General features: G+C 45.8%; 1 protein-coding gene and 1 pseudogene across 1 annotated transcript; both read right to left on the reverse strand.

The window, feature by feature from the left end:
• Positions 1-3,329: 3,329 nt before the first annotated feature.
• Positions 3,330-4,084, reverse strand: LOC113177888 (nanos homolog 1-like; annotated as a pseudogene).
• Positions 4,085-11,665: 7,581 nt separating this feature from the next.
• Positions 11,666-45,915, reverse strand: LOC113196690 (KN motif and ankyrin repeat domain-containing protein 4). The gene is made up of 12 exons (XM_077791297.1): positions 45,849-45,915; positions 44,819-44,950; positions 42,925-43,010; positions 36,052-36,407; positions 34,497-35,841; positions 33,129-33,240; positions 29,941-30,156; positions 28,215-28,302; positions 25,727-25,946; positions 20,552-20,694; positions 15,671-15,871; positions 11,666-12,761 (listed from the first exon to the last, which is right to left on the reverse strand). The coding sequence occupies exons 3-12, from the start codon at positions 42,938-42,940 to the stop codon at positions 12,657-12,659; spliced, it is 2,802 nt and encodes a 933-aa protein (XP_077647423.1). The 5' UTR covers positions 42,941-43,010; positions 44,819-44,950; positions 45,849-45,915; the 3' UTR covers positions 11,666-12,656.
• Positions 45,916-72,089: the final 26,174 nt, after the last annotated feature.

Genomic DNA, 72,089 nt, shown 5'->3' on the forward strand with positions numbered 1-72,089 from the left:
TGATGGCTTGCATTTCGCATTCACCAAAGAGGTAAAAGTCACTAGGCCAGAAGTGAAGAACTTAGAGACTTGGGAGACAGAGTGGAAGGATAAAGGAATCCCTACCTTTGATGTAACAGGAGAAAACTCAGAGACCAACAAGGATGACATCATTTTGGTGAGGGCAGAAGAGGAAGAAGGGGCCTGTGCCATAGAAGAGGAGACCTCTGGGGAAGACGAGTGGTGGGAGGAAGAGGAGGAGGAATGGTGGGAGGAGGAGGAAGACTGGTGAGAGGAGGATTAGATCGGGGCCTCATACATGCAGACAGATACTATACCAGTGAGCTACACCCCCCAGACCTACTGATTGAATTACTAACTCCTGATGGGATCCTCCAGTGTTTACCAAGCTTGATGCAAATTTAGACTTCTTGGACTTAAAACTCTTATAATATAAAACAGACTCAACACTGAACCACAAAGGAAGCTATGAGGGAATAAAATCAAAAGCATTAATGTAATCTTATCCACAATGCTGTCTTTGCTGGAATTTAATAGCTGGTTACAGTGTGATTATTGCTAACCACTGCAGAAAAGGCACATTTTAATTTTGTTTACCTTTTTTGAGATAGGATTTTAGTAGGGATTTCTCTCTTGAAACCAAAAGAAACCTTCCTTTCCCCAGTGTCAACAGAAGCTGCTGGTATTGGCAGTGCTGAGACAATGACCTAGATGGTGCTGACAGCAAGCTCCTTTCTCCACCTCTCCAAGTTGAAACACAATTCAGTTGTCACCAAGAACATGTGGACTCAATGTATTGAAACATTTTGCGCTTTGCTGGCAAATTGTTGAGAAATTAACATGCAATTACCTGATGCAAAACTCCTAAATCCCCAGCAAGATGTACTAGGTCCCTTAAGATGAAGGGGGCTGGGGTCTGTTTCAACAAAGTGGAGACCTCTGGATTGGGCGCAGTGGTGCATGTCTGTAGTCCCAGCAGCTCAGAGGCTGAGGCAGGAGGATTGTGAGTTAAAAGCCAGCCTCAGCAGTTTAGTGAGGCCCTAAGTAACTCAGTGAGACCCTGTTTCTAAAGGAAATATTTTTAAAAAGGGCTGGGAATATGGCTCAGTGGTTAAACCCCTCTGGGTTCAGCCCCCAGTATAAAAAATAAATAAAAAGTGGAGGCCTCTGTGTTCAGAGCACAGCCCAGGTGCACCAGGGCAGAAGACTAATGAGTTTTAATTGCAATCTGTTTGTAATCTAATTCCAAATTTGGGTATGGCTGCCCTATAGTAGATCTCTCCAGACTAAGAATAGACTCTGCTGTAAAGAAAGGCAAATGTTATACTCTGTTATTCTAGAATTTGTATTCTAATTCAGGAAATTTGAATTGTGAAAAGTGTATATATTCAAGAGACAATGAAAGCAAATTTCAAAATTAAGTCAAGGCAAGGAGTGAAGCCAGGGGCATTCTAGCCCTGAGCTACATCTCCAGCCCTTTTTATTTTGGGGGAAGTTCTCCCTGATTTGCTCAGGCTGAGCTCTAAGTACTAATTAAAATTATAAGTATAATTTTCATTCATTCCTTGCCAAGAGTACCTTGGCAAGAACTTCTAGAACAGTGTTCAATAATATTTGTAATGTCAGGCATTATCTTACACCTGATATTATCAGAAATGCTGCAGTTTAGCATTAAACTCATCCTTCCTTGGATTTAGAGAATTATTTCCTATGGGCTCGACACCGCTATCTGTTGATCATCAATGGTATCACACTCACTAGAGATGGCCTTTTGGAATTCTTAAGGATAATTTATCATTTAAAATATTTTATTATTTAATAATATGTTGTTGTGAACAGAATGTGTTTCGTCAAAATTCATGTGTTGAAGCTGTAATATGGTCATATTTGGAGGCTGGGTTTGGGAGGTAATTAGGTTTAGATCAGGTCATGAGTGTGGACCCTCATGATGTGATTAGAGTCCTTAGATAGAAGAGGAAGAGAGGACACACTGAAGAGAGCCCAGGGGAGCCCGAGGTGGGAAGGCAGCTGTGTGTGTGCAGGTCAGATGTGAGTGCCCCACGCCCAGCTTTTTTTACTTTAAAATGTTTTCATATCTAATTACAAGTAAAATTGGTCTGTCCTTTTCTAGTAAAGGTTCCCAGATGAGTGACATGTTGATTTTTGTAAAGTCCATTAAGATGGTTCCTTTATTGCTGTATTGTTTTGAATAGTTTAGAATGCACATAATATCTATTCTTTGACTATTTAAAGAGTTGCATGTAGAATTACATCAGTCTAGAGTTTTTGAGGAGAATTCTAAAATTTTCTTTCTTATTCTTTATGCTTTGTATTTTTTTCTAATCTAATACAATTGCTTATTGAATACACATGCTTACTGAAGATCATCCATGCGTGGGTTTCAAATTTATTAAAGTAATTTGTAACAGTCTCAAGTGTACTTATATTTCTCTACATTGGAGCAAGTTTCCCTTTATTATTTCTTTCTTTTTTTTTTTTGAGTGTATTGTCTTTTTTTATTTTTTATTTTCAGCACCATCTCCAAGTGTATACACAATATGATTATGACTTGGCACAGTTTTTAAAGGTGAAAAAGGCTAGTTGCTAGTTCAGTTATAAAAGATCTGGTACATAAAAGGAGCTGTATTCTACCTGCTACAGACTGCATTTTACACCTCCAGTTAGGACGGAAACAAGCCACAAGGAGGGAATACCCACCCAAATTAATACTGAAAAGAATTAAATTTCACTTCTTATAATGCTTATAATTGCTTCACCTGGAATTAGAATATAACTAAGGACAACTAAAATAGTGCATCAAACAATAAAATAGTCATTTTGCTGACATTCTATAAAATCGTCAGTTTTAAGCTCAGTTCAGAGGCTATTAAAAAAATATACTAGACCTAGTAAAGTGCCTCCATTCATAAAACGAAACACCTAAGATTAGAGATAATTTCATACCAACGCGCATCTAAAATAGGTCGACGTATATACAGTAAATAAACAGCGTCTCGGCTGCCATATTCAATTAGTGAAATACACATCCAGCCTTCTTCGTAGTCCTGGATGTGTGCAAACTAGGAACTAGAGACACAGTCCCCCTCATCCATCCCACTCCAAAAGAAAAAAAAAAAAAAAAAATCAGCGTCTAGTCTCAATCTGCTTGACAGTTCTCCGCACAGCTGACCTCACGACGTTCCAGGTTGAGCCAGTGCTGACAGCTCGGCATCTCTCCAATAAACAGGGAAAGATCGTTCGCAGAACAAAACGGAGGGCAGGCAGCGAATGCGGTAGCGTCAGGAGCCCGCAGACTGGACGCCGGGCCCTCAGCGCAGCTTCTCGCCTGGCACACTGTCCCTAGCGCCGTGCGGCGGCGGACGCGCGGCAGGCAGGCTGGCACTTTGGAGAGCGGACAGTACTTGATGGTGTGCGCGTTGTCGCCGCTGGCGCCGCTCAGGGGGCACGTGTAGCGACGCAGCACCGGGCACAGCACTCTCCCGTAGGGGCGCTTCAGAATGTGGGTGGTGTAGGGCCACCGCCTCCTTGTGGTTCCGGCAGAACACGCACACCTGCAGCTCGGGTTTGAGCAGCCGGGCGGCGGCCATCCCCAGGTAGCTTGCAGTCGGGGCTCGGCCGCCCACGCAGGGGCCCATTCCTCTCCCGGCGACACCTCGGGGGTGGGGGTGGCGGCGGGCGCACAGCCCAGCAGCATCGTGGCGGCGCGACCTGCGAACGGGCTCAGCTCGGCGAAGCGCTCCTCCAGCAGACCATTTTCCCAGGGGCCTGCGCATAGCTCCAGTGCGCCCCCCAGGAAGCGGCTCCGGGACCCAGCTCGTCGCTGTAGTCGTAGTCCGGCGGCCCCAGGGCCCAGGGCCCGGCCCCCATGTGGGGTGGGGAGAGCAACAGGACAAGGACGACCAAGAGGGCGGGGAGCCGCCACCACGGGCGCAGCCGTAGCGTGGTTCGCTGTCCACCGCCTTGGAGATGAGCGTAGTGAGCCCCAGGTAGTCGTTCCACGAGCTGAAGGGCACGGGGCGCAGCCACGGCGGGGCGAGCAGGGCGCCCAGGGAAAAGCCTCCATGGGCGGGCTGCGGGCCTCACGCCGCCTCCCCGCCGCCGGCGCAGGCCTGAGGGAAGAAATGCGAAGAGCCTGCTTGCTGGCCAGCTGCTCCCTTTATTATTTCTAATTTTGTGTTTTTGCTCTCTCCTTTTCCTTCTTCCCCTTTTCTTTCTTAGGCTATTATCAATCCTCATCTTGTTCAGTGATGCACATTCTATATTTACAAATTAAATTTTCATAGTTTCTTAATCATTAACTTCTGACCTATAACACTATTGCACTCTTTCTTCTGCTATTGGGGGGATTTAATTATTTACTTATTTTGTGGTACTGGGGATTGATTGAACCCCGAGGCATTTAAGCCCTGAAGCATTTCCCCAGCCCTTTTAAAAAAGAATTCGGGACAGTGTGTTGCTAAATTGCTTAGGGTCTCAGTTGCTGAGACTGGCCTCACTGGGGATCCTCCTGCCTAAGCCTCTGGAGTTACTGGGATTACAGGTATTTACCAACAAGCATGGCTCAAAATGTATTGTGTTTTTTTGTTTGTTTCTTCTGTTTTGGTATTGGGGATAAAACTTCAGGGCGCTTCACCACTGAGCCATATCTCCACCCTTTTTAATATTTTATTTAGAGACAGGGTCCCTTAGGGCCTCCCTAAATTTCTGAGGCTGACCTTGAACTCATGATCCTTGGTCTTCAGGCTCCTGATCCGATAGGATATCAGATGTGCACTACCTCCTCCGACCATTTTTTTGTTTGTTTGTTTGTTTTTTAACTTCTTCATATAGGTGAATTTTCTTTTTTTGTGTGTGAGGTGTGGGTTTGGGTGGGGATTGTTGTTTTGTTGTTGTTGTTTTTCACTTCTGTTATTTTCTAGTGGCAGTTAGTGACTTTCTTTGGGGTAGCATCGATGGGCTCAACTGCATCATCTGTTGACCTTCTGGGACAGCATGCCTACTGGAGATGACCTTTTGAAACTTGACTACTTTTCAAGGTATTTTGGAACCTATGTTCAAAAGACTAGAGAATCTTGAGCAAGATGGGAACATGCAGATACTGGGCATGGAGATATCAAGGAGGCAAAAGACACCATACAGGAAATTCTTAGAGGAGGGGAAAAGGAGCCTCACAGTCTAGCAGGAGGGAGTGACCCACTTGGGATTGGTGGGTGATAGGAAGTGGGGAAGCTGGGCTAGACCATATTGGAGTGTGAAACCAAGGCTTTAGTTCAGAGAACTTCTGTAGGCAGCGGGGAGCTTTTGATGGGTCTATTGAGGGCAGGATGCCATGAGCAGAGAGGGGTTCACCAGGTGCAGTGGACAGCTGGGTGGTGGGCACTCCTGCCAGGTCAGTTCTCAAAGTCAGGGTGTGCTGGAACTCAGGAGCACTTTGGAAGAGTCCTAGGTACAGATGTCCTTGGGATGAAAGTATTTGGAGAGGCTCTGGGTCCCTAAGGGAAAGGAGGGAAGAGAAGAAAAGAGAAAGAAAACTTTTCAATGGGTAGGAGGAGAGAGGATCTGAGATGGAGCCCTGGGGGAGGAGAGCCAGGGAGAGCAGCATGGCAGAAGCCCAGGACAGAGCAGCACTAAGCTCAGGAAGTCACTGCATTAGCACTGCACATGGTGGAGGAGTGACAAAACAGAGGAAGAGAGAATGGGAGACACTGTTCCTGGTAGAGGAGGGCTCCCTCATTCTGGCACCAAACCTGTTAATGAGCAAAATGGAAGCACTGATGGGAAGTAGGTTCTAGAAAGAAGGGGTTCTTACTGTTGTTGGGAGGTCAGACTTTTCCTTGACTGTCTGGGTAGCACATTCTTGTTGAAGATATTCACTGGTGGTTTTTTTTTTTTTTTTTTTTTTTTGGTGGTTCTGGGGCTTGAACCCAGGGCCTTGCACATGGTAAGCAAGCACTGTACCAACTGAGCTATAGCCCCAGCCTCTGGTGCTTTTTAAAAAAATTATGTCAAAGAAAAGTCCACTAGATGAAGAAACCTAAACTAAGTAGTATTTCCTTCATATTAGAGACTTGCTTCAAGTTTCCTATAAATAGAGGTCTCTCTAAATATTGGGAATATTTGATTGTGGATTGTGAATATGTTGAAGTTTTCTATGCAAATGATGTCTAACAAATGCCTGTGGGCTCTCAATAAATGTTAGTCACCTCACCTTCCACTCCAAGTACTTTCTATGTAAATCAGGCTCAGTGTTCCACCCTAGGAGGTAAGTTATTCCTGATTAGAAAGGAGATCAAGTCTGATCCTGGGGCCACATGTGTCTGCTTCCAGGTCCAGGCTGTGTGCTTGCCAGCCTGGCTTGATCTTTCCAGGCACATTAGCATTTACCTCTGCTAAGCCTGCTCTCTTCTTCTCTTCTTTGTCTCTCTCTCTCTCTCTCTCTCTCTCTCTCTCTCTCTTTTTTTTTTTTTTTGGTATCAGGGATTGAACCCACAGGCACTTGTTCACTGAGCCATATTTCCAACCCTTTTTTATATTTTATTGAGAGACAGGGTCTCACTGAGTTGCTTAAGGCCTCGCTAAGTTGCTGAGGCTGAGTTTGAACTTTTGATCCTCCTGTCTCAGCTTCTAGGATTCCAGGCATGCTCCAGGGTGCCTGGCTCACTTGGTCTGTCTGCAACTGGGTAATCACTTTGGAAGCTACAGGAGAGTCCTCTTGCTTCCAGACTGCACATAGACCAGGAAGCATGTGGAAAAGGTCACTGTGTCGTCCAATGTCCTCCAACAAACACTCATACAAACCATGCTGGATTCTAGTAGATAAAAGTCTGTCCAGATCTTGAACAACTCTCCTAGCCCATGATGGAACATGAATTCAAAGGGCATCACCGTGTTGTGTGGTGTGAGGGATCAGTTTCTGGTTTTCAGGATTATTTTTACTGTCTTGATAAGTGACTGAAAGGTGTCCAGGTCGACATGCTTGGCTATTCTGATGCTTATCTGAAATGCTTAGAATTAAAAATATTTGGGATTTTTTCAGATTTTGGAATAATAACATACACCTCATGTGTTTGGGATGGGAATCAAGCCTAAACATGAAATTTTAATTTGTGTATATGAGTGTATGTGTGGAGGTGGTCTGAAGATTGAACCTAGGGATGCTTTAACAGTGAGCTCAATTCCCAGCTATTTTTATTTTGAGATACGGTCTCATTAAATTGCCAAGTTTGGCCTTGAACTTGTGATCTACCACATAGGCAAAAAAAGAAAAAATGCTTCCCCTCAAATTTGTGGCTGACCAGCCTTTTCATAAATACCCTTTTATGAGTTTTCTTGGACAGCCATGTCAAATTACCACACACTGTGTGGCTTAAAGCCACAAAATTTACTTTCATAATTCTAGTTATTTGTTTCCAGCAGCTTCTGGCTTTAGGTTTCCCCTGCACGGTGGCTGCTTCGTTCCAATACTGCCTCAATCCTCAGATGGCCTCTAACTGGGGCCCCCTTTGTTGAGCTGTTGATGTTGGTTTGGGACATGCTGCATTTGACCTTCCTGTGGGCTAGTCAGAGGGAAGTGTCCACATGGAAGTTAGGCTGAACAGGGGTGGTGTGGTAGATTCATGGCCTTTCATCCAGGTGTGAATGTATCTACATTACTTATATCTAATACAATGTAAGTGCTATGTAAGTAGTAGTTTTACTGTATTGTAGAGGGACTCATGAAAAGAAAAATAGCCTGTATGTGTTTAGTACACATGAAATACATCTTTCAGTTCACAGTTGGTTGAATCCACAGATGTGAAGCCCTCAGATGTGGAGGGCTGGCGGACCTAGGGAAGTCAAGCTGCTAAGCACATGGCCAGGTCTAGGGGAAGGGAAAGCTCTCTGTGGAGCTCTGCCCTGAGCCAAGCACTGTGCTGAGTGCTCTAGCTAATTAAATGCTTGCAAGAACAGAGGAGGAACTGCCATCCCAGTTTTTAGATCAAGAGCCTGAATGGCCAAGTGGCCCACTGGGATCCAATCCCTGAGACATCTGAGTAGACACCAGGCCTTGGTTGGCATCTGCAGGCTGCATACCCAGAGGAGGCATGGGAAAGACACTCACCTAGGGCAGTTACTGAAGGCAAGGGAGGTATGCATTGGAGCCTTCATGGAGCAAGGGTTGACCTGGGCACATCAGGAAGTAGTTTCTCACCATTGCTCTGCTCTCCCCATCTGCCCCAGTCTTTCCATCTGAAGAGTTCCTTGTGACCTCAGCCCACATGGCTGACCTTGGCACCAGTAGCTTCTGAGATCCACATGTTACAACCTGGACACCAGAAGGGGGCTGAAGCCTTATTCTAAATCCCAGCTTCTAGTTCCTGATTGGCACAGGTAGTGTGTGGTACCTGCCTTTTTGGGGCCAGATCCAAGTTAGTTCTCTTGTAGGAACATGGCAGCTTACAGGTATACTCCTGGGATGAGGAATGGGTCTAGGAAGGGAGGTTTCCAGGCCAGGGGAACTTGGTAGGTAGTCCAGGAGGCAGCTAGTCAATAAGCTTATTCTTTACTCTTGATCTGATGCCCACACCTAGTTCCTTCTTGCTCCTACCTTCAATTTGTCTTGACCTCTACTCATGCAAATTCAGCTTCTGTCCTCATGTCTCTTGCACTCTGTGGTTGCAGTCTCTGACAATAATCCACCGCTACTGCCTGAAACTCTACATGTTTTTGTGTTCAAAATGCTCAGATAATTCAGTGGCTTTGCATCGATTTCCACACCACGTCATTTCAAACTCACTGGTTTACTGGCTACTTTAGGGGACCCAGTTTGTATTCAGGCATCTGCCAGGTGACCCCTTTCTGTAGGTCTTTGGGCTGAGTGCTTCCACTGTGGGCATGAACAGGGGCTGGTACCAGGAGGAGACATCCACCGTACCTAGCTTTGCCATTATGCTCCTTCCAAAAGGCTTTCTTAAGATTTTCAATGATGAAGTCCACTTATGGTATAACATTAGACCCTTGAGATTGCCACAGGGTGCTGAGGACATTTGTCCAACTCAACAGAGATCCAAATGTACTGTGTCTTAAACAAGTTAGAATATTATTCCTTGCTCAAATATCAAATAGGGAATGAGTAGTCCAGAGCAGATTGGATGGGGACGAGGCTGCTTCTGACTCACTATTCCATCATCCCTCAGGTGTGGGCCTCATCTTCATGGATCAAACTCTCTGGTTACCACATTCCAGCCAGTGGGAGTGGGAAAATGCATCCCCTTCACTGTCAATGCAGGAGCCAGAGTTTGCACCCTTTGCCTTGCTAATACCTCATTAGCCAGAACTTAGTTGCTTGGCCACACCAAACTCAAGGGGGGCTGGGAAATGGAGTCTGTCCCCTAGGTGGTTAGGTGCCCAGCTAAAATTTGGGAGTTGTGTTACTAAGGAGGAACAGAACCTAGATATGGCGGACAATGGTACCACCATTCTCCTGTCACCCATTCTGATACCTCTCCACCATTCAGTATGTCACCCCATGTTGGCATGCCCCAATTCCTGATTCCTTTCCTGTTGGGCTCCGTCTTCATCCCCACCCAAATTGCTCTATACCCAATGTCTCATAGGAACCTTCCAACTGATCCCTTTGCTTCCACTCTCCCCCTGTGATCATCAGAAGAAGTAAATCAGATCAAATGGCCCCATTATTCAGAAATTTTTCATTGGCTCCCACTGCCCATCGCAATTTGCTTTTTTTTTTTTTCTTCCCTGTACTGGACTTGACCTCAAGGCTACTCTACCACCACACTATACTTGCAACCCTTTTTATTTTATTTTATTTTTTGTACCAGGAATTGTACCCAGAGAGGTTTCACCACTGAGCCCTGTTCCCAGCCTTTTTTACTTTTTGAGACAGGATCTCACTAAGTTGCCTAGGGCCTTGCTAAGTTGCTGAGGCTGGCTTTGAACTTGAGTCACTGGCATTACAGGCACACACCACCATGCCTGGCCTTTTTCAATTTTTGTTTTAAGACAGGATCTCACTAACTTGCTGAGGTGGGTCTCAAACTTGCTAACCTCCTGCCTCAATCTCCCAAGTTTCTGGGATATAGCTATGAACCACTGTGACTGGCAGGGGGGTGCATGGGATTTATGAATCTTTGAAGTTAGCAAATTTTGCACAGATGTGCATTTTTCTGAGCGCTTCCATTCTCCAAGTGGTCTGTGAAGCAAACTTCTGGAGTTCCAGGCTCAAGTCCTAATTCTTAAGATTAACACGTGACACATCTCCCCACTTCACCCCCAAATCTCATCTCTGTGCACTTCTCCCACACAACTAGAGTCATCCTGAAGTTCTCTCATTGCTCACCAGACCACGCCTTTTCACGTGCCCAGTCCAGTGTCTGCAGCTCTGTCCCCAGTGCTCTAGCTAGCTCCCACCCACCCTTATGGCCTCCTCTGGGAGCTTTCCTGACTCCCTCTGGCAGTCAGTTCCCACAGCACTGTGCAGTCCTTACTCCCCTGTGAACTGGGAGGAGGTGTGGAACTTTGAAGAAGAGGGGTCTAGTGGGTGGTCTTTAGGTCAATTGGGGATGTGCCATAGAAAGGAATTGAGGTATATCTAGGGGGACCCTAGTTAGTTCTTTTATGAGGGGCTGTCAGAAAAGCTGGAGCTCAGACCATCCAGCTCTCCAGCTTCCTGTTTCGAGATGTGATTCTTCCTCTTCCATGAGTTCCTATCATCTGTCATAGGTCCCTTGCCAAAGCCTGGGCCATGAGGATTAGACTTACAGCCTTCAAAACTGTAAGCAAAATAAACCTCTTTTTCTTCATAAGTAGGCTGTCTCAGGTATGTTATTATAGAAATTAAAAAATGAATAATATAGACCTGCACTGTGAGTTCCCAAGAATCAAAGCAGAGAAATGCACAGAAATTTTGAGACAGAAGGCTGAGAGGCAGCACTTTTAATATACAAATAGTAAGGACAGGCCAGAGCCCTGCTACCTGAACTGTGGAGTAGCCCAGTAGCCTCAGCATCCTCTGGAAACTGGTCAGAAAGGCAGACTCTCAGTTCCCACCCCAGACTAACTTCTTTCTAACAAGGTCCCAGAGGATTTATATGCACATTAAAATTTGCAAAGCATGGGGACAGAGAATGTATAATTGTAGTTTTGTGCTCTAACAACGTGTTTTGTGGTCAAAATAAATCCATTTAAAGCAATTTTCCCCCTCATTATTTGCCCCAACCTCTTCACCTCTGAGCAGCATCAACAAGCATGAATGCTCTTGCTCTGAGACTTGGCATCTCTTGAATCACAATAGCATAAAGAAGTTTTCCACACCATTTCTGAGGACAGCCTTTATGGGTTATAAACTGGATTCCAAAACTTCCATCAGCAGTTTGTTGTGCAGCACCTCCAGGAGGTAGGTTGTAGGATGATTTCTGCTTTTAGAGATGATGAACCCAGGGTCCCAGGAAGCTTTGTGACTCTCCCAGTGAGTGCCATGCAAGTTAGCATTCCAGCCACAAGAAAAACTCATGCTTTCAGGTTTTCAGCAGGAGGCTCATTTCTTTTTATATAAAGGGGGGTTTTGTGGGTTTTGTTTTTTTTTTTTGCATAAGAGATGTTCAGAAAGAACAATTCATAGATAATCTATGTGAGCTACTGAATATGAGCCATGCATGTGTGGGGCTAGAGAACAGGGAATTCTCAAGAAGGAAGTGTCCAGTGGAGAAAGGTCAGTGCGGGGAGAGCCCTGACCTGTGCACCCACTCCTGTTGCAGCTATGGCTCAAGGGCTCTTCAGCTAGGAGCCCTGACACCTCACAGCAGATGCTTGCTCACAGGAACAGCACTGGGGATTACTGTGAGGCTATGGATGAATGTGGTGGCTTCTAAATAACAATAATCAGTCTCCAGGATCTCACTCGGATTCGTTGCCTCCGTGGGTTGGGAATATCTGATAGAACTGGACCCTGCCACTCTGTGATGCACATCATTGACTTGGACTTCCTGATTAATTCCATTTCTAGGGGCAGATTGGAACCACTTGATGACTCAGAAATGGTCAAGAGCGTTATTATAGTTGGCAATGATGCCAATATGCTTCTTCCCACCTTGTCTGAATTCAAGATTTCTTTGTCAAGCCCCAAATGGGACTTGCTCATTTTCACCTGACTTCATGGTGATTTCCCAAAGGTCCTCTTGGGAATGATTCAAACCCTTGCCATCCTCTCTAGACATGCATATTCAATGGGACATATATGTATATATTTGATTAAAAACAAAATGACAGTGCATTTTAAAATTCCTTGTAAAAAGTATTCCTTTTCTAATGTGCGAATGTGCTCCTGCCTGCCTGCCACATGGTGTTGCCAAGGCAGAGTCACAAGGAATTCAGGGCTGAAGATGTTTGGGATTTGGGCGGAAGCTAATGTACCTTGCACTCTGCTCTGAAACCCTTGAAGTTCTGGGGCTTGGCCTTAGGCATAAACTACAAAGCATCCTAATGACCAGAATTACACAACAGGAATGTATGTACATATGACATAGTTTCTTCTCTTGAGGGGCGACCCTCAGGCTGTAACCCTGTCCTCTCCAAGGGCGAAGGAGGAGTGCAGAGAAGGAGCCTTTTCTTCCTGGCTGCTGGTTCCTCTGCAGCCTCTACAGCCCCAGGGACCTGCCCCGCTCTGCGTGGGCCCGCAGAAGGCCTGCAATTTCCACATGGGACGGTGATTGCAGAACGATGGACAGAGCGGTGTGGCCAGCCTACAGAGGAGGAAGAAAGGAGAAATAAATTGTACCCAATCTGCCTCCAGATCCAGCGAGAGAGGGGGATAGGGGGCACGCCTGGGGTGGAGGGGTCTATGTCAAGTAGCCCAGGGAATGTGCCCTGTGCCTCTGCCAGGAGTTCTGTGTTGAGAGCAAATGTTTACTGTTGATGAGAGATGCTGGGCCTCGGAGCCCCCACAGGAAAGACTCCAGGAGCAGAAGGGCTGCCCTCTCCTGTAAATGCAGAGCAGCAGGCACAAGCCTCAGTACCTACCAGGCGCCTTCCGCTGGAATGTCTCACTCTGTGGATGGAGACACTGTGCTCACCCAAGTCACCTGGGTGTCAATTCGGGTGTGAATCCTGAGGGAAGCCTGAGCCATGTGACTGGCCCCGGGTGGGGTCTAGAACCCATCTTCATGCTGCTCACACTGTCTGGCTTTCCTACCCTGACCCACCTCTGCTAAAGCAGATACCTGCCTCCATGTTCTACCTAACATTAATGTCCCTCCTTCCAGGTTAGAGCCTTGCCCTGCCCTGCCCTGCAGCAGACCTGGCCCTCAGAGCTGCCCTGGCACCTCCCCACCCAGCACTTGGAGGGGGTTGGCTGTCTAAACTCACTTGGATTTCAGTATGCGCCCAGCCCAGGTTCTCACCAGCGGCTCTATTGACATTTGGGGCCAGATAACTCTTACTTCACTGCTGTCCCTGGGCACCGTCAATGTTTAGAGCACCCTTGGCCTCTGCCCACCAGATGCCAGGAACACTCCTGCACCCCTGGTGACACATACACATGGCTTCAGACATTGTCAAATATCCCCAGAGGGGCAAGATGACCCGCACCTGACAACCACTGTACTAAACAAAGTATGGCAGCCAGCTGGCTTCTCCTTCAGAGGCCTGTCTCCTTCCACTGAGTGACACCCCCTGCCCCACTCCAAACCTTCACCCTCCTATTCTCTCTGGATACTGCCTGTCAATGCTGAGGTTCTCACTCACTGATGTGCCAGCTGTTTGGTTTTCGTGTCACTATTCAATTAGTCATAATCATCACAATGACCATCAACTGTATACATCATAGAAGTCCAGTAAAGGGTGGTAGTCATTACAGCCTTAGGCATAGTATACTGCTATACCCATTTTACAGATGAGCATCACAGAGGCTCAGAGGGGGTAGGTGACCTTCCCAAGGCACAGTCACTGGACCCAGATTCAAACTCCTGGGCTTTGAGTTTTAAAGTCAGTGCTTTTAACAATCACTCTTGAGGTGTCCAAAGAGCAAAAGATACCCACCCCCATACCCACCCCATGGCTCTTCTACCTCTAGAAAGTGGCCACTTATCTCTCTTACCTGTGACAGAGGTTAAGGGGCCCAGGAGAACTCTCACATTCCCTCCTTGATTATCTGGGCTAACCAGGAACTCTCCAAACTCACACCCTGCCAGTCCCATAGCCCTCCCCTCTCAGCCCTCTTCTGGGCAGTAGTGGTGGTCACTTCTGAGAGGGCTCTGGGCCTTTGATGTACAGCCCTGTTTTAGGTTAAGGCTGCCTCCTTCATCCGCAGGGCACCCTGGTAGGGAGCTTGGGAACCCAGACCTTCTGACCTCATGATATTTGGAAAGGGGCTTGTATCTTCAGCAGCCCACCCTGTTCCTGTGTGAATTCCAAGAGGGTCTGTGTTTTCTAATTATTTCAGAAATGACTTTAGGGGACAGCTGGGCTTTGCAGGACATGGGGACACTGGACAGGGAGCCTGCTGTCTGGTGTGATGCAGGGGACTCGGCTTGAAAGCTGAAGGATCAATCTTGGGTAGTTCAGATGTGACCAGGGAAAGGTGCTATCCCTGGGCAGGGCTCCCCTCTCCAGGCATTTGTTCCCCTAGAATTGAGGATGTTAAGAAAGCCTAAGATGTCTGCGTGAGCCCTGCGATTGGAATGCAAGGGTAATGGATGCCGGAGTCAGGCTGGAGCTGGGATCTCTGCTCTAAGGATGGGCTCCCTGTAGCTTGAGAATGTGAGGGAACATTTCTAGGCCTGTTTCCCTATCAGCAAATGTGAGGACCACTGTGCCTGCCTCGCTGGACCATGAAGAGGATGAGCAATGATGCGTGAGAAAGGTTTAGTTCCCATGAGCATCCCAAAACTGTGCCTCCTGTAGCTTCTGATGAGTGGTCTCTAAAGTTTGGGGTTCACTTATTCAATTGATGATTCATTTGCTGATATGCGGTAGGCTCTCTGAAAGATGCAAAGATTCACCTGAGACCTAGAGATATGCTGCTTCCGTGGGACAACATTTGAGGATGATGGGAGAGCTGGATGTTGGGCTCAGGAGTTCAAGGGAGGTGGGTTCCACCAGCTGTGTGATCTTGGGTACCTTATCCCATGTACCTTACTATTTAGGACCTCAGTTTCCTCTAGCAAAATGGTGGCAGCTATGTCAACCTCAGAAGGTCATCGTGGTTTTAAATAATTTTGGCACAGGTTAGTTATCATCATCATCATCATCATCATTATCATCATCAATGTCCTCACCTTACCGAGACACTTTTTTAAGAAACCTGGGTCTAGCAGGGCTACTTCACAGGCTGGCTCGGTGGAATAGGCCAGTTTGTAGAGTGGATCAATATCAGAGAGGTATTTCCAGTTTCACAACTAGAGATGACTCTGTAAAGTTTGCTCCTTCATCCAGTTGTCCAGAGCTGTGGGTTTCCCAGCCGTCAGGCTCCAAGCACTGTATTGCCTCATTAAATCTACAACAGCTTTGTAAGGTTGATTTTTTTTTTTTTTTTTTTTTTTTTTTTTTTTTTGCTACCACCATATGGTTCCCTGGATTCTGCTGGCCATCAAGGCACTTTTCAGGACCAGAAGTTAAAACACTAACCTACTTGTTAACTGCCCGTAAGTCTCACCTTATTAGTCAGGCTGCTGTCACAAGCCGGGTGGGCCAGGAGCAGGCGCACCAGGTCGGCATTGCCATGGTGACAGGCCATCATGAGAGCTGACAATCCATCGTGGTCCTGCAGGTTGACGTCTGCCTGGCAGCTCAGTAGCGCTTGGACCATGTCCTCCCGGTCGTGAGTGACCCCCAGCATCAGGGCGGTCTGGCCTCCCTGCACACGGGGCAACGGGGATATGGTGAGGCTGCAGTTGGTGCCAGGGTGCTCGGCAGGGACTCCTCAAGAAAGTGACCATTCCTTCCAACGTGGCTTTCCTTCTCTGTCTGGCAGAATTCTCCTTCCCCAGGGTGCTTGTCAGGTACTCTATCTGCTCTAAAGGCTTTCCAACACCCCTCCCCCCCAACACCACTACCCAGGTGGGATTCATCACACTGGGCATTGCAGCTTGTCAATCTCTCCTGTTCTCAAGGCTACAGAACCTCCTCGCTAGCCCTCCTGTAATTTCTGATGATTGGACTCCAAAAGTTGAGGTTCACTTATTCAATTGTTGTTTCATATGCTGATATATTGGCAGGGACTGTCATCTTTGTCTCTGTCTCCACAGGACCTAGCACCCAGCACTGATACATGTGGAGCCATGGGGGAGATGAAGGTTGAGTGCTTCAGCGGCCTGCCTTCCTATCACCACCCTGGCCCAACCTTCCCCAGGAAGCCTTGGTCTGCTCCATGACTCTGGTCTTTTTACATTAATGATGCCTAGAAGCCTTTGTTTCAATAAGCACTCAGGTCCCTGTGGCTTTTCTAATCCATAGTCATTGACATCCCTGTGATCACCAGTGGACAAAGCAAGAGAATCCGAAATCGAGTCCCATCTCCAGCTCTGCCAGCCACCAACGTGGGACACTGGCTGACTCGATGCCTTCCCTGAATTCTAACTTTGTTTACAAATGAATGGCCTTTCCGAGTGTATCTCACAGGACTTTTGTGGGAATCAAATAAGATAAAGGATGTAAATAGAGTAACGTGTGGTGGTAATTTTTCTGATTAAAAACTGACAATTTCTTACTTCCCATAGATTTTCTTGTATATACTATTTAAATTTTTTTATTGGTTCTTTTTAGTTTCTCATGACAGTAGAGCGTATTTTGACATATTTTATATATATATATATATACACACATACACACACGGAGTATAACTTCCCATTCTTGTGGTTGTACATGACGTGGAGTTACACTGGTTGTGTATTCATATGTGAACATAGGAAACTTATGTCTGATTCATTCTACTCTTTCCCATTCCCATCTCCCTTGTATACACTATTTACATGTCGATATTTTCCTATAGTCCTCTTATACAGATTTATTATATTTTGCCCCTGTGGTTCTCGTGCATTCCGGGCAGGTCAGCGATTTCTCTCTGATGGGATAATGGGCTTTGTAAAATGGCAAGAATCAGGCAAAGTCTGTATTTTCTTTCCTTTCATATACCTTATGACTCTGAATGCCATGTCTAAAAAGAGCTGAGGACGTGTTTGCTGCTGTGCTGGCTGATTACAACCCCAATCTACAGTCCCTGTGCATTCTGCTGCACCGTTCAGCACCCTGGGGCTTTGAAAAAAGAAAGGGGGTTTGGAATCAGAAAAATCCAGGCACTGCCAGTTAGGACCCACATGAATGTGTGCAAGATATCCTCCATATCTCTCCCTGGTCAGGGAAGACAGGAGTGACCAGCATTCTTGGTCTAGTGGACTTGTAGTGAGCCCTGGGCATATGTTACCTGCCAGGGTCTTCATGCTGGTTGGAGATGGTGTATGGCAATTGCCAGTTCTTGACAGTTATGCCATCATCTATGTTCACTCCAAATGGATAGGGAAGGGGCTAGGGTTGACTCAGTGATAGAGTGCTGGCCTAGCATATGTGAGTCCCTGGATTTGATCCTTAGCACTACATAAAAATAAATAAATAAAACAAAGGTATTGTATCCAAGTACAACTGAAAAATAAATATTTAAAAAAGGGAGACAGGAGAGTGAAATGTAACTATTCATTCTTGTGTGGTCAACATGGCAAGTGACCTCTGGAGGGGTCCCCACTATTCTATGTAGTACCTTGTCCAATTCAAAGCCCTGCTAGGTAAGACCAGTCCCCTGCCCTGTGTTCTCCAGAAGAGGATTGCAGGCCCCAAGGCTCCGATTGCCTTGAATACCTTTGCTGTTCACAAGATCTCTCTTGGTGTGAATCTCAAACAACTTCTACCTAATCACTCTATGAAAAGTTCAGAACACTGATTTTGGGTCACTTTATACATTTATCAGAGTTGTTTGGGGTAACAGACAGGCTGCTTGAGAAGAGCATAGGGTTCCTGACATTGGAGGCCATGGGCTCAGAGAGCATTATAATGAAGCTGGAGGCTGGATGCCCTGGCATACGCCTGTAATCCCAGCAGCTCAGGATGCTGAGACAGGAGGATGTGAGTTCAAAGCCAGTTTCAGCAATTTAGCTAAGCCCAAAGCAACTGGGTGAGACCCTCTCTCTAAAAAAAATACCAAAAAGGGCTGGGGATGTGGCTCAGGGGTGAGTGCCCCTCAGTTCAATCCCTGGTAATAATAATAATAATGATGATGATGATAATAATAATAAGAAGAAGAAGAAGAAGGAGAAGGAGACTGTTTGGTATCTTACAAATTAAAAAAAAGGGGGGGGGAGGGGAGGAAATCACCAAGGTGACTTTCAAGTGTTGTTCTTATCAGAGATAAAGGTACCCAGTGAGTTAGTGGGCCCATGTGTCCTAGTAGACCCAAATGTCCTGACTCCCTGGCTACTATCTTTGTTGTAGGGCCCTTTTGGGTCTGGCAGAAATTACTCTTATCATCTTGACCCACAGGACTGTTCCTAGGAACCACAACATGATTTATGTGCCCAAAACAATGTCATCACACTGGTTGGTGGAGTGGGAAGAAAGACAGGGGCATTATCTTTATTTTTATGTTTTCTTTTTTGGGTACCAGGGATTGAACTCAGGGGCACTCATCCACTGGTCCGCATTCCCAGCCCTTTTTTGTGTTTTATTTAGAAACAGAGTCTCGTTGAGTTGCTTAGTTCTTAGTTTTTGCTGAGGCTGGCTTTGAACTCACAATCCTCATGCCTCAGTTTCCCAAGCTGGTGGGATTACAGGTGTGTGCCACTGCACCTGGTCCTCAGCGATGTTTTCTTTTCATTGTCTTTTTTCCTTTTTTTTTTTTTTTTGTTACCAGGAATTGAACTCAAGGTCACTTAACCACTGAGCCACATCCCCAGTCCTTTTTTTATGTTTTATTTTGAGACAGGGTCTTGCTAAGTCCTTAGAGCCTCATGAAATTGCTGAGGCTGGCCTTGAACTTGAGAGCCTCTTGCCTCAGCTGTCCAAGTTGCTGGGATTACAAGTGTGTGACATTGTACTCAGCGATGGGTATTTGAGATCTGGTTATTTCAAGGACTGTGTAAGTGTGCCAGGCAGAGTGCTCACTCACCAGCAAAACTCTATAATGATGCTCTGATCCAAGCTGAAGCCTGGGAAATGAGCATCCTTATCATTCCTGGGACTGATCAACAACAGTTCCTCTATGTCCTGGCTATCTGCCAATTCTATCCACCAGGCTGGAAACTGATGACTTTGTTAAAAGCCTTTGGAAAGGAGGAATGACAGAGGTGGTAACTTCCTTAAAGGACTAGGCCTCCAAAGAGCATCCTCACTGGCTAGATGCCTGTGGGTCATGATTGAGGTAGACTGCCAATGGGGCTTATTTTTTTATTTCTCAAAAGGCTAATGGTAGAAATGTTTGGTTCAAAAAGCCAAGTTCAGGTGGAATATGCTCAGCTTTAGAAGCTCACTGACCCATTCCCTGGCTATCTGGGTCTCAGGAACCTTTAAAGAAACCAAATGTTCTACCTCTAGCAATTAGAGAAATGCAAATTAAAAGTACACTGGGATTCCATCTCAGTCCAGTCAGAATGGCAATTATCAAGAATACAAGTCATAATAAATGTTGGCAAGGATCTGGGAGATAATGTACACTCATACATTGCTGGTAGAACTTCAAATTGGTGCAACCTATGTGGAAAGCAGTATGGAGATTCCTAAGAAAACTTGGAATGGAACCACCATTTGACCCAGATATCCCATTCCATGGTTTATACACAAAGGACTTAAAATCAGCACACTACACTGACACAGCCACATCAATGTTTATAGCAGCTCAGTTCACAATACCCTTAACCTAGGTACCCTTCAACAGATGAATGGATAAAGAAAATGTGGAATATATATACAATGGGATACTACTCAGCCATAAAAAGATGACTTTATGACTTTGCCAGTAAATGGATGAATCTGGACACTATCATGTTAAGTGGAATAAGCCAATCTCAGAGAATCAAAGGTCAGATGTTTCTCTGATATGTGGATGCTAACTTACAACAAGGGTGGAAGGGAGAATGGAAGTTCAGTGGATTAGACAAAGTAGAATGAAGGGAAGGGAGGGGAATGGGAATAGGAAAGACAGAAGAATGAATCAGACACCACTTTCCTATACTTATATATGAATACATGACAAATGTGACGCATATCGCGTACAATCTCAAGTATGGAATCCTAATTAGAATAAGCTATACTCCATGTATGTATAATATGTGAAAATACACTCTACTATCATGTCTGTCTACAAAGAACAAATAAAAATTACAAAGAAAACCAAATATTCAGGCTTTGGATGGATGAGGATTGGAGGCCCAGCCTTCTTGGGTGAAAAACTCTCCATGAATCTGTATGGAATTTCTTGCCTCACTGGCATACTAAAACTTGAAGGTTTCCCACATCTTTTAAACAGGAGAGAGATCTCCTTCACGCCACCTACCTGAGTTGCTTGGATATTCACATTTCCTTCTCTTAAGAGCTTCCAGACCATAGCCATGTCTTCATCGGTCTCCGCAGAAGCCAAGGGAGTGATCATCACGGCAGTATAGCCAGCTTTGTTCTGGTGGTCGACATTGCAGACCCCTGCAAGATGAGCAACCAGGGATGGAATAGCCCCAAGGGGCCAGAAGGCAGCCTCCACTTTAGCCAGGTCAATAAGTCGCTGCTTGCTAGTTAATAATCCAAAGAATAGAGCCTCGCCACCCACAGCAGGAGTCACTGGTTTACAATTCTGGCAGCATTTAAAGCTGGCTACCTTTCTTTAACAAGTTTTCTGAGGATACCCAGGAAGGGCGGTCCACAGGAGGCCAGAGATGGCCAAAGGGTCAATGACCATGACTTTACTTCCTAAACCTGAGCATATGACATTATTCTCATTTTACAGATGAGGACTCTGAAAGGCTAAGAAGATGCATAAACTATTCATGTGCAGGTGAAGCAGAAGCAGGGCTCAGGACTGTCTGGGTCCTGAGCCCATCCGTCACCAGCCACATGTACCCACAGCTGTGCACTGCAGGTCTCACTCTCACTAGCTCATGTCTGTATGGAACTCAGGGTGGTGGCTGGGCATGTAAGTCCTTTAGAATAAACATAGAAAATCTTCCAGAAATGACCATCTCACTTGAAAAATAGCAAGATAAAAACACCATAACTTTTGAATAAAAGAAGAATCAACCTTTCACAACAGAATGAAAAAATGTGCAAAAAATTCTCAAACATGCACACACACATTTAAAATTTTATGTTTTTTTTTTTTAAACATATTTCTGTTTTTGAAACAGGGTCTTGCCAAGTTGTCCAGGCTGGCCTTGAACTTGTGATCCTCTTGTCTCTGCCTCCCCAGACACTGGGATTACAGGTGGGTGCTACTGCACCCAGCTAAAACTGGTATACTTTTTGAGATGAAGTAGTAAAGAAGAAAAGAAAAGAAATTCTTGGTTTGTGGTCCTGAGGCTATCCAAAGGAGAGGTAAGGATTGTGAGACACAGATGTCTCTTATATAAATGATGTCACTTCTCCAGGGTAGTATTGTGTGCAAAACCAAATTGTCCCTGTGTAGTTGTTCATTAGAAAAGCCTAGGTGGCTCTTTTGGGCAAAATAACAAAATTATCTCAGTAGATCAAGACAGTCTTTCTTAGGCTGCCCTCCTCTGTGGAAAAGAGTGAACTACAGAACCTACCTCATAGGATTATTGTGGAATTTATAGTTAATGTATTTAAATCTCTTAGAGCATGCCTAACACATAGTAAAAGCTTAGTGTTAACAATGATCATTCAGAATAGTATTCTTGTAGATTAGGAATTCATTAGAAGAAATCTAATTATGGAACAATGTCAATTAGGGCTACTTACAAGTTCTGTGCAAGGAGAGAACCCAGCATTTGTTTGATATTCCCTCTGCTCCACCCCAAGCATTTTTAGGAAGTGTGCCATTGTTATACCTGAGTGCCAATGGATCTGCAAACCTTGGTCTGGCTGACTCATTAGCAGTTTTTCCTCTCAAGCCCCTCTGACCATGGCTGTGATTGAATGGGTTACGAACCTTGAATGATAACCCAGTGCACCACCTCAGCAGCCTGTCCTGATTAGGAGTGAAGGTGGACACTGCTGTGTTAACAATTTTTGGTTTGACCCCTACTTTAAGTTTGCTTTAAGATGTGAATAGGCCTCAGGTTACCAGCGCTCTTATCTCTTCAGAACATGATGTGCCCCACACTGGAGTGAGGTCCTCACCAGTGTCCCAGAAAAGGGCTGAGGATCCACATTCACGCCACATGCTACTGAAAGGCTCTCCATTGAGCATGCTCAAACTCAACAAGCTTGCACCACTAGGGACCCAGCTTATGGAGGTGTACTCTGTGGTTCTATTCTCAATAACAGTGAGTCACAGCCTGGCTGGTGGCACACACCTGTAATCCCAGCAGCTCGGGAGGCTGAGGCAGGAGGCCCACGAGTTCAAAGCCAGTTTCAGCAAAAAGGAGGTGCTAAGCAACTCAGTGAAACCCTGTATTTTAAATAAAATATAAAATAGGGCTGGAGATGTGGATCAGTGGTTGAAGGTCCCTCAGTTCAATCCCAGGTAATAATAATAATAATAATAATAAGAAGAAGAAAAAGAAGAAGAAGAAGAAGAAGAAGAAGAAGTCACTTTCTGTACAGCACTTTACAGTTTGTAATGTGCTTTTCATATGCTTCACAATGGCCTCTGAAGGGAGCCCAGGTTTGGGAGTGTGACCGATCTGTCACTCTCAACACCCTTTCTACTGATGAGAGAAAGTAATGGCATTTTGGGCCTGTTCTCCACAACCCTTTTCACCCTCTATGCTAGTACATCAAAGGGGAAGCTTCCAAACCACCATAAAGTTGATGAGTATTAGCTGTATGTCTAATCAATGGTAGCAGAAATTTACAGCACCCAAATCTTAGGGTGTCTGCTCACTGTCCTGGCCTAGCCCACCTAGAACTCCTAATAGGCTACAAGTCTGGGAGCTACTTAAGACAGGGCTCCATGTTACTTTGTCTTTGGATTCTTCACACACATATTAGGTGCTCTCAAAGCCTCAGACTGTCCCTGTAAACCACTTGAGGGTAGTAGAAAAAGTCTAGATTGGGAGAGTGACAGATCTTGGTTTGAATTCTGGCTTTGTGACAGATTCTGGGATCTCAACCAAATTTACTGACATCTCTGGGCCTCAGTTTCCTCACTTGGAAAATGCAATTAATATCTGTTTCACAATCTCCACAAGGATTGTATATGTGAACATGCATGTCATACCTAAACCAGTTTCTGGGATGGGGAAGACACTCAAAAGACTCTAGCTACTGTTCTTCATGTTCTCAATTGAAGGCCCAGAATACTGGAAATGGTAAGGGGAATACAGAGGCATGCTCCACTGAACCATGTGCCTCCCTCAACTGAGCTACCATGGTGATGGTACCCAGGAATCCATGAGTAACTGAAATCAATAACATTGACTCAATCTTAGAACTGGAATTTAATTGCTGGGATTGAACCCAGGATCTTGTGCATCCGAGGTAAGCACTCTACCAACTGAGCTATATCCCTAGCCCCAATGGAATTTAATTTCTTGATGATGTGAGAATTAGATAGAAGTTTAGGCTATTTTTACATATGTCACCTTTCTGGTTTGGAAGAGCCTCAAGGCTGCTTAAAAGAACAGAGGAGAACTGGAAGTACACTGGAGATTAACTGAACTCCAAGAGTCATCCATTACTCATTCCTTTAACAGAGAGCATCATCCAGGAACTGGATTAGGAACTTGGAAAGAAAGGGACAGACAAGAGCCCCTTTTTACAGAATTAGTATTCTGTTGGGAAGAAATACATAAAAAGATCATCTAAAGAAAAAAAAAGAACAGGTGTTCCTCTAGAGCAACAGATGGGGTGTAACCCCTTTAAATAGAGTCACCAGAATGACTTCAAGGAGGTGACATTTGGGCTGTGACCTGGGTAATAAGGAGCCAGTCCTACAAAAAGTTTTAGGAGAAAGAGTCTTGATAGAAATAAAATACAAAGATCCCAGGAGGAATGAGCTAGGTGAGTCTGAGGCCAGCATGGCTGGGTGGAACACAGGAGGAGAGTGTGGTGACACAGGGACAGCTATGCCAGGTGGGATCCTGCAGGGCAGACCATGGAAGCAGGCAGAGGAAGTTAAGTTAGATGGACAAGACCTGAGAAGTGGGAAAGCTGTTGGTTTCTGATATCAGACACCGCCACCACCGCCCCACCCCCCCAACACCCCCCCACCCCCCCCCCACCCCGGCCCCACGCTTCCTTAATAAGGGAGCAGATCAGCCTCTGCTCCAATTCCTGGAGCCAGACTCTCCCAGGACTCCAGTGCTTTTGCTCTAGCCAGCCCTTCCCGAAACTCTAGTACTTTAGATTTTGGATTTGGAATTCTCAATAGCTTTCTGGACATTTCCGCTTGGATGACCACTAGAAACTGAAAATCTGCCTCCCCACACTTGCTCCTTTCCCCTTTACAACACCATCATCTTCTCAGCCATCGAAGCCTGACATAGAGCTCTGACTCCCCAGGCCCATCACAGCCAGGTGGTCACTAACTCTCCAGTGACTTTTTGCTCTTCTACTCCTGCTATGATCATCTAGTTCTCACTACCTCTCTGTGGACCCTTGCAGTGCACTCCCAACTAGCCTGCCACCTCCTCCTCTCTTCTTCCACTAATCTGCTCCTATCACCAAATTATGCTTCTTGGAGAATTGCCCTGGTGATAGAGCTCCCTACACAAAAATATGTATTACTTCCCAGCACCTTTCAAACAGGTGTCAGTCTGGCACACAAAGTCCTCCATGCCAATGGCTCCAACTTACCTTCCCAACTTTTGTTCACATCTTGTCCAAACCAGGAGCCATTCTGACCTCCAGGTGTCTTTTCTTTTCTTACCCTCTATGGTGCTCTCCTCACCTGGACATTCTCTGCCTGTGGAACCCCATCTGCTTCACGGCACCTTTCCTGCTCCTGCATTGAATATTATCTCACTTCTTCTGCATCCCTAAATCACATTCTGTACCTCTCTTGGGAGCCATCTTGCCCTGCTCTTTTGCATGTCAGGTTGTAGCCAGTATGGACCTCATAAGTAATCAATAATTATCTCGCAAACAATAATGGAGTCCAATTGGTCAAATGGAGCCAAGACCTTTGTTAAAAAGTATCTTAGAAAGACAAGAAATGGTGACCTTTCCTAAGGCAGTGTGGTAGAGCTCTGAAGTTGAAAAGACCGAATCTAGAATCTGCTCTACCATTTATCAGCACTGTGACCTGAGTAAGTTTTAGAACTCTCTGAGCCTACAAATTGAGAATAATATCATAAGTCTATTGTGGAGAGTGAATGACATGATATAGGCAACATGGCATAGTCCAGTTTCTGGAGTAAAGAAGGAACTCTGAGGAGTGAAGAATTTTCTTGCTGGAAAGAGGTATGGTACAAGAATGGCCCTCAACTACAGAGGAGGCTGAGAGAGGCGGATTGCTTGAGCCTAGGAGTTGGAGGCCAGCCAGGTAACAAAGTGAGATCCTCTTTAAAAAAAAAAAAAAAGGTCTGGGATCCAGACTGCAGGTGCAGCCATTTCTGACCTGTGTCCAGCAGCAGCTTCACGATGGAGAAGTTGGAGTGGGACACGCTGTAGTGGAGGGCTGTGTTCCCATTATGATCAGCCAAGTTGACAAGGAGCTTCAGGAGATGTGGGGAGTGAGGCTGGACTCCAGAGAGGTAGGCGGCCACCATGGCAGGGCTAGATGACTTCCGGCTGGAAACACGGAACCACTCTTGACTGATGGTGTTCAAGCTTTGCCTCTGAAACCCCAAAAGATTCCAATTCTGAGAGGTTCCCTGGTCTACGATGTCCCACTTGACACCAGGATGTGTCAGCTTTGAATGTTTCTGCCTCCATCCCTTATCTCCCTGTATCTCTGCAGGGGATTTATGTAGGGGACTGACAGCAAGGTTGGGAATGCAGGAACACATGGGACCTGTGATCAACCCTCCATTGGTGGTAGCAAGGAGTTCTGGGATGACACTGCAATAACCAGGAACAACTCCCTTTCCTAGGTGATGGCCTGAAACTAGTGTAAGTTGAGGTCACAATCTTTGTGCACCAGATTACTAAAACTCTCTTTCATGCCCACATGGTCAGTCTACATTGACTTACCCTGTATGGCACAAGGGCTCTTGCCTTTTTATACTAGGCATAGCTGGAAAGTCACAACATTATACAGACAATCATACACAATTTATGCTGGAAATAAAACCCAAACAGGTGGGCTTGAATTATTCTTGACTTTCTTTTCCTTTTTTTTTGTGGTGCAAGGACTTGAACCCAGGGCCTTGTGCATTCTAGACAAGCACTCTACCTCTGAGCTACATCTCCAACCCTGTTCTTGGCTATGAGTTTTGTTGGGCTCTCCAAAGTGAAAAGTTTAACGACCCATGACAGGACCCCTGCTCTCTGTATCATCTGGCTCCCCTGGACCATAGGAGTTTCCAAGTTAATGACATCCACTCTGTATATAACATGAGCTAAGGGCTTAAGATGACACAAGTTTAGATTATTTACCTAAAGGGGAGGGGAAGCTATTGGGGTATGGTTGTTATGAATGATTTCATGCTCATTCTGGAAAGAGCACTGGGTTTGGAGTCACTAAATCAATGTGATTAGGTTTGAGTCCTGTTTCAGCTTGCGACCTTGGAAGTAAATAACGTTTTTGAATACTACTTGTCCCTATTACACACTGGGAATGGAAAAATGGGCTGTGTTCCTTATTTCCAAGTCTCTGCAGAGTGGGGTTCTTGCATAGCCTGTGTTGTCTCTCAGGCAGGGGCAAGGAGGGAGCACAGGGGGACATCCATGCTCAGATCTTAATGTGGGTGTGGTTGTGGGGGTGCACATACATGGCCTCTGATCACTTGCTTTTCCAAGTCAGGAACAGAGAAATCACTTGTGGCCAAAAGACTTTTATGTATCAGAATCTCTCCCTGCCTCCTTTCTCCTTCTCCCTCCACCTTCCTTCTCTCTCTCTCTCTCTCTCTCTCTCTCTCTCTCTCTCTCTCTCTCTCTCTCTCTCTCTCATATCCTAGAAAGGAATATCTGCTTCACCCAAGGAATCTTCAAGAAAATCTGGAGAAAGACCCTCATAGGAAGGAGCATAGCAGGGGATTTTAAATGAAGAGGTAAGACTTAGTTCCATAATTTGTTTAAGAACAAGAAACAGGAGTTTCAATTCACATCCACACCGCACACTGCTTCTTTAAGTCTGGGAACTGCCATATGCCAAATCAGCTACAATAAAATAATAAAAATGGCCTGGCCAAGTAATAAACTCTGCTGAATTGATATTTTTACTCTTTGGGCTCTTCTGCAGAGGAGAGCAAAATAGGTTTTAAAACGCTTACAGGTTGTTCTGCTGTGTTTCTGACAGCTCTCTCCTGCCGTGGGAAATGTGCCCATGTCAGTGGCTCTTGATTAAAAGTAGGACCCAATCATCGCATGTTCAAATCTCCATGGGCCACAAAGGTACAAAGGAGCAAACATGGATTTTCTTGTTTCTGGACCCATAGGTGCACTTTAAGAAAAGCAGTAATAACTATGGAATTAAGTGTCAGAGCTTCAGGGGGTGGACACACATCACTCATCACTACTGTTGTGTTGATGAGGAGGCAGGCTCTGAGCCTTGCCATCACTCACTTCTTGCCTCACAGGTGAGGTTCTGGGACCAGAACCCACAGTTCCCATTCTACGAGCTCTTCCCACTCCACCCATACGTTTCCCCAACCTCAGGGCAGAGGTTTGAGCCTCAGCCACAAACACTTTGGTGACAGACACTCGGGTGGCCATGCCGAATCTCCCTTGGTAAATGCCTCTGAGCCCCTGACCTACTTCCTCATGCAGATTGATCCTTCCACATCCTCAGCATAATGCATCATTTTGGGTGGCAGCATTTGGGTAAATGACAGAATTCCCTGAGGACAGGGACTCCTGTGTGCACACTCACACCCCAGCATAAGGCAAGGGGCCAAAGTCACCCTAGTCGGAAATCTTTACACAACAACGGAAAATCAGAGTACCAAGAGCTGGTCGGTGGTGGTCCCAGTTTCCGGTAGATACTGGCTCAATGCTCGGCATGCGTTAAGAAATTCTTCTGAGGGTTTATATCTAAAGAAAACAAACACACACACATATGGTGTGTCTGTGTGTGTGTGATATATATACACACACACACACAGACACACACACAGAGAAGCATATTTATGTAATCATTCTCCACATTGATAAAAAACGACTCTCATTTTCCTCTTTCACTTCTCAGCAACACAAACACCCAAACCTGGTAACTCCCCCAGGATAGGGAACATTCCTCAGAAGTGTGGGGTGATCACAGCACCCTGCTGATGTGGCTCTGAAGAGCCTTTGCATCCTGCTCTTGTTGGAACAGATAAACCAAGTTTCAGAGGCTGTGGGCTCAACTCACTGGGGACTGAGGGCTGCTGTTCTGACTCTGGATGAAATTTTTCTTCCTGGGTGGACTAGAAAAAAAAAAAAATCCAACGAACCCAACACATAGCAGCAAATCTCTTCAGGTCCTTCTTCCATGAAGGAACTACAAGGGCTAAGAGTTCATAAAATGAGAATCACTGACACTGGGTGCCACAGCGACACGCACACAGGCCCCAGTGGCCTCTAATGGCACCAGTCCCTGAGAGCCCACTCACTTTTATTTATTTTTAATTTTTTGCAGTACTGGGAACAGAACCCAGGGGCGCTCTACCATCAAATTGCCACCTCAGACCTTTTTATTTTTTGCCCAGGTTGACCTGGAACTTGAGATCCTCCTGCCTCAGCCTACCAAACAGCTGGGATTGCAGGTGTGTGCCACCACGCCTGCTTGCTCAGCACAGTCTCATTGGGCTGCCAGACAGAGCACCCTGTGCACCTGCTCACAAACCAGCCTCTGTTGCTGCTCAGCATTCCCCCAGCAGCAGGCTGCAGGTGGTGGTCCTGACTCAGCTATTGCTACGCTCATCGGGAGCCCATTCCATGACAGGAACTGTGTGAGGCACGTTAGTGCTTTTTCTCACACAATTCTCAGATCAAATCTAAGAGGTCACTATTATCCACATTTTTTCAGATAAGGAAAGGGAGGTGACCCCAGCTTAAGGACCTTGCCAAAGAACACCATGGCAGAGGCAGTTCTTGGATCAAGGTGTGGTCAGCTCCAAAGGCATGGCCTCTGATCACTTTCTTTTCCAAGTCAGGAAAAGAAAGACTCCCCCTCTCCTTTCTCCTTCTCCCCCACCTTCCTTCTCTCTCTCTCTCTCCCCCCCACCCCCAGTCACATCACGTGCCTCCCATCACTTTACAGGGTGGTGTCACCTGGCCAACAAGAGAGGCAGAGAAGTGTATGGGTCAGAACCAGCAGGTCCAAACTGCTCTGCTAGAGCATCACTTCCCTCCACAGCCTCCATCTCCACTCCTGTAAAGTGGGGATCATAGAGATGGCTGCCTTGCAGGACCGTGAAAAGGCTTATATAAAATAATACTTGTCCATCCATCACATTTCCAGGGCTAGGTGAATGTTGGCTTTATCCGCAGAGCTCTACCTATGACAGAATATTCCAGGAGTCATGTCTGTTTAGTTCAGCCACTGCCCAGAGCCCAGCCTGCAAGAAAACTCAACAAACTCTGCCCAACGGGTGGATCAACAAATGACCCAATGACCGGATGGAAGGGTGAGTGCATGCCCTCGCCCCTCACCAGAGGAATGGCAGCCCCCTCTGCACCCATCTGACTCACCTCTCAGCCTTGGGATGGGGGGCTTCTTCCCCAAACCCGCTTTCCTGGCCTGTGCTGTCAGTGCCCTCAGGGACATCCTGTCCAGCCTCGCAGCTGGTGGCATCTTTGCCCTGCCTGTGTTCTGGGCCACCACATTTCTTCTCAGCCTCGCTGTCAGACAAGTCCTCTGGAGAGCTGTCCTCACCACTGGTCTCCTCGCTGGAAGTGGTCTCATAGCTGGAGAAGGAGAAGAGGTCACTCGTCCTGTCCTACCTGCCCAGGGCTATGTCAACACCAAGGAGAACAAGGCAGGTCTCAGGTCACACTCCCCAGTTCACTAAGCACATCCCGCAGGCCAGGATGAGGAGGCTCCCAGGAACCCTACAGTCAGAGAAACAGGCTCTGGTGCTGGGTGCCATTTGTGAAGAAAAGCAAATTTGTGCTCTTTGCAGCAAACACACCAGCACCCTATCCCTGAATTGGCTGATGATTCGGTGATTCAGACAGGCAATCCAAGGTTCTCACAGAGCCATTTGCTTCTGGAATCCTAATGTTAGGTCCAGAGAGGAGCCCAAGTCTAGGTTAGCATCCCCACCTCCACCCTGAGTTCCCAAATTGCCTGACAAGTCTTCACATCTCTGGGTGGAAGGCAGACCTCCTGCAGCTCTCTCCTCCCCAGCCCAGGGTGAGACTGGTAAGGGGTGAGCTCACCTGCACCTGCTCCCAGCAGGACTCAGATACTCAAACACGCACCTGCTTTTCTCACCTAAAGCCTGTTAGAACTACAACTTGGAGCAGCAAAAGTGTGGTCTCAGGCTACTTGACTTGTGGCTTTGCTCCTGACAGTGATTCTTACATTCAGCTATAAACGATCCTATTGCCTTGTCACAACCAGAGACCAGGGGCAAAGTGCTGGACGATTTACTGATTCCCCTGCAGATATTCAACAGGAGATCCCAATGGAGGATGCTGGTATTAAGATCTGGGATTTGAGGACACTCCACAGAGCCACAGGGATCAGTGACTATGGTTGCTGCTGAACCCCTAAGGTCCTTTATCCATCAGTGGCTTCTACATAAAAACTCTTGCGCTCACTGGATCTGCAAACCCAGCAGTCTCCCAGGTATGCCTGCATTCTGTTTTGCTTAATTCTCAGATATTTCTTCTCCATTGTGTTTGGAATAACAGTTTCCTTTTGTGATAAAGAAATGGGGGACGTACTATGTTTACCAAGCTGTGTTCATTTTAGAATTGCTTCCATAAAAACTTCACCTAGGGCTAGAAGTGTCACTCTGTGGTAGAGCACTTGCTTAGGATGTGCAAGGCCCCAGGGTTTTGATCCCCAGCACCACAAAGGAAACAAAACACAACAAAAACCAATTCAAATAAAATTTTTACCTGGAAGAAATTTATTGAGCACCTACTATGTGCTAGGTAGTGTTCTAAGTGCTTATATCAAAGCCCCTGCCTTAGGGGAGCTTATATGCTAGTAGGGAGAGGCAGATACAGACATGCAACAAATATTATATTCAGAAAGTGATAAGAATAATGCACAAAGTTAAAAAGGGCCATGGGCTAGTGTTGGGAGGAAGAGCTGCTTCAGTTAGGACATGGGTTCTTAACCTCAGCTGCACATTAGAACTCTTGGGGTGGGGGGTAGCATTCCCAGTAGGTGGACTGTCTCCCAGACTAATTAAACCTGAGTCTTCAGGATGGAGATCAGGATTACTTATGCTCCCGCACCCCAGGAGGGGCTCAGTCTAAGCAGAGGAAGCAAATGCCAGGGCCTTGAGATGGGCCTGAGCTCAGCATGTTGGAGGGAGGCGGGGCAGGAGCTGGGGTGGACCAGAAGGCTGAACCATGATCTAGTTCCTCCAGGTTTGGGCACAGAGAGGGACTGTGAAGGGCATTTTGACCTGCATTAGGCTTGGAGATTAGGCTCATCCTCCTCCCCTGCATGTGAACTGGTGAAAGCGCAAAACATGGTTCTTCATGGGCCAGAGGGTCACACACCAGAGGAAGTGGGAGCAGCAGCCCACCTGACAACCTGCTTCATCATTTCTGATGTTTCCCTCACAGAAACTACAACAATGATACCACCCCGTTTGTGTCTAGTGTTTTGTGGGACTTAAGTTTGGAGGATCCCCACTTTTTCTGGACAGTCTCCCGGACACACCGCCTGCTGGGCTGGACCCCTCCTTGGGCTTCCACAGCATCCTGTGCTTCCTTGTCTAATACATCTGGTCTTGGCACATCAGCATTTCTCCCTTGTTTCTTGACGTATCTGAGAGCTAAAGGTAGGGACCTTGATCTATTTGACTTTTTTTTTTTAATACCCAACACCTAGCATATTGTTGGCATTTAATAAATGCTGAATGAGCAATTTAGAAAATACAGTCATGTGCTTAGTGACATCATAGATGTTTTGACTTTTGTAAGTACTTTGTGGTGTCCCATAGTGACAAAAAGTGCCTAATGCTGCATTTCTTAGAGGTATCCCTGGTTGTTAGGTGACATGTGACTGTAATTTTCTTTCTTTCTTTCTTTTTGGCACTGGGGAATGAGCCCCAGGGGGTTTTACCACTTAGCTACATCCCAGGTCCTTTTAAAAAAATATTTTCTTTTAAGACAGGGTCTTACTAAGAAGCTAAGGCTGGCCTCAAACTTGCAATCCTCATGCTTCAGCCTCATGAGTTGTTGTGATTAGAGGCATGTGCCACTGTGCCGAGCTGCATGATATATTCTAAATCCAATGTTTAAGTCCCTAGACTACAGAAGGCTTGGTTCATGTTCTTTATCAATAGACTGGTTGTTTCCCTTCATTGCCCAAAACTTGGGTTTGGTTTGCAGTAAGTCAAAGGAGAATCATTTTAAACACATACAATTGAACTAGTTTTAGTGTCATGGTTCGGGTTAAAGACCTTCCTCAAAGGGTCCATGATCCCCAAAACTTCCAGAAACCACCCAGAGTCCTGGCCCTGGGGGAGACCAAAGCCAAGTATATTAAAAGCAGAGGTTCCAACAAACCAGCACATCTGGCAAAGAGCCAAACATGTGCAAACCCGACATGGAGTTTTAAAGGACCTTGGAGATTAATTCCCTTGCAGAAGAACAAAAACCAGATGCTTCCCCCTAGAAAAGATAGCACCGAGGACAACAGCAGGAGAGGTAGCAGGGAAGGCAGTCGGGGCTTCACAAGCGATGCTTACCCACCGTTAACCCCAACAAACTGAAGGTTCTTTTTGGTCCCATTACCTCCTGCACGGAAGCCATAGTCTTTCTTTTTCATTATGGATTTAAGGCTGGTCGGCGGGGAGCTCTCTAGGTAGATACAACATCACAGGTTAGAAAGATCTTGGAGTAGCAAAAGCAGGGCTTTTCCTTTAAGGGGATACAGGTTGCAGGTGTGTGAAAAGGTGGACAGGGACAGAAACCAGATAATGCAAATCAAATGTTTTGGGGACTTTGGGCAGAAGTCTGGTTTTCTGGTGGTTGTCAATAGAATGGAACCTGTTAATGATGCCCCTCTCTGTATGGCTGAGTAGAGAAACTGGAACATTCTCCCAGGGAACCACATGGGCACATGTCACTGTTGTCCCTGTCTTATGGCTAGGAAATCTGAGACTCGGGCTTCCTTGGGGAATGGCAGAGCAGGAATAGAACTGAGGTCTGTGGACTCATGGGCCAGTACCCTTCTCCACTCAAGGGCACCTCAGAAGGCCTTTCTAGCTCATGTGCACGTTGACACTTGTGATGTGGGGGTAGTGATGACACTGGAGACATGTGAGAAGGGCACAACCTCATGCTGTGCTCAGTGGTATGGGAGGCATTTCCCAAGGGACAAGATGGGAACTAGTGCCAAAATGAGAAGGCAGCCAACCTGTGACCTGTGGCAGGAAGCAGACTTGCATGCTGCCCACTGAGCCAAGCATGGTAATGGCTCCACTCTCCTCAATAGTGAAGAGTGTGAGATGGGTCAGAAGAGGAGGAGCTGCTCTGGCCCATGTGAGCCCCTGTGCCCATGCATGCGCACAGAAAATACAGTGAACAGTTCCCAATCTCTATATAATGCTCATCCAAAACCAGGCTAGAGAAAACCTCTGATGTGGGAGGGCCAGAAAGCGTTTTTCCTGTTCCAGCAGGAATGCTGGAACCCAGGAAACCGGTAGGGAGGCTGAGGGGAGCACCCAGGGCAGGACCATCCTTGGCCAAGACTTTGCCTTTGTGTGATGAAATGAGAACAGCACCCCCTCTGGGTAGACCCAGTGCTGCAGGCACATGGTTTGGCAAAGGGAGTGTGGGCTGGATTTCAGCTCCTATTTGCCCTCCCTGGCTGGCATCTTTGTGGCTGACACTATCTGTACAGCTGTATGTGGTGGCCCTGCAGTCAGACTCACACCTACACAAGGAGAGTAGAGGTGCGGCCCCCATGGTTACACAGGTCAGTTTTTATTCCACTAGGCTCCTGGAGGTGCTAAAATCTTTTTAGAAATCTACTCATGTAACCAAAACCCCTTTTCCCTTGGATTTGTCATACAAAGGAGAAAAGGTTCCCTGCCTTGGGCACCAGTATTTACCAGTTGGAGGGGAGGAGGGCGGGGCTGCAGGCTCCTGTGGGGGAGCCTGGGCTGAGTAGGCAGACAGCAGCTGGTTGAGGGAGCTGAGCAGCTGGCTCTGGATGCTGCTGAGCTTGGAGGCAGGCTGCTTGATGGCGCTGGCCAGCTCCGGGTACCCATGCTCCAGGCAGCTCCACTGCTCCTGCAGGAGCTCCTGGATCTTTTTCACATATTGCCCAATGGTGGCATCTGTTGGAGAGCTTGGTGGCCTTCCAGGGTGCTCCTTCCCAGGGAGCTCCTCCCTGGCCCCTGGGGCAGCCTGTCTGTCACTGCTCCGAGAAGAACCTTGTGCTGCCCTGGCCAGGCTCTCGCCTCCTGCCTGCAGGCCTCCCTGGTGCTCAGAGCCTGCTTCTTCAATCCTGAGTTCAGTGGGGAGGCAGCAATGTAAAGGGGAGGCAAGGACCTTCTCAGGTCCCTGTGGCAGTGAGAGCTGGGGCGGTAGCACAGTCTCTGCCAGTCTCTGACCCGCTTGAGTGTGACCATTTTGCCCCCATAAGAAGCCATTCTCCTCTCCCCCGGCCCCCCAGCTTTCAGAGTCTGTGATGCTCAGAAGGTTGACCCCGATGCTCTTGTCACATGACTCCCCTGGGAAGAGCCCACGGGGAGGGTCAGTGTTCACCATGGCATCAGCCTGGCCCTGGGCATCTCTGGACGTCTCTTGGCTAAGCTTTTCTTCTAACTGGGCTACAGTGCACTCTAGCTCTCGAATCCTCCGCTCCCGCGTCTTGATTTCCTCTTCCTGCTGCTGAAGGGCAGCTCGGACCTGGGTCAGTTCCTTGGTTCTGCCAGACAATTCACCCTCAAGGGCTGAGACCTGCTCCTTTAGGGTGGAGATGCTATTGGGGTCCACCAGGGCAAGGCCCAGGCTTTCCTCAGTGACCCGGATGCCAATGCTTCTCACATCCAACTCTATGGGCGGCGGGGGTGGGATCTCACTGATGTTGAGCTCGATTTCCTCCAGAGGGAGCTCATTCTCAGGGATGGGAGATGGCAGAGGTGGAGGGCTGGGTGTTGAGGAGCCAGGGGTGAGAACCCCCTCTGCTTCTCTGGTTTGGTGTTCGCCTTCCACATCCTCTAGGAGTGCATTCTGGAATGCAGGAGGAGGCCCTGGGAGAAACAGGTGATTTGGAGCCTTCACTTCCCCCACTGCAGGCTCAGCCCCCTCCTGGACCAGCTCTGGGAGCCCTGCCACCAGGTCTCCCAAATCGCTGACTGTCAGTTGGGCGGATGCTCGAGGGCTGGAGCTGTGAAAACCTGCAAATCCTTCCGCTGGGCCAAAGGTGACATCCCAGACACTGCTGTCCCCCTGCAGAGGAGGGAAGGCAGGAGGTGCTGGAAGACCCACGCTTAGGTTTGGCTCCTCCAAGGCCCTGTTTTGCGGCAGCGTGGCTGGCATGCTGGATGCTCTCAAAAGCTGGGGCCGCCCACTCCCAGAAGCGAGCTCTGCTTCCTCTGGAGCAGCAGCCTCCAGCTGCCTGGAGGCCTCCGCCAATAGGGCCTTCCTATGATAGCTCACCTGGCTCCCGCTGGCTGAGGCATGGGGAGGATCACCTAGCAGCAGTGACTGGGTTTGCTCCTGGGTCCTGGGTGACACCTTCCTTGGCACTGCGGGAGACCAGTTTTGCTGGGGGATAGTAACATGGGGGCGAGCCCCACTGTCGGGAAGGCTGAAATTGCGGGGCAACGTGCTAAACTTGGCCTGCTTGGCTCTTCTGTGGATAGGAATCCTTTTGATGGTGTTCCCTTTCTCAATGTCATCTACATACTTGAGGAAGTCCAGGTCCAAGTGAAAGCCATATGGGGTCTCCACAGAGTACGGGTGGCTCCTGGGAGGGTCTTTCTCTTCATTCCCCCGAGAGATCTGGTCTTTGGCTGAGAGGAAGAAGGAGGAGGAGGAGGAGGGGAGGAGGGGGAGGAGGAGGAGAAGGAGGAGAAGGAGGAGAAGAAAAGTTAACAAAATTTACAGGGTGATGAAACTTAATATCTGTGATTTCAACTTGACAATGTCACGTGAGATTTCTCCCAAATGTTCTAGCCTCTAAATTGTGCTGAGAAGCTCACAGTCCTTGTGGCTATACTGGGAAACCATCTTATTAAAGCAATGTGTATTTAGCCAGTGCCTGCAAGGGAACAGGTAGAGGGAATGATTTTTAATTTGCAGTATGTCATCTCAGATGTTGCTGTGGAATCTGCCTGCAGACCAGAGAAACAACATTATCTCATACTTTTTTTCCAAGTTGGAGTCATGTAACCATTGAAATGAAGTGGCCAGGAACTGGCACATCACGGGGACTAATTGGCAATTATGGATATGGAAGGTTTTGAAAGATGAGATACACAATTTGCTCAGCATAAAAAAGAAACTTGCATTACTCAAATGGAAACTAGTAAATCTTGCTACACTGGAGGTATCAAGGAGTTACGCCCTCTATATTATTGAAGCTTCCTCCCATGCCTGAGCCTCCAGTTACAAGAAGATCAGAGAGAACTGCAACAAGTGAGCCTGCATAGCTAATGCTCTTTCCCCCTGAAAACTGCTTAGTGCTTAATAAGTGATCATGCGTAGCTGAATTCCACTTTCAAACACCATGCCCTGTAAGGGAATACATTTTTCACAGGTTGGAAAAAAAGGCAGAGAGGGAGAAGGGCCAACAAATGTCAAAAGGGACACAGGCCAATATTCTCCAAGAGATATGGACCCTGTGGATCCTGTGGCTTTTAAGGCACCCTGAACTATGGGGGATGCTATGGGGAACTTTACACCTAGGTGCCATTGGGCTCCTTGCAGCATCGACCTACTGGCCCCCACAGAGGCCACTAAGAACAAGTCAGTCCTTCAACTGTTGGAGTCCCTAGGAACTTGTCTCCAGGCATCCTCTTCTTCCAGTCAGAAGAAGACTGGGTTCTTCCAGCATTCCTCATGTGATACTATTACCTCTGACATTCTGCTGAGCATACTCTGAAAAAGCTGAGCTCAAAAGAGGTTCAGAATACAGATTCTGGAGCTCCATCTATTTCTCTGCTCCTAGCCTTGCTGCATCTCATCATCTGTAAAGTGGAAATAATAATAGGTAATATAGCATTATTGTGAGGCCTAATTAATTAATAATGAATATAAGGTGCCTGACAAAATGCCTAGCACATGATAAACACCTGATACCTGCTCAGTAGTAATTATCTTTGTGGAAGACCAAAATATTGAGATCTGAGGCCCCAGGATGGAAATCAACCCATGTGATTCACTGTTGCATATTCTGGGTCCACAACTTCTTTGTGTCTGATTCCCTGGCTCTAAGGGGAGGGGGCCCTGTGTGGAAAAAGCAGCAAAGCAACAAAGCAGCAGTAATTCAGTTCACTTCCCTCAGCCACGATTTATTCAGCTCCCATGTGTCAGTTGCTAAGCTAGGTCTCAAGGGCATAAGGATGACTCAGGTATAGCTGCCTTGCCCTCCAAGGATTGATGGGATCCAGTAGCAGCACTGCCACACGTACGGTATAGGAGGGTGAGGGGTACAAATCAAGCACAAGGTACAGTCTTCCCTGACTTATTTTTTCAATTTCTGTAAAAACTATTTTCTTAAACATGGAAGCTAATTTTGCCTTGGTGAGAGAGTAGAAATCACAAAAGTGACACAGGACTGGGTGTTAAATGAACAAACAGGAATTTATCAGGAGAATAGGAGGGTGAATTATACCAGTTTATCTCCAGATGGTACCATCAATTCCTACCCTCTTTAGACAAGCAAGCAAATTCCACATTGGGAGGTGGAGTCTGTTTCTCCATGCCTTTGGATCTGGGCTGAACTGTGACTGCTTTGACCAAAAGAATATGGCAGACATGATGCTAAGAGAATTCTATGCTGGGTCTCTTAGGATGCCCAGTTGATGGGAAGTTGGCTGCCATGTAAGTCCAAATTCCCTTAGGCTGCTGTGTGGTGAGGAAGCCCACAAAGGAATAGGGTCCTGCAGAGAAAGGAAGAGTGATGTCTCACCAGCCCCCAGCGATTCCAGCCATCCTAGCCCAGGTGCTAGGCCGGAGAAAAACAGTCAACAACTCAGCTGGGCACAAATGGCACAGGTTTGTAATCCCAGTGACTCAGGAAGCTGAGGCAGGAGGACTGCAAGTTCAAACCTCAGCAACTTAGCAAGACCCCCATCTCAAAATAAAAGTGTAAAGAGGGCTGAGGCTAAATATCAGTGATAAAGTGTGACTGGGATCAGCCCCCAGTACTGCTAAATAAATAAACACACATAAATAAAAGTCACTAGCTGTCATCCGACTTCAACTACTGGAAGGGACCCAAGTGAGAAATACTCAGTTGAATCTGTATCAATATTAAATTATGGTGGTAAACCACCAAGTTTTAGGGGAGATTGTTATCCCCCAATACATAGCCAAGACAGATATTCTAGATAGACACCAGAATGTGCAAAGACATGGAGACATGGAATTGCATAGTGTGCCAGGGCTCTCAAAATGCAGCTCATATGGCCAGAACCTAAAGTGTGGAAGAGAAGAACAAGGAGCAGAAAAAGAAAATTGGAAAGGTAAGCAAGCACCAGATCATGGAGCAACCTACATACATGTCAATAAGTTTTGATCTTATTCTCTAGGTAACAGGAGTCACTGAAGGGTTTTAAACAACAGAGTAGGGGGCTGGACTTAGCTCAGTAGTAGAGTGCGAGCTCAGCATGCATGAGGCCTAGGATTAATTAATTCCCCAGCATTCCAAGAAAAGATTAAACAAGGGGGAGACTAATTCAAGTGTGATTTCAAAAGGAGTACCTTGCAGAGGACTGTTATTATTATTATTCTGTGCTGCTAGGAATTGAACCTATGACCTTGTGCATGCTGGAAAAGTACTCTGCTCCTGAGTAATACCCCCAGCCAACTCAGAGAACTGAAGAAGTATTAAACTAGGGACCAGCTGGGAGACTGCTGATGTGGTCAAGGTCAGAGAAACTAAAGGTAATGGAGGGAAAGGGACAAGATGAAAAAAGGTGCAAATGATGGTGCTACCTGGGGCACACTGGGGCTTGATTTTCCCTGAGGATGATGACAGATTAGGGCTGAGCTCTTCCCATGTGCCTGCCTGATAGCTGCTTCTTCTGGCTAATGCCACATGCTAGCCAGGTGGCTCTCTGTGCTTAGGGAAGTATAGTTACCTCCAAAAAAATGAGACAAAGCCAACTAGACATATGAAGACTGAACTCATGAACATGAACTGCCAGCCATCATTGCTGAACAGAGCCACAGGCCTGTGGACAACTATGTCACAAGCACGGTAGGGAACAGGATTGCGTTGCTGCTGATCTACACCATGGTTCCTGTTGGGCTTCAGAACTGCTGTAGCAGCTGCCTGGCCTCCAGGTAGATAAGGAGAAAACACTCTCCCAGCATCCCCCCAAAACTCCCTATCACTTCCCATTCACCCACATAGTTTTTCTTATACCAACTACATCTCCCTTCCACCCCAAAGCAGCAGGCTGGCTGCTTCAGTAAATGAGAGCAATGATTCCAATTACACTCAGCTATATTCTTAAGTCCTTTGGTTCACTCAGAAGACCCCTGGAGTACAAGGACAGGCCAAATCAGAGAGGAGACATTTGTCTCAAGTTAAGTGGAAAGCAGATTTATGACCCAGAAAGTAAAGACCTCTCCTAAAGGAGAGTCTGCATTATTTACCCTTATTGCCTCTGTTCAGAAGAAATGCACTGATTTGCCCAGAGGCCTCTGGGAGCAGGTTCAGAACACAAATGCAATAATAGCATCAAGTAAGAAACAGCAGGTTCAGAGGCAGAATCTTCCACAGGGAGGCAAGGGGAACCAAAGGAGTCAGAGAGTAAGCAGTTATCATGGATGAGAGGTTTAATAGGCACTTTCTTAAACCCATCCTCATGCGTGCGCACGCACACACACAATCTCACTCGTGGTCCATTACGCTGCCCTGTCTGCCACTTGCCACTCTTCAGCCCTTTTCTTTTTCCCAGTGCAGGCAGAATGTTGGACCTCAATGATGGAGCTTGAGCTGATAGGCAGGGAGACCCAGCCTCACCATATGCTCCACTCCTGTTAATTCTACCTGGTGACAGGTATGCAGGAGCTCACAATTCCAGGCATGGGGCCAGGACAAGAATTAATTAGGAGAACCATCTGTACTCAAAATGACAATTGGATCAGATAAGCCAAGCACAGCTAGCTGGCTGGATTTGAATTCTGGCTGTCATCTCCTACCCGTGAGGCTCTAGGCAAAGTATTTCATTTCTCTATGCCTCAATTTCTCCATATATAAAGAGGAGATAATCATTCTTAGAGTTGTTGCAATATTAAGGCTCATGGCACAGAGTAGGTACTCAATGAGCATCCTAAAGTTGGTGGAGTGGTGGGTGGGGGAGGATTTGCTAAAGATTCTCTCCCTAACTCTGTGAGGACTACAGCCTCAGGAGGGAATGAGAGCCCAAGGAAATAATTCTGGAGAAAAAAAAATGAGTTTGGGGAAAAGAAAAAAGTAAGCTACAGGAGGCTCGAAGCTACCAGGAACTGTCTTTTTCTGAAAGCAAAGCCAAGGAGTAGATGTCTGAGAAGGACCTGAAACACAGCCATCAGCCTCAGAGTCACACACAGGCAGAGGAAGAGGGCTGGGAAGGGACAAGGTAAGGAGGGAGTAGCACAGAATCATCTGCAGGGACAAAAGAAAGTTCAGCAGGTGACTAAACCAATTAGAGGCACTGAAAGTGAGAAAGAAACATTCAAAAGTCTGTAATCAGTGTCTGGAGGAAATGGGAAAAACAGAAACAGGAGAGAAAAATGGCTAAAAATAAAGCCAGAAAGAACGGGAATTAAGTCAGCCTCTTCAAAAGGCCAAGGCAGCCAGGGAGGCTTTCCTGCTTGGCCTTCACTCTGAGACGCTGTGCATGCAGGGAGGGGCGCCTCTTGGGAGCTGCTGTGGGTAATCCTGTGGAGATGGGTGATGCTGAGAATGCTGAGCAGGGAACAACGAGGCCAGGTGGCAGGACGACAGGCCCCCAGGCACTAAGGTATTAGCTGGTGCTCTCTGGGACCACTTCCAGTGATGCACTGCAAAGACAGCTCTCTGGGGAGAAAGGTAGGCCCTTGAAATATATGGCAATGCATCTGGAAAAAGGCACGAGGCAGGGCTGCAGCTGATGTCTGCTCCCTAAGTCCTGGGCCAAAAAGGGCCATGTGATGCATCAGGGATTCCAGGCTCTCCTATTTCTAACATTGGGTGATCAGAAAAAGAATTTCATATGAAGTCAGGAGATCAGAGTCTAGACTATGACCTTCAGCAAGTTTCTTGGAAGGGGAAGAGGGATATATGTATCGAAACATCCACTGTGCTTGAGAGTTGTTATTCAACAACTTTACATGCATTAACACATTTAGTTCTTTACCAATCCTAGGAAATAGTATTCATACCTGTTTATAGAGGGGGTATGGTAGACAGTTTACAGAAACAGCCACAATATTACCCCAGCCTTGGTACTACCCAACAACTGCCCTGACTACAGGGTGGGCCTGTGACTGGCATTGGCCAGGAGGGCAATGGCAAATGTGGCATACACAGAATGAGCATTGGTTGTACACTGAGATTTGTCTCTTCTTGTTGTGTTTGAACACTTCTGCCACCATGTGTGAATGGGCCCCAGCTAGCTTCCTGGATGATAAGCAACAGTTGAGCAAGCCGGCCAACACCAACCATCACTGACAGCCCAGGTGACATGCTCAACCATCAGACATGTGAATGAGGCTATTCCAAACTGTCCGACCCAGCCAAGCCACCCAGAAGACCATGTGAATGTGCCTAGGCAGCTTCAGATCAGGATAACAAGCCTGCCAACCCAAAGAATCTTTTGAGAAATAATAACTGGCTTTAAATCACAAAAATTTTAGTGGTTTACTAAGTGGCAATAATAACTGGCTTTAAATCACAAAAATTTTAGTGGTTTACTAAGTGGCAAAACTACCTTGCCTACAAGGGAACTGAGGCTCAGAGACATTAAATGATTTGTAGAGTCACAAAGCTGTGAATGGAGACACTTTTGCCACGTGCCTCTTGACTTCAAATTCCTCATCTATAAAACAAAGGTAATGAAGGAGGGTATCCTGCTCCCTTCCTGTTGCTTGGATGAGATGAGAAAATGCTCTGAAAATTACACAGGTCCAATATTTTGTATTTTATGATTTCATTTTCATTCTCTATTCTTCTGTAGTTCACACCTGAAATACATGATTTGGGCTTGCCCACACTGCCTGTTTAGGGAACGTCTCCTACAGGCCTCTCATAGGCTATTTGCAGGATTTATGGTAACTATCCCATTCCAACCCAAGTGTCCCTTTAAACCAGGGAATAGTAAGCCCCCTGCCTACCATCTGTCTTCTCCATCTTAGGGAATGTGACTCTCCGCCTCTCAGGCACTCTTCATTCGCTCAGTCTGTAAGATTCCTGGAGAGTTCTGAAAGAAAGAAGGGTAGAGGGTGGAGAGTTCCTTCAAATTTAAGAGTTGAGGAAACACAGCATCAAAGAAAGTAACATCAGTCTCTGCCTTTCTCCCAGGGTTCACAGACCCCTGAGGAAGGACAGAAAGAACCTGAACACATTCGCAGAGCCCAGTTCTGGTGTGTCTTTGTGGATTGTGAGCAATGGTTGACAGTGAAGGAGCACTTGGTCCAACCCCCTAGTTTGGGAGATAAGGAAACTGAGGCTGAGGAGAAAAAGGTCTGTCCAAGGTCTCTCACGCTATTAATGAAGGAGCTGGAACCAGACCCAAGACTTCTCACAACCAGCACAGTGCTCATTCCATAAAATCAACAGTTGACATTTACCTACCCATAACCTGGTAAGAGACTTCCAATGCATTTTGTGAAAAGGTTAGAATAAGAATACCCGTTGATGACCTGCAACACCCCAATCAAATACAAGACAAAGATGAGATAATTGTAAGTACTGACAAGGGGCTGACACATATGGGTGATTTCTTACTGTGGGCTGAACAGAGGAAGTTCAACCCAGGTGGTCAGAAGATATCAGTATTTATCCAAGTAGAACATCACCTGGCTGAATTAGTGTCCCTTGAGGTTTGGCCATAAATTCTCCCAGAAGTTTTAATCCATTCCTAGGACTGTCTCTTAAAATGGTAAACAACCTCGCTCCTGCCCCCATTATAATAAATCACCCAGGAAATTGGCTTTTTATGATTATAACTCCACACACATCAGAATAATGAATTTTCTGTGATATCACAGCAGTGAAAGCAGGGCTGTTTTAGGAATTCCAAATTGCTTAACGATGACATCCAGACCAGAGAGGTGGACTGCTGATGAGGGAAGGGCTGGTGGAACTGAGAGGAAGAGAGATCCATGAAGAGGGTGGAAAATAGGGAACCAATAAGTAACCAGAGAAGAAAAATATCAGGCCTGTCAAGAGAGAAATGCTGTTATAGTTTGGATGTGAGGTTCCCCCAAAAGCTCATGTGTGAGACAACTCAAAAAGGTTTAGCTGAAAAATGGTTGGATTAGGAAAGCCTTAACCCAATCAGTGAATCAATCCCCTGATGGCGATTAACAGTGGTAACTGGAGGCAGGTAGATGTGGCTGTAGGAGGTGGGTCACTGGGACATGCCTTTAGGATACCTATTTTGTTTCTGAAAGTGGAGATCTCCCCCGCTTCCTGATCATCATGTGAGCTGCTTCCCTCCGCCATACTCTTCCACCATACTCTTCCACCATGTTGTTCTGCCTGACCTTGAACCCTGAGGAATGGAGGCTGCTGTTTATGGATTGAGACCTCTGAAACCAGGAGCCCTCAAATGAACTCTTCCTCCTCTACAAATGTTCTTGGTCAGGTCTTCTAGTGACAGCAGCAAAAAAAAAAAGCTGACTAAAACAAATTCTAAAGTTTGCCCAACCAAAAGTTTGGTATGGTTTCCTTCTGTGAACATGCCTTCTCCCTCCAAACCCAATGCCCTCTGTCCTGCCTAGACTATTCCAAACCATTTTCTATGCAGCTGCGACAGGGGCTCTTCCTGGTGCAGGTCTGATGGAGTTCCACAGGGTGGAGACAGAGACACTCCTTGCAGAAGCAATGCAACAATTGCTACTTGGCTTACCTTGAGGCCACAGCACCTGACGTGCAAGTGCTTGTGAGTGGCGGAGCTGGAGTATTCCAGAAGTTGGGGATAAGGAAGGCGAGAGCATGGATGGTCTGGGAGCTAAGTGTGGCCATGAAGAAGGCAGAGAGTGGAGAGGTATGGAGGGTTCTAACCTGGGCCGAGGGAATGTGATCCTAGGAAGGCTCCAGGTAGAGGACTCAGCTGCCTCTCTCCCCCATCCAGGCCTGCAGTCTGTGCCAGGAGATGCCATCAGTTAGGAGAGGATCGGGAGAGTCAGGTGAAGCCTGGGGAAGAAAAGAGTGATGCCTGGCCCTTCCATCATCACAGCCTCTGCCCTTTCTTCTGGGCCTCTCTCCCTCCAACCACATAGCATTACTGAGCCATGGGAGTAGATGGAGCATATGACATACCCAGTTAATCTCTTGAAATCTTCACACCATAACCCTGAGGGAATTATTATTATTCCCATTCCTCAGAGAGAAGAAATTGAGGCTGAGAGTGGTCACACTCACTCAAGGTCACAAAACAAACAACAAGCATTGGAGTAGAATGTGGCCTCAGGCTTTGCCAACTCCAAGCCTGTGCTGAGAGCAGAAGTGGTTTGGAAGCCTAAGTCCAGCCCTGTGCGGCAGCCCTGTTCAAGACACTCTGATTGGTCCTGAGTTCTCCTGAGGGGAAGATGTTTCTCGGCTTATGAAAATCCCTCAGGTCCACATGTGTGGGCCTGAGGAGGAGAACGTCTGTCTCTCTTACAAAGCCTCCTGGGCCAAAGGAGAGCTCTGCTCCTCCAAGGTGGACACCAAGCACTCTACCCTGAGAGGGGGGCCGCCTGGGTGCAGCTGGATGTCTGACTGAACAGATTCTCACCAGCCCCTTGGGGACATCAGTCAGGCTGGCTGCCTTTGGCTAGAATTAAGAATCCTGCCCGTCGCTACCTGATAGTAGGACTACGGATAATTACTCAGCACACATTAGGTCAAATTTCACTCAAAAGAACTTTGTAGAGACCTCTAGGTTTCCCTCTCTGTCTTGAATTTTGCTAATATTAATCATTTCAAAGCTAGAAATTTTAAATGTGGTTGGCAGCCCAGCTCCCTGAAGAAGGGACTCAGTGATTTTTCATTCTAAAGGCCTCTATAAACACAGGAAGGAAAGGAGGGGACTTTCCTGCCCACGACTCACCACTTCCACCCGCCCTCGGCTCCCTCCCTCCACAGCCTTCTCCACTTCCATCCCTGGTCCTTATGGCAGATGTCTTGGGGTTTAGCGAAGGGAGATTCCTTGGAGTGGGTGGACGTTTGATGTGGTTAGGTGACTGGAAAAGAAGAATAATTGCCACATCAACACATGCTACTTTGTTATACAGTAGAATAGGAAAATAGCTTTGTTGAACAGAATTCCCTATTAAAATGGAAACTTGCAACCCTCAGGGACATTTAAGGCTCTGACATAAAGCAATTTCTTCCTCGTTCTGTTAAGCTGCATCCCCAATGTTCAGCACCTGTGAAAACCTGCTGTTATTACATAAATTTTCATTGATTTGTGGACTATCCCAGGGTCAAAGATCCCCAATCAGGTTCCAGCCTTTCTCGTTAGCTCATCATCCTCAAGATTTATGTAGTGTTCTCTCTCTAGCTCTTCTCTCCTAGCCATCTGTAAGCTTACAAAGGTCGGAATTCTTGCAAGACTCATTCCTGTCCAAGTCCCCAGGTGTAAAATGTGGCAGGCATCGTTTTGAAAGGAACAAATGAACTCAGCATGGTTTTTAAATGAACAAACAAGAACAGGAAACAAAATGTCCTGACTTCAAATGGAAATTAACAGGTGCTAAACACTTACTCTGGGAATCAGGTATTTGGGCATGATTTCTCATTTTACCTTCACACAAACCATCTTGAGAAATAGGGCCCACTAACAAATGAGAAACTAGGAAGCTGGGCATGGTGCTGCACACCTGTAATCCTAGTGGCTGGGGAGGTTGAGACAGGAGGATCATGAGTTCAAAGTCAGCCTCAGCAAAAAGTGAGGTGCTAAGCAACTCAGTGAGACCCTGTCTCTAAATAAAATATAAAATAGAGTTGGAGATGTGGCTCAGTGGCCAAGTGCCCCTGAGTTCAATCCCTGGTAACCACCAAAAAAAGAGAGAGAAAAACTAGGGCACAAAGAGGTGAGTGGCCAACTCAAACTTTCCCTGTCAATTAGACACCTCATGTGGCTCTATCATTCTGCGGTATCTTTCAAATCCTATAGGGCAGTGAAGCAGTGGGGACCCAGGCTGCCCATTCAAATCCATCAAGGCTGTCACTGTCCAACAGCAATTATGGTCCTCGTGTAACTACCAGACCATGTTAGGGATATCTTCAAAAGGTCCACACTCCTTCCCAAGAGCATGGATTTCCCCGTCAGCCCAACTCTGGCAGCATTTACCCACACCCTCCCCCTTTCCCCATTTATTCCTTTCATGAGCCATTTCAACCTCATTTCTAACCTCAAATCCAAACATAAAGAAATTTTCCCTTCCTTAGTCCTAAAACTAAAAGCTGGTTCTGCATTTTTGTTTTCTTCAAACCCTTCTTTATTCTGTAATAATAAAAATGCTGTATTTCATCCCAGGGCAGGCTGCGTGCCAAAATAAATAGCACCTTGGATTTCCTTGAAAAGAGAGCTTGGCTCAACACACAACCTCACTGCCACGGGAATTCTTGGAGAATTCAACCTCACAAAGTCAAATATTTAGCAAGGTAGTACACCCAACAGCAACCCACCCATCCCTGCACCATCGCTTGCAAAGACAAAGCACCCTTTCCAAAAGAGAGAAGAAAAAAAAAATCATCCATACCTGGGACCGATCCTGGCAAGATGATGGGAGCTTCGCTTTCCCCATCCCAGGACCCCCAAACCTCCAAATGGAAATGTTTTTGTGCTAAGAAGCAGGAGGCATCTGACAGCTTGTCACTGAAATGGTTGAAGCCCCTGCACTAGAGGAGGGCAGAATCTAAGATTTTTGCCAACCGAGTTCTCCAGCGCGTTCACTTCCCGCCTCGAGAAACAGGGAGATAACTCATGCTCAGTGAAGAACAAATTAACACAATCTCATTAACCCCATTCCCACATTTTCCTGCAAGTGTCTGTCATTTTTTTTGCCTGCATTGCAGCAGCTGCATCTGGAGCTCCACGAAAAAAGAAAGAACAGTTGGGGGGAAAGCTTGTGTGCACATTACCTTCCCCAGCATCCTCCCCCTGCACAGCCTGGAGCGGGAAGGACTTCTCCCTCCCTCAAAGCCAGCTTGGGGCTGCAGGAAGGCAGCAGATTCCTGTGAGTTCAGTACAGCCCTCTGCTTCCCAGCTGTGCAAGGACTTGGTCAGGTGATCCGTGACCTTGTTGGAAAAGCAAATACTGACTTCCCTTTTGCTCCCAGGGATAGGGGTCAGAAAGGAATTCACCGCTCAGTAGGTTAATATGGATCTTGCAGAAAGAGGGAGAATGCTCAAAGCCTTCCACTGCAAAGTTAGTTCCCTGAGCTGCCATCGTTTCTGAAGGACCCATCTAGAGACATTCCAACAACACGCAGCCTTCCTATCGGATGCTGCCAAATCTGGAAGCTCATCCTGGACAGTCACAGTCGCAAGTAAGTCTGCTTTTCCTCACCCCCACCCCCCACCCCCACTGCAGCCGCTGTGGCTCATTAGTGAAACTGATCCTAGTAAGGACAGCAGTCTCCTGAGGAGCTTAAAGCCTTCAGGAATGCATCACTTTCTTTCTGCTCTGCGTTAGAAACAACTATCCCCTACAGCTCTCCTAGGGTCCCAGGACCCCATGAAGCCTTGATCATTAAGTGAATGATAGTCTGGCAGCAGACAGGGCAGAGCCAAGATAGGAACAATGACCAGTGAATAACTGGGCCAGGCTGGCAGCTCCTGCTTCCTGCTGCTCCATCAGTCTGCTGCCCTTGAACACCCCAACACATCAATTGTGGCAGAAGAGAAAATCAGGCAAGTACTTGCTATGACAACCAAATTGTCATCCAGTGGCTCCAGCTACAGCCAGGGTTCTAATAACTGTAAAGACCTGTGACTTGGGACTGATGGGGTGGAGCAACCAGACAGAAGTCACAGCTGTGGGAGGAGGAACATCCCAGGTTGTCCTAGGCAGACTGAGGAGTCCAGCCAGACTGCTGCAGCTCTTTGGAGCAGAAAGCAGGAGTGCTGCTTCTGGACCTAAAGCAGACAGGCACTGTGGCATGGTCCAACACGGGGCCCAGAGAGCTTCCAGGCTCCTTTATGCAGGCTCAGCAAGAGGATTAGAGGGATCTTGTCCCCTTGACCTCCCAGGACTTCAGCCAAGCAAGATCATCCTACAAAGCAAAGCCTCACCAGTAAGCAACATCAGAGGCACTTTCCAAGGCCAAGGCAGGTTCCTGTCTATCCTATGCTGAAATTGATGCTGGTAGCAAGTGTCACCCTGAAATCCTGCCTGCATCACACCTGGTACACTCAGAAAGCACTTCACATCCCTGTTGTACAGGTAAAGAAAATTAAGGCAGATGGTCTGAGTCACTTCCCATCACTCCCACAGGAGTAAAGATTGCTGGGGTAGAATTCTGTGTTTTCCCCATTATTTTCCTTGAAAGGTCTCTAGAACATCTCTAGAGCATTTTCATCTAGAGATGAAGAGATTTCCTGAAGGGCACGGGATGATGTGATGGTCCACAAAACCATGGAATCAGCATGCACTTTTCTCAACTGTTATAATTATTTTTCTGTGTTAACTAAGTACATAGACCAAACCATGAGAATAAAAAAGAATTGGAAGTATACCTTGAACACCAAGGTTATATGAAAAATATGCTGAGAAGCAAGCTGCCTCTCTGATACATTTTAAATAATCACTGACCATCTCCTCCAAACTGGTAAGAGAATGGCTAAAGACATACAGCATTTCCTTAAGAAGCAGAGTAAAAAAAAAGCCCTCCATTTTAGCAATCCCATGTCTTGCCAGCCCCCCACTCTTCCCTCTGCTCTACCTAAGGACAAGCATTCTCTTTCCTCCTCCCAAGATAAATTCTTATCTAAGACAATGAGGTGCAATGCTTAACCCCAGGGCTGCACCTTTCCTGCAAAACCCAACAATCCACCTGGCATGCTGTTATTCTGCCTTGTCTTCCTATCGTCTGAGCCTCCAACATCCATTGCAGGTGCACTTCCTGTCGCCATGGCTCCTGTCTGCCGCACTGCAGCGTGTACTAACTAAATTCCAATTGCTGCCTCTGTTTCTCCGACCAGCACCTCGGGCTAGCGGCTCCACAGAGTGTGTGAAACAGAGCTCATCCACAATCCCTTCAGATAAACACAGGCCACCTCTCAGAAACTCCTATTTGTGACAGGGGAGCACCTCTGCTTCAGGTGTCTCATCAGACCAAAAGAGTGAAATCCAAAAAAGTTGATCACAAAAGTTGAGAGTAGAATGGTGGTTACCAGAGCCCAGGGAGAATAGTGGAGAAAAAGGATGGGGTTTTCCTGAGTTGATTACTACTCAATTGAAACATCACACTATACCTCACAAACAGGTATAAACGCTATGTGCCAATCAAAAAAATAAAATAAGATATTAAAAGTAAAATTATAAGAGAATGCAAAATGAGGGAAGGAAATACTACCTCTGTTGCAGTGCCACCCATCTGCTTGGCTTGGATGCCAGGACAGAGACACACAGGAAAAAGAAGGCACACCTACACACACACACACACACACACACACACACACACACACACACACCAAGTTTCCTTAACTTCTTCAGACCTCCTTCTAGGAAGAAATAGCACTTACTGTTCTTGAGCTCTGTTCGAGAGGCTGCAATAAAGCACTGTGCCAACTGCCTGCATCTCTCAGAGGAGAAGAAATTGTCTCTTGGTATCTATAACCTGCCCAATACCCTGTTTGAACTCCATGGCCATGGCCAAGCCGGGGAAAGAGCAGAATAGGAAGTGGTACCCTCCACTCTCCACATGAGGATGTCCAGGTTCAGAGCTAAAGCAAGGCAAAGCTTTTTTTTTTTTTTTTTTTTTTTTTGGTACCAGGGATTGAACTCAGGGGCACTTGACCACTGAGCCACATCCCCAGCAATAATTTGTATTTTATTTAGAGATAGCGTCTCACTAAGTTGCTTAGCACCTCATTTTTGCTGAGGCTGGCTTTGAACTCGCGATCCTCCTGCCTCAGCCTCCAGAGCCTCTGGGATTACGGGCATGTGCCACCGTGCCTGGCACAAAGCTTTGACTCAACCCCAGATTGTCTCCTTTCCAGTTCAACACTCTCAACTATGCCATACAACCTGAGTCGCACAGGTTGTGAGCACAGGAGACATGCAAACACCAAGGTACACGCTTCAGTCTGGTGCTGTCTAGGCAGAAGGTGGCTTTACTTAAGCAGCTATCTACATGGGAAACCTTACCAGTTTGTCCAGAGGAATCTGGCCTTCTGTGTTGGGACCCTCGGGGGTCTTGCTGTGTCAGCCACGGCATCCCCACCCCCATGCCTCACTGAGACATATGTCTTAGGCCTGTTGCCAACTTCATGTTACTACCAAGCCACCCAGAGGATCTCCTGGACCAACACATTTATCCACAAGAACTTTACAAAATTATTCAACTGAGGGGAGGTTTGGCTCCTTTTGCCACGTAGAAACCTTCAATTCCTGTAGCCCAGGTCCCTTTTGTGTGGTGGAAAAAAGAACAGTCTAAATCCTACAAGATGGGGGCTAGGCAAGAGGGAAGGAAAAAGAGAATTCAGTCTCTTAAGACCACGCCTGCATCTCAGTGTCTCCTGGGCTTTTGCACTCTTCTCAGGCAGGTCAGTTCTTTGGCAGGCTGTGGGATGATGCAGATTAGGGAGAGGCACATGTGTTAGGTACACCCACTGAAACAGAGCCTCTCAGAGTACACTAGCCACGGCCACAGTCACTCTCACTGAACACAACCCGCGTGGGCAGAGAAAGAGAGATCATTTGTGAAGCCATAGGTATGGCAATGGGGTGGGGGTGCTCAGGAATCAGTTGTTCTAAACACTGAGTCCTTAAAGCAGATGAAATTTTCTTAAGACAAGAAAGGACAGGGAGAGAGAAGGCCATACTGACCCATGGAAAATGCTCCTTGAAGAAAAAGAAAGACATTAGGGTCTCCACAGAAAAGACCTCCACCTCTTCCTTCATTCAGACCCTTCTAGAATGCTTAGTCCTTGACTGAAACATCGGCAAAATCAAGATGCCAATAAACAAACAAGGAAGAGGCATGAGCAGGCAAGTCATCAAAGAAGAAATACAAATGGTTAATATTTAAAAAACATTTAACCTCATGAATCAATAACTGAAAAGACGCCACATAAACACTGAAATGCCACATTCCTTATTTACCCTGCAATGTGCCAGGAACTCTAGGTCCAGTGCAAACACTATCTGACTTAATTCCCACAATAACATGATGCAGTAGTTGGGCTGTTTGTCTTATCCAAGGACAAAGCTGAGGCTCAGAGTAGCAGTTGCCCCAATACTGGGACCCGGGTGTCAAAATTCAAATTCATGTTTTTCTGATGCTAATGCACTGTTCTTTTTTTTTTCTTTCTTTTGCTACCAGAGATTGAACCCAGGAGCGTCTAACCACATCCTCAGCCATATAAATATATATACTAGAGACAGGATCTCACTGAGTTGTTTAGACCCTCACTAAGTTGCTGAGGATAAGTTTGAACTCACAGTCCTCCTGCCTCAGCCTCCCAAGTCACTGGGATTACAGACCTACGCCACTGTGCCCAGATGTGCTGTTATTAATCACAGTAAGACAGACTCTCCTATACGGGAGATAAAAAACGTTTTCCAAAGAAAGACCCTCAGTGTCGATAAGAGTGATGAGAAGAGATACACCCTCCCCAGTAGACTGTCCCAGAGCAGGGCACCTGCAGCCAGCGAGGGGCTGCAGGCTGTGGCAATGTCTCCAGGCAATACACGCCTGGCATGCTCAGTGGTACTGTTGCTTGCACAAGTGCATATGGGAATCCAAAATCAAAAGCAACGAAATAAAATAGTGATGAGTTAGACAGAAAGGGACCATCACATGTGATTTCTTGGCCTAAAAATCATCATGATTATGGATGGATAGCTTTTTGGAAAATGAAAGATAAATCGAGGAAAAAAGGAAGGGAAGTCACCGACAATCTTACCACCTGTATAAAACAACTTCCATGTCCATCTGTTTTGCATAGTTTAATTGAAGAGCCTGGGCTTCAAGTCAAACAGTCAAAAATCCCAGCTCTGCCACTTACTGGCTAAGTATCTTTGGAAAAATTACTTAACTTCTCTGAGTCTCAATTGCTTGCTTTTAAAGTAGGTCTAGTAATATTTCTTGCAAGCCATGAAGCTGTCAGGAGGATTAAATGAGATGATAGTGTAAACACTTAAAACAGAATCTGGCATATAGTCTGTTCAAGAAATAAATATACTAGCTATTAGTATAATAATTAGTTGTTCAATTATTAATTCAAATTTATTTAGAATTCTCTCACATAACCATCTTAAACAGTACAGTTATACTTGCCTTAGAATAATTATTATAAATGACTGTACAAGACTCCACTGACTTCCCCTTGTTTTCCAAACCCACTCCCTACTGGAGGTCATCCCACCTCTTATTGAACTTTCCCTTTAGTGCTGCCACATCAGCCAGTCTGACAGGTGGTCTCCAGGAAAGAGCCCAATTACAGATGGTTGCAATCCAGCTTCACAGACTTTGAGGTCAGGGAGACCAAGCTCAAATTCTAGCTATGTGAACCTGAGCAACTTCCTTATTCAAGAAGAACCTCACTCAGTGCACCAGGTGGGGACTGCAGGAGAGAAGAGACGCAAAGTTCTTGTGCCAGTTCCTGGTGTATAATGAATACTTGGTAAGTTCAGCTATGATTGCATTTGATTGATTGATACAGGGTCATGCTATGTTGCTCAGGCTGGTCTTAAACTGATCCTCCTGCTTCAGCCTGTTGAGGGCCATAGCCGAGTCAGGATGACGCATGGCATTTTTGCCAGAAGTAGTGGTTGAGAGGTGACGCCAGCGAGTTCTCAAGGAGTTCCCGTTGAGTTCCAGTTGAGCTCTCGCGGGGATTGCCGGAGAGTTCCCATTGGTTGGGGAAGTGCCAGAGGAGGGATATTTCCGGTTGCTGGTTGCTGGACAAGCCGCGTGGCGTTAGGCAGATTTCCTGGAGCGTGTGTGGAGTGTGCTGGTAGAGTTCAGAAATAAAGTTTGTTCCTGCTTCAGTGGCTCGTGATTTGTGCCCAGCCAGACTGCAGCATCAGCCTCTGGAGTAATGGGAACTACAGGCATGCATCACCGTGCAGGCTTAGGGTCACAATTTTTTTTTAATATTTATTTTTTAGTTGTAGCTGGACACAATATGTCTATTTTATTTATTTATATGTGGTACTGAGGATCGAACCCAGGGTCTCACACGTGCCAGGTGAGTGTTCTACAGCTGAGCCACAACCCCAGCACCTTAGGGTTACAATTTAAAACACAGTTTAAAGAAAGAAAAGGCAAGAATCAGGCTTATTTTATTCATTGCCCTATTTTTAACACTTGAAATGGTAGGAACTCAATAAAAAGGTATTGAGTTAATGGACAGATGGGAAGATTGGCATTGAATGGATAGATTAGAGACCACTGCAGCTGGAAAGGATTTTTAAGTTTTCTTGAAATATAATCTACATACCATATAATTTATTTATATAAATTCTACAATTCAATACTTGTAGTATACTCAGAGATGTGCAAATATCACCACAGTTTAATTTTTAAAAATTGTGGAAAGATACATGATATTTATCATATTAACTATAAATATATAATTAAGTGATACTAAATGCAATCATAATGTTGTATAACCATAAGTGCTACACATACTCAAAACTTATTTATTATCTCCAACACAAACTTTGCACCTATTAAATAACTCCTCATTCCCTCCTACTCCAGTCCTAGCAACTTCTTTTTTTTTTACTTTCTGTCTCTATGAATTTGCCCATTTTAAGTACCTCTTAAGTAGAATCATATATTTGTTCCTCTGTATCTAGCTTATTTCATTTAGTGTGTTTTCAAAGTCTATACAAGTTGTAGAATACATTAAAATTTCCTTTTTTAAAAAAAGGCTGAACAGTATTTCCTTGTACGTAGCATAACAAGTAACACATTTGTTAACTCATTTGTTTACTCATTCATCACTCATTTGTGAATACCTGGGTTGCTTCCACCTTTTAGCTATTGTGAATAATGGTGCAGTGGATGGCCACTGTGTACAAATACCTATTCAAGTCCATGGTTTCAGTTCTTTAATAAATACCTAGGAGTGGAATTGCTGTGTCATGTGGTAATTCTATGTTGAACTTTTGAGAAACCACTAAGAATCTACAGCAGTGGCACTATTTTACATTCCCACCAGCAATGCAGGAAGCTTCCAATTTCTCCATATCCTAATAAACACTTTAAAAAATATATATAGCCATCCTAGTAGGTGTAGTAGGTATGAAGTAGTAACCCATTGTAGTACTGATTTGCATTTCCCTAACCACTAATGATGTTGACTATCTTTCTTTATTTTCCTTTAAAAAAATGTCTATTCAAGACCTTTGTCCATTTCTGAATTAGGTTATTCTCGGTTTTGGTGGTAGTGGTGGAGTTCTTTATGTATTCTGGACATTAACCACCTAACAGAGATGATTCACAAATCATTTATTCTATTGTGTAGGATGTCATGTTGCTTTCTTGATTGCATCCTTTGATGTACACAGGTTATTAATTTTAATGAAGTTGAGTATATCAATATTGTCTTTTGTTGCATGTCATATTCATGAAATTGTTGCTAAATCCAATATCATGATGATTTTTCCCAATGTTTTCTATCACAAGTTTTATAGTTTCATCTCTTAAGTTTTGATCTTTGATCCATTTTGAGGTAGTTTTTGTATATGATATAAAATAAGGGCCCAGGCCCATTATTCTGCATGTAACTATTCTGTTTTGTCATTTGTGGAAAAGACCACAGTATTTTAAAATACATTCATCACCCTGAGAAGCAGCCCCATACTTACTATCACTCACTGCCTATTCCTTTTAACCTGTCCCAGCCTTAGGCAATACTAATCTAAAATAGATTTGCCTATTTTGGACATTTCACATAAATGGAATCATATAACATGTGGTCTTTGATGACTGGCTTCTGTCACTTAGAATGATGTTTTCAAGGTTCATCAGAACTAAAAGAATTCTTTTTTTCTTTTTCTTTTTTTTTCAAATTGGGGATTGAGCTGAGGGGCACTCTACCATTGAGTTACATCCACAGTACTTTTTATTTTTTTTATTTTGAGATAGGATCTCGTTAAATTGCTGAGGCTGGCCTTGAACTTGTGATCCTCCTGCTCAGTCTCCCAAGTTGATGGGATTACAGGAGTGCACCACTGCACCCAACTGGAAAAGTTTTTTACAGATCATTTAATGGAATCCTATTTTTAGAGAAGGAAAGTGACACCAGTGTCACACAACCCCTCAGTAATGGAGTCCATACCAGGGCCCAGTCCAATGTTTTCTTCCTTAGTAACCTGACCCAATTCCTAGAACCATCTCAACACATAATATGTAGGAAAGACAGCATTTGGACCCAAAGCTGACTTTTGCCACTTCCTTGGTAACCTAGCCCTCAGTGAGAACTACACTCTAACCCTCCCTATTAAAGTTTTATTTATTTATTTTTTACAATATCTTTATTTAGTTTATTTATTTTTATGTGATGCTGAGGATCAAACCCAGTGCCTCACATATGCAAGGCTATAAAAGTTTTAGACTTAAGTCTCCCCTTATTCAGACTGTGCCACTTGGACAGAGACCACTCTTTCCCTACATTGCATCTTGTCCAAATCTCAACCATCCCTCTCAGCCCATTCTCCCCCAGCAAGCCATCCCAAGAGCTGTTCCAGTCTAATTCTCCATCTTTTGAAATCTCATGGTAGAGAATTGCCTGGTATGCAACCTGGGTGAGACCATATGGAATGAGGAATCTAATTTCTAACCAGAAGAGGCTTCTTCCAGTTGGGAATAACAAATCTCTACTTTCTTGGGGGGTGAGCACTGAAAGATTTAGGGAAATTTTGATTTATCTGGCATCTCTGGATATGTTTTGGATCATCTTTTCTGTACAAAGAGACCAGTTGATGATGAGCAACTCATTTCTCTTTCTGGACAGAGGAGTAGCAAAAAGTCAGCTTTGGGTCCAAATGCTGTCTTTCCTACATGTTGAGAACTCATGCAAGTTAACTAACCTGCCTTATGGTACTTATCGGTGTGTGTTAGTTTTCCATCACTATAATAGGTACCTGAATAGTTAACTTATAAATAGAAATGGTTGATTTGGCTCATGATTTTAGAGGAACCAGACTCTGATCAGGTGGATCCATTGCCTTTAGGCTTCTAGTGGAGGTGATGAATGGCCAGGAGGCAAAAGAAGGAAAAAAAGAGACTGGGGTCCCACAATCCCCTTCAGGGAACACCCCCAATGACCTAAAGACTTCTCATAGTTGCCCAACTCTTAAAGGTCCCATCACTTCCCAATAGCATCACTCTGAGGACCAAGCCTTCAATACATGGGACACTGGGGGACATTCCATTCCAAATCATAGCAGTACCGGGTCCTGCCATCTTCCTTGGTGACTACATAGTTATCCAACTCTTCTTGTTCAACCAAAAGCTCATTGATGGTGAGAACCAAGCCTTTCTCATCTGAGTCCCTCACAGTACCCAGGGTCTCTTATTAGGGGCTAGAAATGCCCCTGCTACTATATGCCTCAGATCCTCAAATTGATAATTCTCAAAGCAGAGTCCCTGGCCCAGTGGAAGTGGGCAAGAATTTCTAAAAGAGCCATACATAGATGCCGAATGCATGTGTTTTCTGCAGTTCTTATAAACAACTGATATAACTACATGGGATTTTATTTTTCTAAGGAACTAGCAACATAATAAGTGAGTTATTAAAGATTAATTAAGGTTGGAATTAATAAACAAAAATCAGTCTGTTATATGAGTCTATTGAGGACATTAATTCTTTTTTTTTTAATTCTTTATTCTGCAAAGAAGGGTGACCTTCATCATCACTAAACAACACTGCAAAACTATGTCGGCACCAGAGCCAAGATCTGGAATTCCTGCAATTCTCAAGAAGGGCGTTTTGTTATTGCTGCAGAAGACAACTGAGGTGCTCTTTTCAGCTACTCAACACCTTATGGACACCCTCCGATGCCTGGTTATTTCCCTCCTTTGGCATCTCACCTTCTCAAGGTTTGAACTGGAATTGGCAGTGCTAACCCTTTCACAACCAGGAGTCAGTCTTGGGTCCTCTGCTCAGCTGGCAGAGATGCCCAGGCCAGACTTCAAAGTGGAAGAAAGTACCTGGGAAAGGAAAGGGTAGAGGGAAGTGAATTGTGGAAGGGTGCTGAAGTGACATTCAGCTACTTGATAGCCTTTAATAAATTCCTCTTGCGTAGGCTTGCCCGAGCAGGTTCTATTGTTTACAGCTATGACCCTCAACTGCTCCAATGCAGCACTATTGTCCTAGTTTTTAATTGCTACTGTTTTATTAACTTACATTACTTATAAAATTACTTTTAGGAGTTTTTGTTGAATGTTGTCCTTAGTATTTGCTGCTTTACCACTTTATTTTTTTTCTTTTTATCCTTTAACCTTTTATTATCAAATTATTTCCCACTAGAAAGTGGCAAGTGGACTACAAGGTCTTTTGCTCTGCCTAAGTGGACTAGTGGGAATGACAACTTGGAGGAAATGTTTCTCAGGAAATTCAGCTCCATCCCCTCCCTCTGGATCCCTTCCATGAAAACATCTCAAAGAGTAGGGACACACATTCCCAGGTTTCCCCTCCCCTTGGGGCAGCTCTCATCCCCAGCATCATTATCCCTGATGAGAGTCCAGCTGAAGGCATCAGCCTGGATGCCTACCAGCAGCTGCAGGTGTGGAAAGTCTAGAGCTTGCGTGGGCTGTGGCATCTGCCTTCTGGGCTGGGAGGAAGGTTTTTCTTGGCTCAATTACACACAGCCTGAACATTCAAGAAAGTCAGTTAATACCAAACTGAGCCTGAGAAGTGATCCCCAGATACCTGGGTGGAGCCAGTGATTCTTGAAGATTTTTATTATTATTTCATAACACCCCACCTGGCCTCTACAAGTTCAGTCAGCAGAGGAGAAGGCATATGTGATATGGGCCAAACCAGGATGACAGGCACTTGGCCTCAGTAGTATGCTGGCCCAAGGAAGGATTGGCATCATCTGAGATGAATCAGAGAGGGACAGCGAAAGAGGAAGGACTCTAGAAACTTCCATTGACCTCAACTTTTTCTGGAAGGAGATGGAATTCATTCAGCCTACCACCTGGCAATACAAAGGAATCTTATATACCGTTGAGGTCCAGGTTTTGTTTTGCTATAATGTAGGTGTTACAGCTTGAATATACTTCTCTAACTTCATGTGTTAGGAACTCAATCCCCAAGGGAACAGTATTGGGAGGAGGGGCCTCATGAGAGGAGATCAGGTCATGAGGGTTCTGCCCACATGGATAGATTAATGTCTTTGTTACAGGGAGAATGGGTTGTTATAAAGGTGAGTTTGGCACTCCTGCTCAATTGCTCTTGCCCTTCTACCTTCTGCCACCCAAAGGCCCTCACTAGACGGCAGCACCATGTTCTTGAACTTCCCAACCTTCAGAACTATGAGCCAAATAAATTTATGTTCATTGTCAGTCTCAGATATTCTGTTATCTAGAAATATCTCAGAAAACAGACGAAGGCAATGGGTAGAGTCACTAAGAATTTCGGTGCTGCCGAACACCAGGTTTCAGTCAACCCACAGTGGCTCAGAGGCTGGGCATCTGGAGCACAGCACAGGCAGACCCTCATTCGGCAACTGCGCTCATCTCTTCCAGCCAGATGATGGGCTCCTTCAAGTCAAGGCTCCTCTTCATGCTTCTGCAAACATTTTATGGCATCAGCCCAGGCTCTTGCAGGTGGCATGTACCCAGTCAGTCCTGCTTATTCTACAGTTAAGAGAAAAACTCAAAAGGACCTTGGATATCCTCCTCATTTGCTAATGGGGACACTGAGGCTCCATGATTTGCCCATACATTCATCATGGCCAAGGTCAGATTCTGCTTTCTAGACTCCTGATCCAGTGTTCTCCTTTATAAACCTCATTATGATGGCACTTGTCTGCAGTGTGATATTGGAGGATACAAAATTGATGGTTTCTTTAAGAACAACATGGTGGGTGTCCCAGTTCAAATGGGGAATAATGGAGTTCTCATTGTGGTAACATGTGCCAGAGAACTGACCACACTCCTGTTGGTGACCTTTGTTTGCAGCCTGTGGCTACAAGGAAAGTACCATGCAATAATAAAAGCAGTTGGTAACATCATTTAGGCACTTTCTCTGTACTAATAAGTACTTTACTCATCTTTACCCAGAGCCTGGGATCGTGCTGTCCTAACTCCTTGGTAAATGAGGTAAAGATGGCTGCCTCGTGGCTCAATCCGAGTTCACTGCTGTGTGCAAACAAATAGCAGTTAAGTAGAAAAAAAATTAATTGGAAGCAATTCAAACCTTCACTTCAGTCTCTAGAGAAAATACCAAAGGGGAAGTGCATTCTTAGCACAAAACAAAAGTCTTAAATTTTTGCTTTCCTCTCTCTGCTGTTCTCAGTATCTATTTCCAGCACAGCAACTGCTTCAGAAGCAGTGAAGTCTGTTCCCCAACATCCCTGAGCAGACTCATCCATCCACTGCTCCTCACCCACCCACCTGCTCACCTCAGCACCCAGTCACCCATTCTCTGTCTCTGCGCCCTTCATTGGGAATCCCAATATTGCCTTCATTTGTCCAAGACTTTCTCATTGTTGGATAATTTATCTAATAACAGAGAAGCCACAGCCAAACAGGCTACGCTAGAGATTTCCTTAGGCTTAGCTCCACAGGCAAAAAAACAACAACAAAAAATTTTTTATATCAGGGATTAAATTCAGGGTGCTTAAAAACTGAGCCACGTCCCAAGCCTCTTTTTTATTTTTTATTTGGAGACAGGGTCTCACTAAGTTGCTTAGGGTCTCACTAAATTATTGAGGCTGGCTTTGAATTTGCAATCCTGCCTCAGCTTCTTGAGCCGCTGGGATTACAAGTGTGCACCACTTGTACCTGGTGACCACAGGCAAATTTTGAATACTCACATGTTAATGTTTGTATTCCCTGTAAACACCTATTTTGCAGATGAGGAAATTGAAGCTTAAAAGTAATAATAACAAATAATTATATTGTTATAACAAAAATAATTATTATTAGCTAGTTACTATTCTCCTATATTGCATGTATGCTAACACTGAATTTCACAATGATTATAGTAGGTACTATTGTCTCCTTTTCATAGGTGATGGTTTCAAGGGCACAAATCTAGAAAGTGGCAGGGTTAGAATTCAAATTGAGGTTTGTCTGACTCCAGAGACCAAGCTCATTACCACAGAGTGTTGTTTTCTGACTTTTGGGTCTTATTTCTATAACTGTCAATAAAGCAAGAGCCAGTGGTGTCTAACTAGAAAGAGAAGGAACCAGATGTCAGGATTTAGCAAAGGAATGAATCCCTTAAATTCCATCACCAGCCATGCTCATTAAATGTCAGATGACTATTAAAATGTAAACAACATTGGGGGGGGGGGAACGTAAAGGTCTACAAATAAGACAAATTTATTTGGGAAGGAACAGCCTGAAAAATGCAGTGACTTTCTAATTAACTTAAAATTATTTAATCAATAAAACACAATTACTTTTCACATTATCTTTGAAAGTACCAAAAAGTCTTGACGTACTTAATTGCTATTTAACCAGAAAGCAGCAGTCAAGTTACACAGATGTCAACTTTATATAAAACGCTCTTTGCAGATCTAGCACTCTGTCAAAATTTCCATTACAAAGACATTTTCAGGCCTAATACAAGGGTTTTAAGTTACAAATTAATTTTGTTTCTCTGTCATCCACCAGGCAGGGCAGGCGAGACTGCAGCGGCTGAGAAAGGCATCCACGGCATTGCATAACTCTGGACAGTGATGTATCTCCTGGTCAGCAGTGCAGTTTCCCCAGACCAGAAAAATGCTACTGCCAGTGGTCCTTAGTGGACGCCCATGTCCAACCCAGCTCTCCCCTAATGACAAATATAAACTGTGATCTTCCTGTGGCCAAAAACAAAATAAAAAAAAAATTTTTTTGAACTGGGAATTGAACCCCGGAGCACTTAGCCATTGAGCCACATCCCTTAGAACCTTTTAATATATATTTTTTAGAGACAGGGACTCACTGAGTTGCTTAGGGCCTTGCTAAATTGCTGAGGCTGGCTTTGAACTCACAATCCTTCTGCCTCAACCTCCCAAGCAGCAGGGATTACAGGCGTGTACCACTGCGCAGAGCCCTTTAGCCAAACTTTGAGTCAAAATTTGCATGGATTCACTCACATTCACTCTGCTTACCCTGAGGAACCCATGATGTGAAAGCATTAGGCAGGAGGGAAGGAGCAAGGGATACAGATCAGAGTCTCCAGGTAGGAATCTGTGTTTTACCAGCCATCCAGGCAATGTTTATGCACCTTGTAGCCAACTTTTTAAAACACTTTGTGAACTGGCTGGGAGTGCTGAGGCAGGCCTGTAATCCCAGCAACTCAGGAGGCTGAGGCAGGGGAATCACAAGTTTGAGACCAGCCTTAGCAGCTAAGCGAGGCCCTAAGCAACTTATTGAGACCCCGACTCAAAATAAAAAGGGGTGGGATGTGGCTCACTGGTCAAGTGCCTCTTTCTGAGTTCACAGTACCAAAAAAATAAAAAAATTTTTTAAAAAACCCAAACAAAAAACACTTTGTAAACTTTAATTCAATGCCTTTTCAACCATATTATGCATATGCATTTAAAGCTTCCAAAGATCTTGTTACCATGCAGATGCTGATTCTGTAGATAGGTCTGGAGTGGAGCCTGAGAATTTGCATTTTCAAGAAGCATCTAGAAAGATGCTGATGCTGCCACTCCTGGCACAAAGTAGCAAGTCATGTGACCAAGGTGTCTGGTTGGGAAGCTGTGGGGAAGGGCCCGATGGACCTAGGCACAATTCCCAGCAGCAGAGCTTGCAAACACTGTGACCTTGGGTGATTCACTTTACCTTTCGAGTCAGCTTTCTCAGCTGTAAGGATATAAAATAACACAATTGACTTATCATTATCCAATTTCTAAGGCTGTTCAGATGGCTACATGCCTGTACTTAACACAGTACTTGGCATGTAGAAAACACTGAAAAAGAAGCTGTGCTTGTTGCTTTTCCTAAGGGAAGAAAAAAAATAAAACCAGTGAGTGCTCAATAATTGTTGGTTTCTTTGCTATTATTTATTGAGAGTTGCTGTGTGATACATGAGGCACCATGCCAGGTATTACATTATTATCATTTACTCTTCCCTAGCACTCTTCTATGTGCTAGTACATGGTCACTTGCACAGGCCACGAGGTTTTATGGTGGTTTTTTGTTGTTGTTTGCTGCAGCCCGGCTGGCTGGGCAAAATAACGGGGGGGGGGGGGTTGTTGTTGTTTGTTTGTTTGACAGATTATGAAGCCAAAACTCAGACAGGTTTAGTAACTTGGTCAAAGTCACAAAGATGGTAAAAGGCAGAACTGAGGCTGAATTAAGGTGTGCCTGTCTGAGGTTTTAACAATCAGGCCGAGGCATGGTTCTGCCCACACCTGTGTTAAAGGCCTGAGTCTGAAGGGCTGATAAAGGGTAACTGCCAAGAGCCATGATTCAGGCCAGGGCAGAGAGACAGAGAACAAGCAGGAACTCTGAAGAGCAGAGGGAAATGGGGCCAAAGAGAAGGAGTAGGGCCACATTCCACAAGGATTTGAACACTTGGCAATCAGGAATGGAGCCTTAAGGGACAAGGACCGTGTCTTTGGTTTCTGACTCCTGGTGCTAACTAACTGTAGCACCGACACTTAATGGTGCTCCATAAAGATACAGTTGTTGTCCCAGTGACTGGGGAGGCTCAGGCAGGAGGATCACAAGTTTGGAAGGCAGTCTCAGCAACTTAGCCAGACCCTGTCTCAAAATAGAAAAAGGGCTGGGGATGTGGTAAAGCATCCCTGGGTTCAATTCCCAATACCAGAAAGAAAAAAGATAGAGCCGTTGGATTAATGAATTAAATAACAGGTTAAATAACATTTTGAAGGCAAACTGAATTGAAATCAGTGGGTGGGTTGTATTCGAGCCGGGGAAAGATTTTCGCTTCTGGGCTTTTCTTCTTGAGAAGAGGGAGCCGTGGGACATAGAACAACTGGAATATTTCCCTTGGAGCGCTGCCAGCGCACACAATGCCTCCTTTTCTTCGTGGGTCAGCAGCAGGCGTTTGGGGCCCAGCCCCAGCCCCTCGGCATGTGTGTGCAGCCCGCAGCCTGCCCGGCAGACCGCCCCCCTTGTCCTCTGAAGCGCCAGAACTCGCCTGCCAAGCCCAACACAAATGCCTCCTTGACCACAGCCCCTGGCACGTGGGGCTCCTGCTGCCCCTGCTTCTATGAGTTCCCTTCCAGGGCCAAAGAGAGGCTCCTGGGGCGGGGTTTGCCAGCTACTATTGGGGGACAGCAATGCTTCCTCCACCATCTGGTCACTTGCACAGGCCACGAGGCATGAAGTCACAGCCCAGCAGCTTGAGGGATTTGGAGGGCAACTGTCCCCTTCAAAGACCAGCCTCTGCTTGCTCCACCAAGTCTGCCTCTCCTCGGCTCCCTCAGCCCAGCTGGGTCCAGCCCAGTTCCTGGAAGACGAAGTTCATGTACAAAGAGGAGCCTCTGTTGGAGAGGCACTGCTCTGAGGGTGAGAAGATCCAAAAGAAATACCCAGATCGGGTCCTATGATAGTAGGAAAGGCTCCTAAAGCTCGGATAAGCAAGCTGGACAAAAGAAAAACTTGGTGCCTTCTGCTCAGTTGGTTCTGACCCAACTGTTCTGACCCACCTTCTGCCGCAGCATCCTACCCGCCAACACTTCCTCTACCACACCCTTCCACCATGGTGTTCTACCTCACCTCAAGCCCAGAGCAAGTGGAACTGGCCATCCATAGTCTGAGGCCCTTGAAACTGTGAGCCCCAAATGAACTTTTCCTTTTCTAATTGTTCTTGTTAGGTCTTTTAGTTACAGTGATGAAAAAGCTGACAAAAACAATCTTTGTCACCTCCAGTGATTGTTTTGGTTTCTATTCCTTTTCTAACTACCCAGGGAGCTCAGAATTTCAACGATCCTTTTCATTACCTTCTTTTGAGGGGGGGAGGGGGTAATTTCATTACCCTGAAATTGTGGGAGGCACATCAATAAAGAGGAAACTAGCTGGGGGGATGGGGGAAACCAGTCTCTCCAGATGTGTGCAATCCCTGGTCCATCCAAGATCAATGTCCAGGTCCTAGGCCAGGTTCTGTGGATTCATGGGTGAATGAGACAGAGTTCTTCTCTTTAGGAATTCACAGTCCAAAAGGAGAAGCAGAGACCTGAATAAGGACATGGCGTGTTATGTTACAGGGGTGTAGCTAAGGCTTCACAGTGGATTAGGAAACATCACAGATGTTACTTGAGCTGGGCTTTGAAGGTTGATTAAGAGTTCACAGGCAAATGGGGCAGAGATGAAAATGCAGCTTCAGGAATGATCAGCACATCTGGCCAGAAGGCAGGACAGTGGTGGAGGATGGGGGAGGCAGGGGCTGGAAGTCAGCTGGTTTCATTCTGTAGAGTAGGAAACCTTCAAAGTTTCCCAAGCAGAGAACAAGATGAAATCTGGATATAACTCTGACTGCAATGAGGGGCCATGTCCCCAGAAACTGGCCCATTAGTAGACACTCAATAAATATTTAGAGAATGAACAATTAATTTTGAGAGTAGCAAGTCTGGTAAGGAGTTCAGCCAGAGTTAATGCTTTTCACAAAATACTCCTATTTTTTTTTCTTTTCAGATAAGAGCAGATTTTCCTTTATTGAACTATTACAGATGTATGTACTCTGAAATTGCAGGCATAATTACACACAAGGTCTTTATATGGCTGGCAGCTTTCTAAATGTTGGCTTTGTTTTCCTGAGTAATTCTCAGCTCTATGACAGCTGGGACGATGCCTTTTGTGCTCTCTGCATTGCCCAGCAGCCTCTGTCCTGTACAGAGCACACAGAGGTTCTAAGCAAACAGAACCATGGAACAGACTCAGGGAGCACACGAACTGGACTGGCTCTTGCAGATAACAAATCCAGCTCCCCTGCTTTACAGGAGGAGAGGCTGAGACACAGAAAAGGGGATATAACGTACCTTATCCAAAGATGTGCGTGCATTCCTATGGCCAGGCTTTTGCAGGGACCCACAGCAGGGACCTGGGCACATTCAAGACCCTGAAGGGTTAACAACAGGGGTCCAGGCACAAACTCTGAAATATACCAGCGATGAACCTGGATAACAGCAGGGTAGACAGAACACTGACACACAAACACAGACGAATGTGTAGGTGTATGTGCAAGGTGTTCAGCAACCAATGCTTACCAAATTCTGCTGTAAGCGTAGCCTGGGACTAGACCTGCTAGAGGCAAGACAACAGAAAGGTTAAGGGCTTGGGCCATGGAATGCCAGCTCTGCCACTTAACCATGTGTTTATCCAGTTTCCTAACTTCCCCCAGCCTCAGTGTCCACAGTGTAAAGGAGAGAAAAATAATTTCCTCCCCTGTGCGTTGAATCTCATCCTAGTTAACAAGGATGCGGTACATAGGATGCTCATCACAGTGCCTGCAAGGGGAGCTATAAGATGATTCACTGGAGAAAAAGTAAGGAAGAAAACAGTAGGACCTTGGGAGTCATCCACCATCCAACCTTTGGCCACTGAACACATGGTTAGATCAGGCACTGGACGAGGAAGGAAGGGAGAGATTGATTCCATCAGGGTTTCCAACCTGGGTAACTAGAGAGGTGGGGACTATGACGGAGTTAAGCAAAACAAGAAGGAAAAGAGATTTGGGAGTAGGAGGAGGGTCAGCTCCATCTTGGGCTAGGGGTTCACACAAAGAGGCTGAGAGGGTGGCTCTGCAGACAGCTGACAAGAGAAAAACCTGAAGATTAAGGATTCCATCCCAGAGTCTTGCATGTCATCGTGATCACATGAAGGGCAAGAAAGACCAGAGGAGTCGGAGGAAAACTCCTGGAGTCACGTGTGGGCAGCAGATAAGGAAGAAGAACCAGCATGGCAGCAGCCCAGACACCCAAAGGGGTCAGAACATAGAAAACTCTTCTATGGTGTGAGATGTTGCAGGGTCTTTCAGATGAGGAGGACCCAGCTCCCAGCTCCGTTTCAAAGGTTGGGGGTCATGACAAGAATCAATAAAGATGGTGGCACCAACAGATGGGGCTACTCCTGCTGTCTCCAGTGGAATTCAGATAGTAAAGGACAGCAGCACAGGGGAGGGTCAGGGGTGCTGAGAAAGGTAAGGAAGGGCGCATGTTTTCAGGGGAAGAAGTATAAGGATAATGGATCGAGATGCAAGCAGAGGTGGCCCAAGAGCCAACATTTACAGCAGGCAGTGTGCTAGAATGTGCAACGAAGGTTGAATTTAATGTTCACCACAACCATAAGAACTGGGTGGTTTTTATTATTTTACTTCATATTTTGTAACAAGGAATCCAGGCACTGAGAAATGCTGTAAACTGAAGGTATGTGTGCTGCCCAAATTCATCTGTTAGATCCTAACCCCCCCTGTATGGTGGTCCTAGGGGCCTTCAGTAGGTAGAGCAGATCCCAGGAGACCCCTCATCCCCTACACCTCGTGAGGACACATTGAGAAGATGACCCTATGAACCAGAAAGCAGGTCCTTGGCAGACTCAGCACTTTGATCTAGGATTTGCAGCCTCCAGAACTGTAAGAAATAAATTTCTTTGATTTCTAAGCCACCCAGTCTACGTCCATTTGTTTCAGCAGCCAAATGGACTCCGAGAGGTTAAATAACTTACCCAATTAACAGTTGGAGAAGCCAAGATTCGAAGCCAAAGCTCTAGAGTCCATGGCTTTTACCCAAAGAGCTGTTCTGATGGGAAGAGTTTCTAGAGGTGGAAGGGAAGGTTTTAAAGGCTTAGTTGTAGCAAGGGAGAAGAGAGCAGATGGAGAGAAATAGTGAGGTAGAGATGAGGGTAGGAAGGAGGAAGAGGGCCCGTGCTGGAAATGAGGGAAGTGTGAACGGATTTGGGAACCCTAGGAGAGCAGCTGTGGTTTGCAACAGTCATCGAGGAGATTGGGGTGGGAGAAAACTGAGATAAATATGAGGGATGCCAAGCAGCAGCTGAAGTCAAAGGTCATGGATTTAACATGGATCCAGCAGTCCTGAGGCAGGGTCAGAGAAAGCAGATGGTCAAGTTTAACCTAGCATTCGGCTTATGAAATTGAAAGGAGTTAAGAGGGGGAAATTGTAGGGCACAAAGGAGGACACAACCAGCATTGGAGGACACAAACAGTTGGCACAATGGGGAGGGAGAATATTTTCAATGTCATTTCATCCATAGCAAAAAGCACAAAGCTGAGGACAGAGGAAACAGCTATGATGGGTTATACCCAGGTCTGCCAGTCAGCTGCCCAACAAGACGCCCTGGTTACACCCCAGCTCAAACAAGTTTTGTTGGTTGAACAGTAAAGATTCATAACTCCACTGCTCAATACCATAGCCACTTAAATCCTGTGGCTACTGGCACCTGAAACATGACTAGTCTGAATTAAGTGTATTGTAAGAGAAACCTGAACTTCAAGACTTAGTATGAAAAATATATTTTTTGATGACATGTTAAAATGTTAACATTTTCGATATAGTGAGTTCAGTAGAATATATTACAATTAATTTCACCTGCTTTTATTTTATTTAATGTACGACTAGAATGCTTAAAATGTGATTCAGAAATTATTTTTTATTGGCAAGAACTGGTATACAAGGAGACTATGATATTAACTTTGGGCTAAATCAGTGCATTCGGCCAATATGCTCATTTAAGCAAAGGAGTTTGGCTGAACAGCTCTCTGAGCTATTTTGAGAGAATGGGAAAGAAAACCGATAAGAGTTGATTTGCTGGACATGGGAATAGAGGGCCAGGGCAACCTGACCGGAATTAGGAAAGAGGTCCTCTCTGGAGTACCAGAAGATTTTATGGTATGACACTAATTGGGGCAAGAAAAAGGGCTACATATGGATAGAAGTCTACAAATCCTCCAGGGATGACAGGACTGACCCTGAGCCACTTCCCATTAAGACCCCTCTTTGGTGTCCTTGCTTTTCCCCTGGACCATTCTCAAAGTCCTCAGCTTCCCATCTGCTCCCTCCACTGACCTCAGGGTGACATCCAAACATCCCCTTCCCTTGTTCCCACCAGTCTCTCCCAGAACACCAAGCCCAACAATCTCACACCTTCCAAAAAGCCTTTTCCGACTGTCCAATGAAGACGAATCACCCACTCCCCCAAACCTCCCCCCTTTCAGGAGCTGCCTGCCAACAATTAAGAATGGCAGTAACATGATACAGCATGACCAGCATGGCTTGCAGGCCAGGAAATCCACATCCTAACCCAGATTGGCCCGATCATTTTTTCTGTGTGAGTTGAAGGCATATTACAACGTCTCTGGACCTCAGCTGCTTCATTTGCTACCTACCAAACTGACCCAATCTACAGAGTTGCAAAAGCATTCAGTGAGGTAATGGGAGAGAAGTGATTAGCTAAAGGGATGTATGTGTTCAACAAAGAAAGGGAATGTTGTAATTTAGAGCTGGAAGTCAGAGGAGGAAGGAGGAAAACTGGCTGTAGGAAGGGGATGTTTTTCCCAAAGACAAGGTATAGGTCCCCTTTGGTGCTAAGGGGTGGCTTTCCCCACTAGTAGGGGGGTGCCCTGCCCAGCACAGGCCAGCAGAACACACACCCAACTTCCCAACTTTTCCTTCAGCTGAGTAAATAAAAGTGATTCCAGGGAAGATGTCCTAAACAAAACCTGAATGCAGCTGTTAATGAGCTGCTTGAGAACTGAATGCTACTCACAATGGATTTTAAATCCATTGTGCAAAGTTATAATTCATCCCAGACTCACTCCCCGCAAGCTTCCCCAACACAGGGAAGGGTGGAGAATGAGTAATCCAAAGAATGGAAGATGTAATCAGGGTTTGCCCTTCCTCCAGGGTGCACTGGCTCTCACCGCCCACCCCAGACTGCACAGAGCACATTCCCACTTTATTTAACCTTCATGTGAACCTTTGAAAGACGGAATTATTATCCCCATTTTATAGAGGAGGTAACTGAGGCTCAGAGGGACACAGCAAAGATTCAGACTAGCTCCTTCTAGGCAGTAAGGTATCCCATCACGGACTCTATATGAGCTCAGACAAAATAAACAACCCGAAATTTGTTCAAAATACAGCATTACAGGAAACACATAGCAGGTCAGTTTGTAATGCTCCATTATTAATTAATTTTTTTTCTATGTAGATAAATATATATTTGGATCCAGATCTAAATAAGCATGTGTAGTTGTATACCTTATAAGTATAGTGTTGTCTAGAACCGCATGGCTTCAAACGGTCCCCTACGCCCCAATCACCAATTCTTGATTTATATGCGTCTAGATTATTTTAATGTTTGCTATGGATTAGTATGAGCAAAAGGGCCCACTCTAGGGCCCCACCATTCCCAAACTTCCAGGCATCCACCCCCATCTTTCATTTCCTGGAGCTTTCTACCCTAGCCATCACACATCATTCCTCCCATTTGTCGTACTTAACTGCCTTTTTTTAAATTCACAATTTAAAATTACCAAAGAATAGTGAGATTAATTCCTGAATCTGATAAAGGGATCACAATGGTAAATAGTTTGGAATTTCCTTTCTCCTCCCCTGCAACACATTAGCATTTTATTTGGAGTTTTCTGAGCACATGGTATTGTATTAACCCTAGAGTAACTTGATGGTGAAGATTTTAGGCAAACTACTTGGCTGTGGGACCCCGCTGATCACCTGAAGGTCTACTCTTCAGCTAGGTATGGCCATATGGGGTTAAATTCTAGGCTAGTATTGCCATATCTGATCTTTTCCAAAAGAAGCCAGGAATGTGGATTTGTGTAAAATCTGATTTTGAAATGTTGGCCGAACTCTTTTCCTCCTTTAAAATATCGTGCAGGTCAAAGAAAACTTGAAGAAAGTTAAAGCAACCCATGTGATTCCTGGTGGGTCTCAGTCCCCCTTTTTAAACTTGTCCCCAACTCCTCTGCCCTCATGAATGCAGCCCAGCCCTCACCCTTCCTTAGGGGAACGACTTCGGTGGTACCTCTTCTCAACTCCTCCCAATCCTAATTATTAATCTTCATTAATACTGCCATTCTCCAAGGCTCTCTTCCGAAAGCTGCTTCTCTGCCCTGCCTGTATTTCCACTGACTTTTAGCCTGCTTCACTTTTCTTCTTTGAGCCAGCATTGTTTCTGCATGTTTAAATCTTTCTGGTAGATCATACACTCGAAGAAAGGAAGGAAGTATTTTGTGTATGTGTGTGCCAGTTATGACTTTAGTACTATTTCCCTCAATTTGTAGGAGAGAAGGCCAAAACTCAGGCCATGTGATGGTCCTGAGCTTTCTGCCGGTACTACAGCTTGGGATGGGAAGTACCCTCTCAACTCCCTTCCTCTCCTTCAACTGAAATCCTTCTCCTCACTTCCCCATCTGTAACTCCTACTCAACCCCAAAGTTAGCTTTACTTGCCAGCATCCTCCCCTTCGCTGTGCACCAGGTGGTATTGGAAACTTTCCCTCTCTTCTGGGCCCCAAGGCACCTGTAAGAAAGTCTGTCAGCCCCCATGAAACTGCCACATAACTCACTATTTGATTATTCATCTCTTCTGATGGACCATAAGCTCCTTGCCTAGCAGAGTACCTGGCCCATATAGGTGATCCATCAATGTTTACTAGACAGCAGAAAGGAAGGGAAGGAGGGAGAGAACAATAAGGAAGGGGAGGAAGGAGGGAAGAATTGACAGAAATGGGCCACTTGCAACCAAAACATCTGTCTGAGTTGTAATGAAAAGATGGTCCCAAGCACTGTTTCTGGGTTGGGATGGCTGCGGCTCCATTGTGCTACAGACTGAAAGCAGACCATTGGGAGGTCTCCAGCAGCCACCTCACCCAGGGGCCAGACAGATGGCAGGTTGCTCATTGGCTTCCAGGAACTAGCATCCACCTCCACCTGCTTATTGCTCCTGGTCTCCAGCTCTGGGGGAAAGTGACATGCATCAGTCAGATGCTC

This window comes from Urocitellus parryii, chromosome 11 (genome assembly GCF_045843805.1).
Source record: "Urocitellus parryii isolate mUroPar1 chromosome 11, mUroPar1.hap1, whole genome shotgun sequence".
Classification (NCBI taxonomy): Eukaryota; Metazoa; Chordata; class Mammalia; order Rodentia; family Sciuridae; genus Urocitellus; species Urocitellus parryii.

Coding starts and splice junctions, on each gene's coding strand:
- LOC113196690 (XM_077791297.1), bottom strand. Junction 28,303..29,940: donor CCCCATCCCAAGGCTGAGAG/GTGAGTCAGATG, acceptor TGTTTTCTTTAG/ATATAAACCCTCAGAAGAAT. Junction 25,947..28,214: donor CCACCACCGACCAGCTCTTG/GTACTCTGATTT, acceptor TTGGGGTTTCAG/AGGCAAAGCTTGAACACCAT.